This window comes from Helianthus annuus, chromosome 7 (assembly GCF_002127325.2).
Source record: "Helianthus annuus cultivar XRQ/B chromosome 7, HanXRQr2.0-SUNRISE, whole genome shotgun sequence".
NCBI lineage: Eukaryota > Viridiplantae > Streptophyta > Magnoliopsida > Asterales > Asteraceae > Helianthus > Helianthus annuus.
Genome location: NC_035439.2, coordinates 83,142,770 through 83,214,858, shown reverse-complemented (window position 1 = coordinate 83,214,858; position 72,089 = coordinate 83,142,770). Strand labels below are relative to the sequence as shown.

Sequence of the window (72,089 nt, the reverse complement as noted above, 5' to 3'; positions counted from 1 at the left end):
AAAAAAATGATTTCTTCGACGCTTGGTCCTTTGAAAATACCACTTGTAGATCCGTAGATCTACTAGTTTACAACTCTATTTCATAAGAAATATTGATTTTACACAAGTTCATGCTTAATGTGTAGTAGTGTTCATCATTTAACCCCTTTTACACTTAAACATACTCTAGGTCATGTTTCATGGACATGACTTAGCCGGGTTAGATGACGATCCGAGCTACTACAATCATAGATCACCGCTAAATAATCAAAATAAAACAAGTCTTACGAGTTTTACACAACTTCGTAGCTTTTATCCAACATATTTATCACTTTTGTAAACTTTTAACATGTCATCTTGTATGTTCATGATTTTTCATCCACAAAATTCATTTTAACCACTTTAGAATAGATCAAGAAGTCGTTTAGAGTCACTTACTACTAGCTCAAGGTTAGGGAAGAAACTAGTCGAAGATCGGGTGGATAAAAGCAATGTAGCGAGGTTCTTTGCAATCCGAGTGCACCGAGCTTCCTTATACGCAATCCTTAACACTTGTAGATACTTGGAAAGGCAAGATCAAAGCTCGAAAATGGATGGGTGTGGGTGGGTGTGTTCGGCCGTGAGGAGCAAAGGAGGGAGAGAGAGAGAGGTGTTGTTGAGTTGTGGTGAAATGAATATGATGGATTAATGTTAATACTTATAGACAAACCTTATGTTAATTACACAATGGTTCTCTTGTCACCAAGATATTAAACAACATTTTTATAATCTTGAAAGTACAAAGGGGTGTCCCCTTGGGGACGGTTTCGTTGGAGGGGGGGTCTTATGGTTGGTTTCCAACTATATAGTTAGGACTTAGTTAGATGATTAGGAGGTTAATCCGGTTACTAGCGTGTAGTAAGTTGTGACGGGTGTTAGGGTATTCGGGGACCCTAACTGGCTCAGAAAAAGAAAAACAGTGTAGATGGCAATATTTTTATGTTCCGGGTAAAGTCCGGTTGTTCGGTTGGATAGTGATCCGTTAAAGTGCATAATAAAGCTTTAAAGTGTCGTTATTACTATTTTTAGTGACACAACTTATTCCCGACACTTTGGAAAGTGTCTAATAATATTTTTCTCATGTTTTGGCACTTTATTAGTTAGCTAAATGCTGAATTTTTAATTAAAGTGCTGAATTTTGTACTTAGAGTACGTTTTAGGCACATCCGGTCACTGTAATTATCTCCTAGTGACGCAGTTCTACAACCCTCTTATCCCTACACTCCCTACTAGTGTAGCAAACTATCTCTGGCTCACACAGGCCTTAGAGGCAGTGCCTGCCTGGTGCTAGCTATGTCAGCACGTTTAATAGGTTATCCGTTTATTGTGCTACGGTGCTTTTGGTGCATCAAGGTTGTCACTAGAGTTTTGTGTGTAAATAATAGAGTGACAGCAAGTAAGGTATCATGCAAGTAAGTACATGTATCAGTATTCAGGTAGCAGTTTATCCATAATTTCAAGCAAGCACAGTAATTAAGCAGTAACTAAATATTAATTATGTCGTACGGATACCTGGTTTGGTGAGGGTTGTCACATTCTCCCCCCGTTAGAAAAACTTCGTCCTGAAATTTTAAGTTCTGCTTCTAGATGCAGGGTTCTTGGGAAATAAGTGGGGGTATTTCTCTTTCATTCGGTCCTCACGCTCCCAGGTGTATTCCGGACCATGTCTTGCATTCCATCGAACCTTGACGAGCTTGACACTGCTCCGGCGGGTTTTGCTCACTTTCCAATCTGTAACCTCAACCGGTTCTTCAACAAAATGGAGCGTTTGATACATGAAATGTATCGTGAACGCCATTCAGTTCATCAGGTAAATCCAACTTGTACGCTACTAACCCAATTCTTTCCAAAATTTTGAACGGACCAATATACTGCGGATTCAACTTTCCACGCTTTCCGAAGCGTGCCACACCCTTCCAGGGTGATACTTTCAACAAAACCATATCACCTACCTCAAATTCCAGAGGTTTCCTCCTTCGATCCGCGTAACATTTCTGACGATCGCGGGCCGCCTTGATGCGATCCCGGATCTGTGCAATTTTGTCTGTGGTTTCCTGGACCACATCAGGACCAACCAATTGTCTGTCACCTGCATCAGACCAACAAAGCGGTGATCTGCACTTGCGTCCATATAAAGCTTCAAATGGCGCGGCACCAATACTGGTATGGTAGCTGTTGTTGTATGAAAATTCGACCAATGGCAAATGCTTATCCCAGCTACCGCCCAAATCCATAACACATGCTCTCAGCATATCTTCCAAAGTTTGTATCGTCCGTTCGCTTTGTCCGTAGGTCTGCGGGTGAAATGCAGTGCTCAGATTCAACTGTGAGCCAAAAGCTTCTTGGAAGGATTGCCAAATCCTTGATATGAACCTTCCGTCTCTATCAGAGATGATTGAGAGACGTACTCCATGGCGCGTAACGATTTCTCTCATGTAAATTTCGGCCAACTTGCTCGTATTATCCTTCTCTCTGATAGGTAAGAAGTGTGCAGACTTTGTTAATCGGTCCACTATTACCCAAATAGTGTCATGACCTCTTGGTGTTCTTGGCAACTTCATAATAAAATCCATGGAGAATTGTTCCCACTTCCATTTGGGAATCTCAGGTTGTTGTAGAAGTCCTGAAGGCTTCTGGTATTCTGCTTTCACTTTAGCGCACGTTAAACATTTGCTCACATAAACAGCAACATCGCCTTTCATCCTAGGCCACCAATACTAATCCTTAAGATCTTGGTACATCTTATCCGCTTTTGGATGGATAGAGTACCACGATTTGTGAGCTTCATCAAAAATAACTTTCCTCATTCCACCAAACAGAGGAACCCAAATCCTTTTCATAGAACATAACATTCCTTCCTCGTTTGGCACTAATTGCTTCTCCATCCCACGAAGATATTCTTCTTCAAGGTTTCTTTCCTTAAGAGCTTCTTTCTGCGCGGCACGAATGCGCAGATAAAGGTCTGTTTGGATAATCATCTCTAAAGCCCTAACCCTTATGGGCTTGATCCTTTCTTTTCGACTTAGGGCGTCGGCGACCACATTCGCCTTCCCTGGATGATACTTTATCTCGCAGTCGTAATCATTCAACAACTCGACCCATCGTCTCTGCCTCATATTCAACTCCTTCTGGTTGAATATGTGTTGTAGGCTCTTATGATCTGTGAAGATCGTACACTTTGTACCATATAGGTAGTGTCTCCAGATCTTTAATGCAAATACCACTGCGCCGAGTTCCAAATCATGCGTGGTATAATTCTTTTCGTGTACCTTCAATTGGCGGGACACGTAAGCAATAACTTTTTGGCGTTGCATCAACACGTAACCCAGTCCTTGATGCGAGGCGTCACAGTATACCACGAAATCCTCGGTACCTTCTGGTAGTGCTAAGATTGGCGCATTGCAGAGCTTATCTTTCAATAGCTGGAATGCTTCTTCCTGTTTGATTCCCCAATCTAACTTCTTATCTTTCTGTGTGAGGAGCGTCAGTGGTTAAGCGATCTTTGAAAAATCCTCAATGAACCTTCGATAGTAGCAGGCCAAACCCAAGAATTGTCGAATCTCGGTTGGCGTCTTTGGCGTCTCCCAATTCTTGATCGCTTCGATCTTGGTTGGATCCACGTGGATTCCATCTCCATTTACTACACGTCCAAGAAATTGGACTTCACGTAGCCAAAACTCGCACTTAGAGAATTTGGCATACAATTGTTCTTTCTTCAGCAGCTCCAAAATAGCTCTTAGATGTTGTTCGTGCTCAGCCTTTGTCTTTGAGTAAATCAAAATGTCGTCGATAAACACAATCACGAACTTATCCAAATACGGCTTGCAAACTCTGTTCATCAAATCCATGAAAACTGCAGGCGCGTTTGTCAACCCAAACGGCATAACTAGGAACTCGTAGTGTCCATAAAGAGTTCTGAAGGCTGTCTCCGGGATACTTTCCTCTTGTATCCTTAATTGATGGTATCCAGATCGCAAATCGATCTTCGAGTAATAGCTTGAACCTTGCAGTTGATCGAATAGATCATCGATCCTTGGCAGAGGGTATCTATTCTTGATCGTCAGCTTATTCAACTCCCGGTAGTCGATACACATTCGAAAACTACCATCCTTCTTCTTGACAAACAGGACCGGAGCTCCCCAAGGCGAGAAGCTTGGTCGGATAAATCCTTTGTCTAACAACTCTTGAAGTTGTGTCAACAATTCCTGCATCTCAGACGGTGCAAGTCGATAAGGTGCCTTAGCCACAGGCGCGGCGCCTGGAACTAAGTCGATGTGGAACTCTACTTGCCTCTGAGGTGGCAATCCAGGCAAGTCCTCTGGAAAGACTTCTGGATATTCCCTCACGACAGGGATGTCTTCGATTTTCGGCTCAGCAGCTTTCTTGTCCACAATGTGTGCCAGGAAGGCAGCACATCCCTTTTGCAAACACTTTCGCGCTTTCAAGCAGCTGATAATTCTCAAAGGCGTATCACGCTTCTCTCCATGAACCACAATTGTTTCACCATCTTCGGTTGGGATGCAAACGACCTTTTCGTGACAAACAATCTCAGCCTTGTTGCCTGATAACCAATCCATTCCTACCACCACGTCGAAGCTCCCCAGCTGGACTGGTAGTAGATCTAAAGCAAACTCACGCTCACCCAATTCGATTACACAACCTCTGACAACTTCATTGGCTTCTACCAACTTTCCATTAGCCAATTCGATTGAGTAGGGGATATCTAACTTACTAGCGGCTAACCAAGCATATTCTTAAACTCTAACGATACGAAGCTATAATCGGCACCAGTATCAAATAAAACGGATGCAAAGCGTTGGTTTACAGGGAACGTACCTGTAACAACATTGGGATCCTGGCGCGCTTCCCTTGCTTCGATATTGAAAACTCTTCCATGGGCTTGGTTCAATTCTGGGCAGTTCCTCTTAAAGTGCCCAATGTCACCACAGTTAAAGCATCCAGGCCTTTGCCTATTTCCTCCTCCATTTCCAGCTTGATTGTTTTTGTTTCGGTTCGCATTACCAACTTGATTTGCGTTGTTGCCTCGATTCCCGTTTCCTCCATTGTTTCCTTGTGGGCGATTTCCATTTCCACCCCGGTTATTGTTTCTGTTTCCAAATCCTCCTTGGCCTCCCCGGCCAACAGTGGCCCAACAAGAATCCTTCGAGTGGCCCATTTTTCTGCAAGCTTCACATACTTTTAAACCACATCGGCCAGAATGGTGGCGCTGGCAGGTGTTGCACTTGGGATGGGTACCCATATACCCTTTTCCTTTCTTGCAAGTACCAGCTGTATCTTGAGCTGGCGTGCTTGACTCTCCTTTCTTAACAACACCACTAGTGCCTTGCTTGAAGTTCGAGAACTTTCTTTTGTTACCCACGGACGACTCGACATGAGTCTCCTTCTTCTTTGAATCATCATCAGAAAACTTGTTTAGGCGGATAGCCTCCTCAGTGAGAGCCACGCTCAGATCAATTGCCTCAGTAATTGTCGCAGGCTTGGATGAGGTCACCATACTTATGATTTGAGGAGCTAGACCCCAAATGAAGCGCTCAATCCGCTTGAACTCTGGAGTGACCATATAAGGAACCACATGAGATAAGTCGTGAAACCTCTGAACATACTCTGCGATTTTCGGACCTTCCATCTTCAGGTGCCAAAATTCAGTTTCTAACCTTTGAATTTCAGCGCGAGAGCAATACTTTCTACGCATAAGCTCTTCCAGCTCGGTCCATGTCATTGCGTAGGCTGCGGCTTCTCCAAGAGTCTGCACTTGCAAATTCCACCAGGACAGGGCTCCATCCAAGAATAGCCTAGAAATGTAGGTGACTTGCTGGTCTGGAGCACACTTGCTCATGCGGAGAACTGATTCTGTCTTCTCGGCCCAACGAACAAAAGCGACAGCACCTCCGGTGCCACCAAAGTTGACAAGTTTGCAGTCTAGGAACTGCTTGTAGGTGCACCCTGCACATACGTTACAACATACGAATGGCATTAGCAACCTTGCTAGGGATATCCAATTGTATCATGGTATGTCTTAATGACTTAGCACTACCATGAGGTGGATTGTTGTTGCCAGTATTGCTAGAATTACTTCCACTAGTCCCTCCTTGTGAGGCGGCGTACTGTGCGATGGCAGCAGCGATGACTTGCTGAAGCTCTGCCTCATTGGTAGGCATTGGTGTTTGACGTCTCGGCGGCATCTTCTAAACGATGTGTTCGCGTTGGTCAGGCCATAATATAGTGTACGTATATAATGATAGTAATAGTACATAACATCTCATGTTATAAATAGACCAATCACATAACATCCCATGTTACAATTATATCAATCACACAACATCCCATGTCATAAAACATAAATAATCAATCAAACATCATATATGATGAGAATACTGTGATTGCATTGCCATAAATCGAGACCACATGGTAAAGTGTACAAGTACATAATAGTGTCATACAACATCAACGACTAAGGGCTACATCACCCCAGTCAAAAACTATATCAAATCAGCGTCGATACATCCATATACATGTCAACAAAAGTCAGAATCAGTGTGCAGTCTCCAAAAAGCTGTGCGGTCAGAGCAATCGCCGTCTTCTCACCAAAGTCCACCCGTGCTGTACTAAAGAGCTCTACACTGATGGCGGTGGAGGAGGGGGAAAATGGGAATAGAACAAACGTCGCAAATGGAGCCAGTCCTCCTCCATGGCTCTCTGGGAACGCAACCAGGACGCCATCTGCTGCTCCAGTGCCAAAAGGCGTGCAGCAGAGTCCGGTGGCAACGGTCGAGGGGGCTGCGAAGAAGCAGGGTGGGTCTGACCCTGACACTGGCACGGCGGTGGCTGAGCTCTCTCGAGCTCCTGTATACGCCGTGTGAGTGCCTCCTGCTGGACAACAAACGACATAAGAACGTCCTCAATAGAATACCCCATATGGAAAGGATGGTAGGGGTCGGATGGCGGCGTAATAGGCGGTGACGTCCAGAGAAAGGGCTCACTGGCTGGATCGAAAGGTCGCACAGAGAATGGTGGAACAGGGGGAATAGCAGTAGAAAATTGTGGTACAACTGGGATAGATGTCGGCACATGTCCAAAGGGATGAGCCGAGGAACCCTCTCCAGGTAGAGCTAGAGGTGTGAACTGAGCGAACGAAGAAGGGAAATCCATGTGACGTGCATCGGTGGTATGTGGGGGAAAAGGTGGGAGCTCATCATCAGCGTCAATCCACCCATTCTGGGTGTGCGCATAACGGGGATCAATATGGGTCGCGAATAGCGCATGATCGGGCTCCAGGGGAACAGGATCAGGTAGGGGAGCAACAATAGGGTCAACGGGTACATCAGCGATGAGAGTGGCATCAGCCTGAGTAGCAGCAACAACATGATCACCCTCCAATAGTGGAGCATCAACAGGGTGATCATCAACGGGTAGATCAGCAATCACAGGGTCAACCATGGGTACGCCAGCATGAATAGGGTCATGCTCAAACACAGGGTCAGGAGCGGCTACCGGCTCGGGGGCCATGGCAAGCTCTGGGTCATCAAACGCCATCTCAAAATCTGTGTGGTCAGCAAACGCAGGGTCAACGGGATCAACTGGGTCAACTGGGTCCTCCATGGGCTGATCCAGGGGTATAAACTCAATGTCCTGATCTGTGTCAAACCCCAGGTGGAAAGACAGGGTCGGAATCCTCATTAAGGTCGTGATCAAAGGCGTAGCTCGGGGCAGGGGCAGCAGATGATGCTCTATCAGGATCTGAATCGTGAGAATAGTGCTGCGCACCCTGAGTGTGCGAGGATACAGAGGCCACAGACTCGAAAGAGTCTGGGACGGGTGAATGAGCAGGTGACTCCTCAGTAGGAGCATCTGCGAGCAACAAAAGACCGTCGTCGGCTATAAGGGCCTCGCCCTCAATATCATCCTCCAGGGGCTCGTCACCAAACAAATCGACGTCGTCATCAGCGTCGGTGTCGAGGAGTATATCAAGAGCAGGGTAAGCAGCAAGAGGTATAGGGGCAGGGATCTCCACGAGCGGTAAGTCCCCGGCAAAAGGGCCATCAGCGGGCTCGTCGACAACATCGGGTAGCGCGAATGGCTGGAAATCATCCTCATCCGTGCTGGTAACATCTGAAGTGTGTACCTCATGCTCCGATGACTCTCGGTCATCTGATACGATAGGCATAGGACCCGTAGTGTCTGACTCACCAGTGCCTGATGAATTCATGGTGTCTGTTGTGACAACTCGAGTTTCCGACTTTCATTTTCGCATTTAATGCACGTTGACTTTGACTGTTTAGTTGCTTGATTTGTTTGACTTGAAAATGCACACGTTGTATTATGACAAAACGTATTGTGTTTGCATGATTATGTGTTGGTTGATATAACATAAGACTTGTTTAGAAAACTTAAATTGTTTAACACATGAAAGAACCCGACGAAGCAGAATTGTTTCGCCAAGAATATACACGACGAAACGGGAGTGTGTTTCGTCATCTCAATCTCGACGAAACAGGGTGTTTCGTCGAGCCCAGTTTCGCCAAAAGCCCAGTTCAGGCCCAACTCGTTACGTGAAGTATTTATCCGGTATTTTGTTCATTCGCCACACTTTTATCAAAACAAAAAACCCTAGAACTCCCTTGTGTGTGACGGCAGCCCTGTGTTTCCCCAAGCTCTCTCTAGCGATCTAAACCATCATCTTCGATATCTCGGTTAGTTGCATGCTAGTTAAATCGGTTTCTTGATCCTTTGATTTCTTTATACATGTTGCGTATGCTTGATTTCTGATCGGATGTGAATACATGTGTAGGATAATCTTGATTCGTTATGCATGATTAATCGGTTACGTATCTTTGTGCGAAACATGATGTTGATTTAGGGATACTGATAAACTAATCAGATTTATGTGATTATGTGATTAGTGGAACTAGAATTAATGATGCTTATGTCGGTTTGATGTTGTTAAATCTTGTTGATCCAATATGGATCGTATACGCGTTACTGTCATGAACATACCTACGTTTAGATAACTTGCGATTCTTGTGTTAATTAGATGATGATTGTATGCTGAACGTTTTCTGTATGATTGCTGCTTAATGTTGATGACGGCAATCAGGGTTATGTGTTAATGTTTTGTAACTGGCATATATGACGTAACTGACATCACCACGAAACAGACTTGACGAAATAGAACTCTCGGCGAAACAGAATGTGTTTCGCCAAGGGCAATCGACGAAACAGAACTTTGTTTCGCCAAAGGTATGAATGACGAAACATTGTGTTTCGCCAAGGATGTGATCGACGAAAGGAAAGTGTTTCGTCGACGAGGGTTCACGGCGAAACAGGATGGGGCGTTTCGCCGATGGGGCAATCTGCACAGTAACTCGATTTAACTCTGTTAGAAGTTAACTGGATTGATTAACTGCTGTTAAGTGATATGCATGACTTGTATGATATTGGATACATGTTTTGTACTTCTGTGATTATACCTATACGTGAACAACTTGGATATAAACTGATCATGTACACGTGCGTACACTAGGACTTGATTGATAATCTGTGAGCACATACTTAGCATACCGAGCAAAACAAGGTGAGTTCACACAGCCAAGGCATGGGGTTCCCAGGGTGGGAATGGGATTAGATGATTTACTTGTACTTACCTAGCTAATGGAACTTACTGATATGGTCCTCGGGTGAGGAAGGGTTATTGATAAGATACGACTAGACTAGTGATACTAATAGAACTGATCTTCGCACACACGCCGGGGTTGGCTGCGATAATATGAGTAATCTTCACACACATGCCTGGGATGGCTGCGAACCATACACTAAACTTCGCACACATGCCGGGTGGCTGCGATACAAATATACCTAGTCTAGAATACTTGGGAAAATTTCCCCTAATCTTCGCACACATGTCTTGGAGACCGCGATGCAAACTAATACGATACATGAGTTAACGAACGAACATAAGGCTTATTCTACTATTACAATTACTGAACTATTAACTGTGAACTCGCTCAACTAGTTGTTGACTCTCTACTGCATGCCTTGCAGGACCTTAGGTACATATGGAGCTTGCACAGGGAGGAGCAGGTCGTTGTGGAGCATGGATCGTGGATACCATGTTAAACTTTATAACACTTGAACTTATTACATACATTGGGTTTTCATATTATGCTTCCGCTACTTAAACTACGTTTGGTTTGAACATCAATTGTATTGTGTTGGATTTTTATGAACTACTTTAATTATTATATGCTATGTTCAATATGATTGGTGGCTTGATCCTGGTCATGTCACGCCTCCAAGCGGTGGTACTCCGCGGGTGGATTTTGGGGGTGTGACAGATTGGTATCAGAGCCATTGGTTATAGAGAACTTGGTTTTAATATGGGAAAAATGTTTTTATTAAAACAAGACTATAACCAGAACAGTGCTCTCAACGATCCACAACGACGCTTCGCTCCACGTGCAAGACTCAACATCCTAGGTAATAAGGTTTATGTTTATTACCTGCTTGTTAGAACTACATAGAACTTTGCTCGTAGTATGCTTAGATTACATTGCCTACTATACGCCATTACATGAGAACACCTATGTGCTTACACTCTTCTGTCATCGCATTACTCGCGAACTTTTTCTCACTATGTTACCCTTACTATGAAGATCATGTCTGGACGCGTTAACTTGACCCAAGCCCAGTTGACGGCTCTTATGAACGAACAAGTAGCTGCGGCACTTGCAGCTGCACAAGCAGGTAGTATACCCTGCGGATGTGATTTACACTAGGATCTTTAGATCCTACATTAACTCTTGTGTTTAACTTTGCCCTATTCGTACACAATAGGTCAACACGCCCCACAACCTGTCTGCACATTCAAGAACTTCATGGACTGTCGTCCAGGCACATTCAGTGGCACAGAAGAAGCAGTGGGACTCCTCCATTGGTTCGAAAAGCTCGAGTCGGTGTTCGAGAAGTGTGAATGCCCTGAGGCTCGCAGGGTCAAGTACGCCACTGGTACTTTGGAAGGAATCGCGCTAACCTGGTGGAATGCGCAAGTTCAGCTTTTAGGGTTGGCAGCTGCTAACGCCACCCCTTAGAACGAATTCAAAGAGCTGATCAAAAGAGAATACTGCTCACGAGACGACATCCACAAGTTAGAAGTGGAGTTTATCAATCTCAAGATGACGGGGTCGGAGATCGAGGCCTACACCAAGCGGTCGAATGAGCTGGCCGTTCTGTGCCCAACTATGGTGGACCCACCTATCAGGCGTATCGAGTTATATCTAGAGGGGCTAGCACCGGAAATTCAAAGCCATGTGACATCGGCTAATCATAACAACATCCAGGATGTTCAACGCCTAGCTCATCGTCTCACTGATCAGGCAGTGGAGCAGGACAAACTACCGAAACGTATCAGCGCTACTACTGCTACCACTCCAGCTGCTACTTCTGCTACACCCAGTGACAACAAAAGAAAGTGGGATGGGGATTCCAGTAAAGGTTCAGTCTCAGCTCAGTCTCAAGCACAGCAGCACAAGTTAAACGACTACCAGGGTCTGGGTCAACAATCTTCTGGTGGTCAGGGGCAGGGTGGATATCGGGGAATTCACCCATTGTGTAATAGGTGCAACAGACACCACAGTGGACGGTGTCGTAAGGAACGATGTCAGAGATGTCTCAAGTTAGGGCACGAAGCTAAAGACTGCAGGAGCTTGCAACCTGCAAATCTGAACCAGCAACCGCAACTACCAGCTCCACAGAACCAGCAACAGCAGCCACAGCGAGGAAACCGGGGGTGTTTCCAGTGTGGGGCTGAAGGTCATTTCAAACGTGATTGCCCCCAATTGAACCAGAACCAGAATCGCAACAACAATCACCAGGGCAATGGGAACAAAAACAATGGGGGAAACAACAACAACAACGGCAACGAAGCTCAGGGTCGTGCTTTCGTGCTGGGTCAGGGCGACGCAAGGAATGATCCCAATGTGGTTATGGGTAAGTTTCTTCTCGACGATATTTACGTTACTGTTTTGTTTGATTCGGGTGCAGATACCAGTTATGTGTCTTTAAAAGTTAGTCAAATGTTAAAACGTACACCCACACCCCTAAACACCAAACATGTAGTAGAGTTAGCAAATGGTAAAAGTGTAGAAGCCTCACATGTAGTCAAGGGTTGTAACATCGTCTTAGCCAGTCAGACGTTTTCGATTGATCTCATTCCCATAGTTTTGGGTAGTTTCGACATCGTTATTGGGATGGATTGGCTGTCCCGACAGCAGGCAGAAATCTTATGCATGGAAAAGATAGTTCGCATTCCTCGTTCTGGCAAGGAACCTCTCGAAGTTCAAGGCGACAAGAGTGCTGCTGTGGTTGGCATCATCTCCTTTTTGAAGGCTCAGAAATGGTTACGAAAGGGTCACACTACCATTTTGGCACTTGTCACTGATGCATCAGCGAAGGAAAAGAAATTGGAGGATATTCCAGTTATACGCGACTTTCCTCAGGTGTTCCCTGAAGATTTACCTGGTCTACCTCCTCATCGCCAGGTCGAGTTTCAAATCGAGCTAGCACCAGGAGCAGCACCAATAGCTCGAGCACCATATCGTTTAGCTCCAACTGAAATGGAAGAACTGTTAAAGCAGCTACAAGAGCTCTTGGAAAAGGGCTTTATTCGTCCAAGCTCTTCGCCTTGGGGAGCTCCAGTGTTATTTGTGAAAAAGAAGGACGGTACCTTCAGGATGTGCATTGATTACCGTCAACTGAACAAGGTAATAGTGAAGAACCGCTACCCTCTTCCGCGTATTGACAACCTGTTCGACCAGCTGCAAGGGTCGAGTTACTACTCCAAAATAGACCTGAGGTTAGGTTACCATCAGCTGAGAGTCCGGGATGAGGACGTCTCCAAGACAGCATTCAGAACTCGCTACGGTCACTACGAATTTCTAGTTATGCCATTCGGGCTAACGAACGCGCCTGCCGTATTTATGGATCTAATGAACAGGGTATGCAAGCCTTATTTAGACAAGTTCGTGATTGTTTTCATCGACGACATTCAGATCTACTCCAAGAATCAGGAGGAACACGAGCAGCACCTGCGTCTTATCTTGGAACTTCTTCGAAAGGAACAACTGTACGCCAAGTTTTCGAAATGTGACTTCTGGCTTCGTGAAGTCCACTTTCTAGGCCACGTGGTAAACAAGGATGGGATTCATGTTGATCCATCCAAGGTAGATTCGATCAGAAATTGGCCTGCGCCTCGCACTCCAACGGAAATACGCCAATTCTTGGGTTTGGCGGGTTACTATAGACGGTTTATCAAAGACTTCTCGAAGATCGCACAGCCGCTTACACTACTGACAAAGAAGGGTGTCACCTACCGTTGGGGAGATTCCCAGGAAACTGCTTTTCAGTACCTAAAGGATAGACTTTGCAGTGCACCTATCCTCTCGTTGCCAGAGGGCACGGACGATTTTGTGATCTATTGTGACGCATCGATACAGGGACTTGGTTGTGTATTGATGCAACGGGATAAAGTCATTGCTTACGCTTCGCGCCAACTTAAGGTTCATGAACGGAACTACACGACGCACGATTTAGAGCTGGGAGCTGTTGTTTTCGCGCTTAAGATATGGCGACACTACCTGTACGGTACCAAGTGCACTATTTACACCGATCACAGGAGTCTCGAGCATATCCTTAAGCAAAAGGATTTGAACATGCGTCAACGAAGATGGGTCGAACTTTTGAACGATTACGAATGCGCTATCAAGTACCATCCAGGCAAAGCCAATGTTGTGGCTGACGCCCTCAGTCGGAAAGACACTATACCTAAGCGCGTACGAGCATTGCAGCTCACCATTCAGTCTAGTCTTCTAGCACAGATACGAGATGCTCAGATAGAAGCATTGAAACCGGAAAACGTTAGGGCTGAAGCCTTACGTGGCTCAAGGCAACGATTGGAACAGAGGGAAGACGGCGCTTACTATGTAACAGGGCGTATTTGGGTTCCACTTTATGGAAACTTACGTGAGCTAGTTATGGATGAAGCTCACAAATCGCGTTACTCGGTACATCCAGGGTCGGATAAAATGTACCACGACCTCAGAACCACTTATTGGTGGCCTAGCATGAAGGCCCACATCGCTACCTATGTCAGCAAGTGCTTGACTTGTGCAAGAGTCAAGGCAGAGTATCAGAAACCAGCAGGCCTACTCCAGCAACCAAAGATACCACAGTGGAAATGGGAGGAAATTTCCATGGATTTTGTTACAAGCTTACCTAGATCCCAGCGTGGGAACGATACTATTTGGGTGATCGTGGATCGACTCACCAAGTCTGCTCATTTCCTGGCAATCAAAGAAACGGACAAGTTTTCCACACTAGCAGACATATACTTGAAGGAAGTAGTCTCAAGGCACAGGGTGCCCACCTCTATCATTTCGGATCGCGATGCACGATTCACGTCAGAACTATGGCAAGCAATGCACAAGGCTTTTGGCTCTCGGTTAGACATGAGCACAGCATATCACCCTCACACGGATGGGCAGTCTGAGCGCACGATTCAAACTCTAGAAGACATGCTTCGGGCATGTGTTATTGATTTCGGCAACAGCTGGGAAAAGCATCTCCCTTTGGTGGAGTTCTCATACAATAACAGTTATCACACCAGCATTCAAGCCGCTCCGTTCGAGGCATTGTACGGGCGTAAATGCCATTCACCTCTCTGTTGGGCAGAGGTGGGGGATAGTCAGGTCACGGGTCCAGAACATGTAGTAGACACCACGGAAAAGATTGCACAATACGACAACGTATGGCGGCAGCTCGAGACCGTCAAAAAAGCTACGCGAATAAGCGTAGGAAGCCATTGGAATTTCAGGTCGGGGACCGGGTTTTACTTAAAGTCTCACCCTGGAAGGGTGTGGTTCGTTTTGGCAAACGGGGCAAACTCCATCCGCGGTATGTCGGACCGTTCGAAGTTACAGAAAGAATAGGCAAAGTGGCCTACAGACTAAACTTACCAGCTGAACTCGGTGCAGTTCACAATGTTTTTCACGTGTCGAATCTGAAGAAGTGCCTGTCAGATGAGACCCTCATAGTTCCCTTGAAGGAGCTCACTATCGTCGAGCGGTTGCAGTTCGTCGAGGAACCTGTTGAAATCACGGACCAGGATGTTAAGGTCCTCAAGAACACGAGAATCCCTCTTGTTCGAGTTCGTTGGAACTCCCGTCGTGGCCCAGAGTTCACCTGGGAGCCTGAAGATCAAATGAAACTCAAGTATCCCCAGTTATTCGGAACCAATGCAACCACTACTGAGGCTGAAGCTACTACTGTAGAATTTCGGGACGAAATTCCAACTCAACGGGGGGATGATGTGACACCCCAGGAAAACCAGTGAACGATGCAACTTACCTAGCTTCCTCAGTAACCGCATGCTAAATTTCGGGACGAAATTTCTTTCAAGTTGGGGATAATGTGACAACTCGAGTTTCCGACTTTCATTTTCGCATTTAATGCACATTGACTTTGACTGTTTAGTTGCTTGATTTGTTTGACTTGAAAATGCACACGTTGTATTATGACAAAACGTATTGTGTTTGCATGATTATGTGTTGGTTGATATAACATAAGACTTGTTTAGAAAACTTAAATTGTTTAGCACATGAAAGAACCCGACGAAACAGAATTGTTTCGCCACGAACATACACGACGAAACGGGAGTGTGTTTCGTCATCTCAATCTCGACGAAACAGGGTGTTTCGCCGAGCCCAGTTTCGCCGAAAGCCCAGTTCAGGCCCAACTCGTTGCGTGAAGTATTTATCCGGTATTTTGTTCATTTGCCACACTTTTATCAAAACAGAAAACCCTAGAACTCCCTTGTGTGTGACGGCAGCCCTGTGTTTCCCCAAGCTCTCTCTAGAGATCTAAACCATCATCTTCCATATCTCGGTTAGTTGCATGCTTGTTAAATCAGTTTCTTGATCCTTTGATTTCTTTATACATGTTGTGTATGCTTGATTTCTGATCGGATGTGAATACATGTGTAGGATAATCTTGATTCGTTATGCATGATTAATCGGTTACGTATCTTTGTGCGAAACATGATGTTGATTTAGGGATACTGATAAACTGATCAGATTTATGTGATTATGTGATTAGTGGAACTAGAATTAATGATGCTTATGTCGGTTTTATGTTGTTAAATCTTGTTGATCCAATATGGATCGTATACGCGTTATTGTCATGAACATACCTACGTTTAGATAACTTGCGATTCATGTGTTAATTAGATGATGATTGTATGCTGATCGTTTTCTGTATGATTGCTGCTTAATGTTGATGACGGCAATTAGGGTTATGTGTTAATGTTTTGTAACTGGCATATATGACGTAACTGACATCACCACGAAACAGACTTGACGAAATAGAACTCTCGGCGAAACAGAATGTGTTTCGCCAAGGGCAATCGACGAAACAGAACTTTGTTTCGCCAAAGGTATGAACGACGAAACAGGTTGTGTTTCGCCAAGGATGTGATCGACAAAAGGAAAGTGTTTCGTCGACGAGGGTTCACGGCGAAACAGGATGGGGCGTTTCGCCGATGGGGCAATCTGCACAGTAACTCGATTTAACTCTGTTAGAAGTTAACTGGATTGATTAACTGCTGTTAAGTGATATGCATGACTTGTATGATATTGGATACATGTTTAGTAATTCTGTGATTATACCTATACGTGAACAACTTGGATATAAACTGATCATGTACACGTGCGTACTCTACAACTTGATTGATAATCTGTGAGCACATACTTAGCATATCGAGCAAAACAAGGTGAGTTCACACAGCCAAGGGATGGGGTTCCCACGGTGGGAATGGGATTAGATGATTTACTTGTACTTACCTAGCTAATGGAACTTACTGATATGGTCCTCGGGTGAGGAAGGGTTATTGATAAGATACGACTAGACTGGTGATACTAATAGAACTGATCTTCGCACACACGCCGGGGTTGGCTGCGATAATATGACTAATCTTCGCACACATGCCTGGGATGGCTGCGAACAATACACTAAACTTCGCACACATGTCGGGTGGCTGCGATACAAATATACCTAGTCTAGAATACTTGGGAAAATTTCCCCTAATCTTCGCACACATGTCTTGGAGACCGCGATGCAAACTAATACGATACATGAGTTAACGAACGAACATAAGGCTTATTCCACTATTACAATTACTGAACCATTAACTGTGAACTCGCTCAACTAGTTGTTGACTCTCTGCTGCATGCCTTGCAGGACCTTAGGTACATATGGAGCTTGCATAGGGAGGAGCAGGTCGTTGTGGAGCATGGATCGTGGATACCATGTTAAACTTTATAACACTTGAACTTATTACATACATTGGATTTTCATATTATGCTTCCGCTACTTAAACTACGTTTGGTTTGAACATCAATTGTATTGAGTTGGATTTTTATGAACTACTTTAATTATTATATGCTATGTTCAATATGATTGGTGGCTTGATCCAGGTCATGTCACGCCTCCAAGCGGTGGTACTCCGCGGGTGGATTTTAGGGGTGTGACATCTGTAACATAAACACAAATATGCACAAATAATCAATCATACAATCAGATAAACACATTAGTCACCAATTAGGCAATCAAATAGTTCTCCTAGTCCCACTAGCCTCCCAGCCTCCCAGACTGATCTTCCTAGTCCCACTAGCCTCCCAACCTCCCAGACTGCTCTTCCTAGTCACACTAGCCAATTCTCCCAGCCTCTCAGACTGCTCTTCCTAGTCCCACTAGCTAATTCTCCCAGCCTCTCAATCTGCTCTTCCTAGTCCCACTAGCCAATTCTCCCAGCCTCTCAGACTGACTCCCTAGTCCAACTAGACAACTACCTCGGCCTCCCAATCCGAGCCTCGGCCTCCCAGACCGAGCCTCAGCCTCCCAGACTGAGCCTATAATTAATAAATAAAATGTGCTCAACATTTGTTTGTAAAAACATTTTGGATCAAGACTTAAGTGGTATGTAGTGTGAAAATGTTTTCGTGAGAGCCCTAATGATCATAGTCTAAAAAATTAAAAAAAATAAAAAGAATTCTAAAAAATCAAAAAAATTCTAAAAAAACCAAAAAAATTCTAAAAAATCCAATAAAAAAATAAAAAAATCCAAAAATTTCTACAAAAATAAAAAAAAATAATAAAAAAATCAACAAAAAATTCTAAAAAAAATCAGAAAATTCTAAAAAACCAAAAATTCTAAAAAATAAAAAAAATAAAAAATCCAAAAAATACTAAAAATATCCTATATTTTATAAAAAATTATAAAAAATAAAAAAATATAAAAAATACATAAAATTCTAAAAAAATCATAAAAATAATAATAAAATCCAAAAAATTCTAAAAAAACCAAAAAAATACTAAAAAGATAAAAAAAAGTATAAAAAATAAAAAAATAAAGAATCCAAAAAATTCTAAAGAATCCAAAAAATTTTAAAAAAAGCTTTTAGGATTTTTAAGATTTTTTTTTTGATTTTTTAGAATATTTTAAGAATTTTTAGGTTTTTAGAGTTTTTTTGGATTTTTTTGGATTTTTAGAATTTTTTTTTACTTTTTAGAATTTCTTTGATTTTTTTTGTTTTTTTGAATTTTTTTGATTTTTTTATTATTTTTTGAATTTTTTTGATATGTTAGAATTTTTTGGATTCTTATTATTTTTTATAATTTTTTTTATTTTCTAAATATTTTTGGATTTTTATTATTTTTTAGAGTTTTTAGAATTTTTTTACTTTTTCTATTTTTTTGAATTTTTATTATTTTTTTGTTTTTTTATTTTGTAATTTTTTTTATATTTTTGAATTTTTGGATTTTTTTGATTTTTTATAATTTTATATGATTTTATGATTTTTTAGAATTTTTTTGATTTTTTATTGTTTTTAAATTTTTTGGATTTTTTTTTATTTTTTAGAATTTTTTATTTTTTTTGTTTTTTAGAATTTTTTTTTTTATTTTTCTAGAATTTTTTGGATTTTTTTTTTATTTTTTAGATTTTTTTTGATTTTTTAAAATTTATTGGATTTTTATTATTTTTTAGAATTTTTATTGATTTTTTAGAACTGTTTTGATTTTTTTGAATTTTTATTATTTTTTTTATTTTTTAGACTTTTTTTATTTTTTAGAATTTTTAGAATTTTTTATTATTTTTTTGATTTTTTATATTTTTTAAGATTTTTTAGAATTTTTTATCATGCCCAAATATATCTTGACAAAAACCAATCTTAACCTAAACCCAATATAACTCATTTCTTACTAAACTCATCTTAAACCATACCGATCCTAACACATTGCCCAAACCTACCCAACCCACCCATTTTGCCACTCCTAGAATTAAGTGTTCCCCACCCCCATCCCACCCTCCTTCTTCCCCACTCATCACTTTGCTGTTAAAACCGCCCACCACAACCCCCACTTCTTCTCCTCTTCAACCATCAACCACCACCCCCACCACCACCGCCTCCAACTATCTTCGTCACAACCAATGTGTGTTGATGTTAGAGAGAGTTGAAGAGAAAGTGAGGAGCCGGCAGATTCGGTTTTCCGGCGTCCTCCGGTGGCACGACGCAGGGGCGGCGGGTCGAATTCTTCATTTTTCTTTTGCAAATCTCGATCCACTCAACCCTTCATTTGATCTCTGTCATCAACTATACAAACGGGTTTTGATCGTTGAGCCACTTTCATTTCAAAAGTGAACAACCACCGAAACAATCAAAAGAAAGTTGATTGAATCTTGGAACCTATGGGTCAAGTGTTTCGCAAGCTATTCAATGTAATCTTAGGCAACAATGAGATTTGGGTATTTATAATTCTTGTTAAAAATTCGATCTTTTCATGTTTAGATATATAATTTTTGAATTGTGGGTGATTTATTGAACTGGGTTAGCTTAATTTAGTCAATTATGAAAGTTTTTGTTGTTGATTTAGTGATGAAGTTTGAAAATAATTGTTAATTGATCTGCCTTTGTGTTTTCTTTATGAGTATGAATAATATTGACTTTTTAGGTCAGTTGTGATCCTTTCATCTTTATTTCGGTTTTGAACTTTGAAAACAATCACCTACTGATCCGCATGTTGTATTTTAATTTTATGTGTATGAACAATTTTGACTCTTTTAGTGATTTAACTTTGAAAAACAATGTTTATTTAGGTAACTGCAAATATAGATTCCTTACACATTGGTTCGGTAGTGGCAATGGTTAATGGTTAAAAAAGAAGGAGAAATGGGGGTTGTGGTGGGTGGTTGTTAGGGGAAGAAGAAGAAGGGTGAGATAGGGTGGGGTCACTCAAATCTATTTGTTATTTAACTTCAGGGGTAAAAAAGGCATTTCACACACACTTAACTGAAAAATGAACAAAGGTTAGTGATAAGGATCACTCGAGTGTAAAAATTACAATCATTGGGACCAACTTTGTAATTATTTAAGACTTGGGACCAAGTCTGCAATATCTACAAACAACAGGGAGCAACCAGACATTTAACTCATATAGTTATGGTTATAGTTAATGGTAAAAACTAAATCAAATCAAGTAATCAACCCATACACACACCGATCCACACACCGATCACTCGCTCGCTTGATGAAGATATTGCTTATCCATTAAACAAATTTAGAATATCTAAAAGATGGATTGAAAGTTGATGTTGTTAGGCTATAGGGTGTGGTGATGATCCTCATGACCATCATGACCCTCCACATAGGTGTCATGTCATCCATCTTTAATCCACTCAAAACCACTACCCTAATGGTGTGGTCATGACCCAAACCACTATCCTCTTTATTTTTTTTTATTTTTTTTTTTTTGTCTTAAAATTATCAAATGGGAGGATCGTGGTTTAATTCATGGGAACCACCATCAATCAAGGAGAGGGGTGGTGTATCATTTAATTAATGGTCCTATGTGAAAATAATGTTCCAATCCATGGCTCCACACCCCATAGCCTTATGAGGCTAAATGGTGTAGGGTCATGGTTGGGACATAATTCGCCACATAGGAACATGAATGGAAGGCTATACCACCCCTTCCCTAATCCACCATGGTTTGCATGGATTAAACCATGGCAACGATGGTCCTTCTTTTCATTTTTCAAGTGATCGTTTTCTTTTTCTTTAGACAAAGATAAATTAAAATAAATAAGAGGATAATTGTTTGGGTCATACCCACACCCTTAGGGTAGTGGTTTTGGAATGTGGATTAAAGGTGGGTGACATGGCACTGGCGTGGAGCACCATGGTGATCATGAGAGTTATGATCACACCCTATTGCCTGATAAGCTACGAAGAGGTTCGAAAAAAAGCTATAGAGTATTTACCGTAGTTGGAAGACTAATTACATTGATGCGTTACCTAATTACATTGTAGCGCTAGGAAGCGTCGAACCATAACACTTTCTTGTAGGTCAACATCTAACTAGTTGGTCGATGACCTAATATATGTCACAATATAATATCATCTTGATTAATCATATGTTAATAACTAAAAAGTTCTCGACTGTTACCAACAAGATTTTTCTTTGATCTTTAAATAACCCTAGTAAGTCCAAATTATGTGACATATAGTCTAATTTGATAATATAACCATTTCCAGTCAACCTTGATACATATTAATCTCTCAACGTACTCTGCGGGCTGGACCGATACTTGGGTCAAGTCAATCACGACCTAGCTAGCTATAGCTTTACTTCTTGATCGAGAAACGTTGCCCCATGTGCATTAAATTTGATGTAACACTGGAGATGGCCGCATTGGAGTTATATATATGATTAAAATAAAGAAGTTGCATAGAAACTTACAGTCATATGGACTCGTTTCATCTTTGTCCCATATTGAAGGGGTATGGTCCTAAAAGGTCGTGCGGACCGTCCTACAGGTCGCGCGCAAGACTATACTCCTTAATCAGCAAGATGTTCAATCCCAACCTCGCGCGACCTATTTCAGCATTAATTGACCTCGCGCGGGGTCTAAAAAAGAAAGAACATTGATCTCAACACTTAGCTTTCTGGATAAGAGTCTTCAACAACTATAATCCTGAGTGGGCTAGTTACGTGCTCAGTAAGGGTCGCGATGGACCTGTAGCGCATGACCACTCCAGAAGGTACAAAAGGTACAAGTGGCAGATAAAAAGAGCCAATCTGCATCCTCCAGGCTCTGCTCAATCATGCTCCACGATCGTCTGACATACAGGAGACAAAAAGTACTCAAGGACGCCCACGTGGCACCAATCACATGGCAGAGACACCTGCCCCACGATCTCCACTTACCTGCTGGTGGCAGATGGACAACGAGGCCGACAACAGTGACACGTGGCTCCAATTACGGTGCGCCAGCACCGGAAAGCTTCTAGAAGCCACTAACGGTCGACACCAGTGACACAAGGAGCATATCCGCTACGTTGTCGATTTCCGGCCCAAGGCCCATCAGCCCACATCCTCTACACCTCTCCGGCTATAAATAGAGACCCTAGTTCACAGGTTAAACTATTCTATTCCCTCTACTCACTCTCTTTACTCACTTTAATCTCCCCAAAGCAGATACTTATTCTCACGCCGGAGTCTAGTTAAGAGGGAAATCCCCATATTTCCCTCTTAACGAGCTAACGGTGTTTCTGTTTTGCAGGATTAACCGGTCATTAAGGAGCTCAGGAAACCAAAGAAGATTAACCCTTATGGTTGAAACGTAAAGCAAACTAATTAACAATAAAATTAGTTACGTGTTTCTTCATTGGTGCCCACCGGTTTTTTACAAAATCACCTTCATCTCCTTTTTTCTGAGCTTTCGTTGTTTTTTCCTTCGGTCATGGCTGGTCAAGGAATCGTCCATGAGTTTGGTTTTGGAGCAAACTCCAATGCAGTGTTGGGGGAAGACAATCAAAACGTACAAGCCCAATAGATGGAAGAAATAGGTGAAATCGAAGTAGTCAACACTGGGGGACCCCGCGCGAGCATCACTCAGACGGTAACCCCAGGAAACAATGGTGCTGGACCCTCGAATCCAGCTCCACCTCAGAATATTTCGGCGTTACTAGGGCTACCCGAAGGCGAAACTCCAGCCTCGTGGTACGCCAAGCAAATTGCCACCATCAATGCGGCGTATCAATCTTTGAGCGCACAACAAGCAGTTTTAACGGCAGAACCGTCCTTGGTTACACCTCAGGGCCAGAGTCAGGGGGCGCGCCAAATACCCCCACAACAAAATCTCCAATGAAGAATCAACAGGCATCCTCCCTAGAGAAGAGCAAGCGTGCATGACATGCGCGATACACGGAAAGAAACAGAAAGCTATTATGATTATCCGTCTAATGTCCAGAGAGGACCAGTTCATAGCCGGCTCACGCCACGCAACATGAACAACGAGTGGGATGATATAGACCCAAATGACCCAACTTGGCAAGATGACGAGGGTTCCTCAGTTTTCAATCGCTTACAAAGAAATCATGAATACTATAGGCCAAGGCAGCACGTCGGATATAGCGAAGAGGCAGAGCGAGACTTTCGCCTCGCCTATCGACCAGCTGAAGCTACAGAACACTCAAAGTTCATCCCAAAGATCGTTCTGGCGCCATTGTCAAAAGAAAAATTGCCTCCAACGGTTGGAAAGTTTAACGGGCTGACTGATCCTGATGATCATGTCAGAGTATTCACAAGCGCTGGTTACATGGGAGGATGGAATATGCCCATGTGGTGCCATTTGTTTATCCAAACTTTCACGGGAGTTGCTCGTGCTTGGTTCGATAGCCTCCCACCAGGAAAGATCAAGTCATGGGTTGATTTCAGAACACCGTTTGTGAACCACTTCAGTCAACAGAGACGTTACCAGCGCGACACAGCTGAGGTAACGGACATTTGGCGCAAAGAGAACGAAGGTTTAGAAGATTTCATCACTCGCTTTAACAAAGAATGTCTGGAAATTGGTGGTGTAAGCGAGCAACTCATGCGCGCTCACTTTAAGAAAGCCATTCGCTGTGATAGCCTTATCAAGACTATCACAGGAAAAGATGGAATGCCCAAAGAGTGGGATAAGCTCATGGAAGCCGCAAAGATAGTCGCGCAAACTGAAGAGTCACTAGCTGGCAACAAAAACTCTTATACTGAGGATCGATTTTCTAAGGGAAGCTCGCACGATAACAGCAGACGAAACAAAGGCAGAAACCCTGGGTGGAGAGCTAACCACTCTAGCGGTTATGACGAAAGACCTCGTTATGAGGAATGATCTCGCTACAAGGAAGACGCGCGAGACACTATCGATCGCATTGGGTACAGGAAGGCAGTTAGGAATGAGAATCGAAAAAAGCACTAGACTCCGCTCATAAAAACACCTAAAGAGGTGCTCATGACGAAAAACCACGATTTCAAGGCGCCAAGGCCTATGACCAACAAGAAGGGGCAAGACCCCAACCTGTACTGTGACTTCCATAAAGATACAGGCCATCTAACAGATGACTGTATCAGCTTGAGGCAAGAAATTGAGAAAGCTTTGAAAAGTGGGAAACTAGGTCATCTAGTAAAGAACGCGCGCAAAGAGACACGTCAGATTCAGCGCAACGATGATGGAAGAGACAAAAAAGTCAGACGCCTGGAAACACATATGGTCAACGGATCAAGATATAGCGCGAGAGATAAAGGCAAGCGACCTTTCAAACCAGCATGGCAAGAGCAACAGGTTATCTTCCCGGTAGTGCGCGGGGGTCCACGCGTAACGCGCCCTGTCGTCATTACCGGCATTATCGGCCATTACGAGACTGAGTACGTATTCATTGACCCAGGAAGTACAGCAGATATCATCTATGAGCAATGCTTTAATCAATTCGACGATGAAGATAAAGCAAGACTTGAGCCAGTCGATTACCCTTTGTCAGGATTCTGCAATGAAATGGTCTTCCCACTCGGCCAAATCAGCTTCCCCCTCACGCTTTCTGACGGGAAGCACACAAGAACAACAATGGTCAACTTCATGGTGATGCCTATCAAATCAAGGCATGATGTCTTGAATGGGAGAGAAACCCAAGGAGAGCTCAACATGGTTACTTCCACCCCCCACTCAGCAATCGGGTTTCCAACCGAGACGGGGTTGGCAATTATCTATCCAAAAAAGGAAGTGATGTCAACAGAAGATATGCGCCTAACCAAAGCAGCAAAGGTTTCCACAACAGAGCCAGAAAAATGGGTCTTAAATCGCAAATACCCTGAACAAACGGTGACGATAGGCCACGCTATCTCGCCAAACATCAGAACACACCTCAAACAACTCTTGTTCAGAAACATGGATATTTTCGCCTGGACTCCGGCAGACATGATCGGTGTCCCGCGTGACGTTACAGAGCATTGTCTAAACACTTATCCCTCCGTTGAACCAAAAGTACAAAGAAGGCGCAGTTTAGGAGCGGATAAGACCAAAGCAATGAACGAGCAAGTATGTGAGCTCTTAAAAGCAGGAATCCTTCGAGAGGTGCGCTATCAGAGTTGGGTGGCAAACCCCGTAATGGTGAAGAAGTCAAATTGAGGATGGAGAATGTGCGTCGATTATACCAATCTCAACAAGGCATGTCCCAAAGACTGCTACTCTTTGCCTGAGATCGACAAAAAGATAGACTCTCTCGCACCGTACAGATGGAAATGCTTTCTAGATTGTTACAAGGGGTACCACCAGGTTCAAATGAAACTCGAAGATGAAGACAAGATAGCTTTCAGAACCAATCTCGGCATCTTCTGTTATACAAAGATGCTGTTCAGTCTCAAGAATGCCGGCGCGACAAACCAGCGCCTGATGGATAAAATCTTCACTGATTATATTGGGAAACACATCGAAGTCTACATCGATGATCTGGTAATCAAGAGTCCCGAAGAGGACCAAATGCTAAAAGATATTGAGAAAACGTTCAACTCGTTGAGAAGTGTGAACATGAAGTTCAATCCTGCCAAATGTTCCTTTGGTATGGAAGAAGGGAAGTTTTTGGGCTTCATAATCACAAACGGCGGCTTTAAAGTAAACCCAGAGAAGGTTCAAGAAATAGAACGAATGCCGTCGCCAAAAACAATCAAGGAGATGCAACGATTAGCCGGCCGTTTAGCCGCGCTAAACCGTTTCCTACCAAATCATGCTGCAAAGTCATATCCTTTTATCAGCACCTTGCGCAACTGCGTAAAGAAGCAAGAATTTAATTGGACACCCGAGGCAGAAGCCGCATTCCAGTAGATGAAGGAATGCTTGATAAAGCTCCCTACTCTGACCGCGCCGTACGAGAGGAACCACTCATACTGTACTTATCTTCTTCGAATAAGGCAGTAGGGTCGGTATTGATGGTAGAAAGAAACGGAGTACAAACTCCAATTTATTATGTCAGTAGGGTGCTTAGTGATCCAGAAACGAGGTATTCAACAATGGAAAAGCTGGTACTTGCGCTGCTTCATGCTTCTAGAAGGCTGCGCAGATACTTTACAGGGCATGTGATCACGGTGCTCACCAATTTTCACATCGGCACAGTACTGCAAAAACCAGAGACGTCTGGGCGGTTAGCAAAGTGGGCAATCGAATTGGGCGGCCAGAACATCTTGTACAGGCCGCGCCCGGCCATCATGGGTCAAGTCATAGCAGACTTCGTCACAGAAGTCCCAGTGGAAAAAATCAAAGATTGTGAAATTGTTGAGACTCCCGCAAAAGACACATCTAATGAGCTATGGTTATTGTACACTGATGGGGCATCAAATGAGGACGGCGCAGGAGCAGGGTTACGCCTTGTGAGCCCCGAGAAGCATGAATTTTCATACGCAATCAAGTTGGCTTTCAAGAACACCAACAACGAGGCAGAATATGAGGCATTCCTGGCAGGCTTGCGCCTCGCCATAAAGATGGGAGCTCAAAATCTACAAGCACATGTCGATTCGCTTTTGATCGCCAGCCAAATCAACGGAATTTATGATGCAAAAGGCGAGGTTATGGCCTTATATTTGGATCAGGCGAAAGAATTGCTTCAGCAATTCAAGTCATACAAGGTAGTTCACATCAATCGCTCCGAAAACAAACCCGCAGACGCCTTGAGCAAGCTCGCTTCAACTTCCTTTCAGCATCTAGCCAAAGATGTAAGGATTGAAGTACTCAAGAATCCTTCAGTCCTGCTGCGCCAGGTAAATGTGATCGAAGTTGGGCAGCCATCTTGGATGACCCCTATAATTCAATATCTGCAAGAAGGAATACTCCCGGAGAGCAAAGCAGGGGCAATGAAGATTCAAACAAAGCCCTGCATTATGAGATGAATGGTGGTATTTTATACCGAAAGTCCTTCTTGGGGCCCTTATTGCGCTGTGTGGACCCCCAAGACGCGATGTACTTGATTAGGGAGATTCACGAAGGAATCTGTGGCATCCATGCATGTAACATTCCTATTTTTATCATATAAGAATTTTAGGTTTGATTAAATTTATTAACCACTAGTAACTAATAACTAGTTTATTATTAATATAAATATTCAACCTAGATAGTTTTAAACACTATTTTATATAGTTGGTTGATATATTATATTAATTAATTGACCTATATATGGGTAACCTTTCTAATAAAGTAAAAGTATATAAAAAACTCATATTATTAGACAGGTAGTCTACGGGTAAGTTGACTATTAGAAATATGAAATTCCTAGACGGGTCTAATAACCGTATAGTAATTAAATTATAAAAATACATTGTACTTGAACCTACTCTATTTTTAATGAAACTTGGTTCAAAATGTAGACAAAAATATTATCGTTCTAATGACATTTATTATTTTATAAAACGTTATATTTTAAAAGTTATACGCGCCAAATAAGTGAAGCAGGTGAATTAATTATACGAATAAAATAATAATAAACTTAAAGAATTGAGAATTTGAGGTATGTGTCATCGAGAAAAATAGAAAAGAATAAAATAATAATAAAACTCAAATAGTTACATTAAAGGAAAAGGGGACAGGTGTGCGTATATGTGTAGATTAGAATGTATGCACATTTATGTGCGTGGAAGTAAATTGTGACTAAAAGATAAGAAGAAGAGATGCCAAACTTAGGCCGGAAGCAAGCAACATACAGTATAAATAGAGAAGGAATCATAAACTTCTAACACTGCTTTTCTTTTTTTCTCTTGATCTCGCCTTCTACATTAAATATATACATATTCTTATTTTTTTACCTATAAATAATAATAAAACCCTTTTCCGTTTTAAGTATTGTAACTCCCGATCACCGCTACCCTTCCCGATTGATGTGAGTCCCATAACGCATGTCAAGGCTCAGCTCGACTAGGTTCGTTGGGATTTTATCTCGGGACATCGGGACAATGTTGAATTAGGGGTATTATACTTACCGCGAGTGCATATATATTTTTTTAAATAGCTCAGAAGTTATACCCAAAATCTATACCATGAGTCTTTCTAGTTGAACCCTAAAGTTACAAAGTGGGTCCATTCTCTTTTCTCACCATCTCATTCCTTTTTATCCCAAACCATAACAACTTTCACCAAAAGTCATACTTTTTATTTTATTTACCCAATAGGAAACCCTAGTTGAGACACCCAAGTAATCTTGCACCACTCCTAAAATTTTCAGAATCCTCAGAATCAGGATCAGGGCCCCTAAAACTCAGGGGGGGGGTATTCCCCACTTGATGATTATCTTCATATCTTGCTGTCTAATTCGAAATTTAACATTCCGTCGACTCACACAAGCTACTGAGATGCATGGCAACCATATGCTAAAACCGCCCTCCTCGCGCCACGCGGCAGGGCCTCGCGCCACGCGGGCGCGCCCTTTTTTCAGTATATATAGAGGAGTATGGGACTTGATTTCTGGCACTGGAGCGATGTTAAAATTCGTTATACACTCCGAGATATTCTTTGATTACTACCAAACACACACTAGCTCGAATTCTGCTACGATACAGGGTAATGACTCGATCGCTATTACGATTCAATGTCCGATCGACTGAAACTATCCGACCGGATGTTTAAGCGCTATCCTTTGTCATTTGCCGTGATTCCGACAGGATGTTTGAGTGCCACCCGAACTCGGGGAATACTCTGTCATTCGTTGTGAATCCGATGGATGTTTAAGTGATTGCACTTTGTCATTCGTTGTGAGGGTTTTAATCTCGTGAGTTATCGTAATTGCTGTATTAAGTTATCTGCCTAGTTCGTGTGCACTAGGTTACAAGAATAATTAATAGGCTAAGCTCTGCCTATATAAATCTGCAATATCAAGGCTAATCAATAGGCTAAACTTTGCCTGTATGAATCTACATGCTTATAATGTGAGTCATTCTCTTTTTATCAACTGTTTTACAAAACTCCAAATTGTTTTTAAAGTTATAATTACAGGAATTAAGTCTTTGTAATCACCAAATTACAGCCGGTATGTGGGGATTTGTATACATTACTTGATAATCTTCACCATTGGGGCAGCCAATGAGTGATATGACCATAATCACAGACACCATTGGACAATGAGAGGGCCAATGGGTCGAGTGACAAAGTACCGTGGGTAGTTGGTTTGATATCAGAAACATTGTAATCGCTCTTAATACTGTGAATTATAGCAAATGTGTCGTTTTCAGTAAAATTAATGAACACACTCAGTATTTCCCGCTGACAAAACCTTTTTAAAACGTGTTTCAGGTAATTACAGTTGATTGGAGTAAGGATTAGATCCGGCACTGAAGGACTTCAAGAAGTGGCTTATTTTATTAATTAAATCAAATTAAGAAATATTGTTTTAAAGCTACCATTGTAAAACATGGGTTTTATCCCATCTATTTAATAAATAAAATCTGGTGTTTTTAAGCTCTGATATTTTTCCTAACTCACGGTCCTGATGAAATTTCCGCTGCAATGTTTTTCAAAATAATCACCGGTACCACTTGGCTGCTCACGGCTCCCGATTTCGGCCAGGATAGGGTCGGGGGTCGTGACAGTAATGGTGGTATCAGAGCCACTGCTTTAAGCCTATAAGTGTTGTGATAATAATACTTAAGCTTAAATAAAAGAGTTAGGAGATTGCTATTAACTGGTAGCACATCTGATAGCATTTAGACTTGAACATAAGAAAAGATGCCTTAGTATAAGCTAAGCCACTTGTTTAAGCGAATAGGTGTTGTAATAATACCTAAGTTTAAACGGAGAGTTAGGAACTTAATATTACCTAGTAACACTCAGGATAATATTTAGACTTGAACTTAAGAATTTTGCCTTAATATAAGCTTCAAGATAAATTACTTATATAAGTATAATGTATGCCATGAGAATGACGATTAACAGGCAATAGCACTTAATTGCTATTAATTCTTGCTTATTGATATTACTTGGTCTAGAATAAAGATATGTTATGGAAATACAAATTTCCTTGATTTTGGATAAAAGCCCTAATAAAAGAGGCACTTTTAAAAATTTTGAAAAGATACTATTTATGGGAAATAGAAAATTTTCTCCGGCAACACTGGGTATAGGGTAGCAGACTCTCCAGCTTGTCCGGATATACTGAGGTTACCTCTCCGGCGAGAACTGGATAAGACGGGGTAAATAATATGTCAAATCAGTGACAAGATTTCCCTAAATAATATTATGACTTGATATCTGACTTGTTTTTGGAAATATGAATCTGTTAAATACATTGACCTTATAGAGGATATGTATATTACAGCATATGAAATATATGATTATATAGATATGTATATCTATAAGGAATTCCAAAAGCCAAATAGGAATAAAGCACAAGCATATGTGTCTAGATTTCTTTATCAGGAATCCCTTTTCCGATATCAAACATTATTTCGTTTGATCATTTGTCCCGTAGCTCGTATGACAAAATGAACAATGGAAACCCTTTAAATTAAAACACCATCCAAAAATATAAAGAATTTCCAAAGCATTATCTTAAACTATTAATGCAAGTAAAGAAGCATGTAAAATCGTGCTAGTACATAAGAAAACACAAGAAACATAAATCATATAGAGATGTCGAAGTTTATTACACAAACACTTCCAAGGCTAGACCTTTGAAAAATATAAACTAGGCACGATGACACCAATGCTAATTCCGTCAGTAGAAGAACTACTAATCAAAAAGCAGCACTTGGCCACGTGATCCTACAAACGATCTAAATCTCGCTGAGGTACGTTGGAACAATATTTCACAATCATCATAATTATTAGCACTACAAAAGGAGTCACATACCTTTGCAATCCCCCTATTTCATTCTATTCGACATTCCCTGATAATGTCACTTAACAACAGTTATCACACGAAATTCCAGATAAAGTTCTTATATTTATTTCGTTAAAAATTCTGACCTCTGTGAATAGACTTTGGCATTGCTACTTCCCCTAATGGTCATCATACCATAAGGATTTCTTTCATAGTAGCAAATATTGATCTATTTCATTTCTTGGTAAATTCACACGTTACACCTGCACTGTTTGTTGTGCATGTGATTCATTTGAGTTATGAAGACCATAGGAGGGCATCATTCCAATTTGTTGTTTTATCAAAAGTTCAAATCTCATTTTGCTATACTTGATCTTCGCCTTGTAAACCGCGTTTTTACAAAGCGATGACTCTTTAATATCGAATCAATGAAGTTTCTGAAAAAACTCGATTTTCTATTGAAGAGTATACATGGTTTCTATTGTAATCATGTCCGAACTTCCTTATTAAAACTAGTTTTATTCAAACCAAGTTAACTTGCTCGCAATACGTATTCAATTCAAAGTCCCATATGATATTTTTAGGCCATCCTATTTGAAATAATCCCAACAAGCACTTTGATTCTCTTGAACTATATCATGCTTGTTTGGTCTTCGACTTCATTGAATCATTTCTTTAATCACGATCACCTTGTGGTGACGTTTTCACAAAATCTGAAGTTTGCGCTAATTTCGCATTTAATTATTTATTTATTTATATTGAATCCGCTCGGATTTATTCTATAAAAGCAATCTTAACACAAATTTTGTGCTAAGATAATGACACACAAATTTATTTTATATTTCATTATATCTCTTAAATAGTTCTTACAACATCGATCGAGCCTTTCGTGAAATTTATTTATCAACATTGATCGATAAACATTATAAATATAAATTTTATTGATTATATATGGAAACTTATACAAGTAATTACCTTATTTACAATATAGTATTTCTATATTTAAAATTCTTGTTAAACCATTAAGATAAAGAATTTATATTTTTACGTATACAATTTTGTTTGAGGTATACTCTCATTTAAATTTATGTTTAGTTATTTATTATTGGTAATTAATATTAGTTTTATTATTAGTAATAATATATTAATAGTAATAATGTTAGTATTATTTTAAAGAACTAGGGTTATTGTCAGGGACAGATATTGGATAGCCTAGCCTTAGTTAGGCATGGACTGATCACCTATGCTTAAACAAGGCAGCACTAACCAATATCTAACCATGATAATGACTAGTTAATAAAAATATATATACTTTGTACTGTAAAAATATATTTTCATAAAACAATACAAGAATTAGATGGACAATTGATATGTGTTGGTGTGTATATAATTTTAGATATATAATTAAGCCCTTTTTACACCTTTAGCCAAGTTTTAAATTTATAAAACACGATATTTACTAACACTAAACACACATATGGGCAAGTGCACCCATCGTGGACGTAGTATAGTGTTGGTAAGATACCGAGGTCGTCCAAGGACACAAGAGCTTTTAATACCGGTTTATCCTCAACGTCTAATCAAATCAAAAAGTGAGAAAAATGTTTTTAGACTAAGAAAATAAAAACTAACTAAATGCTGAAAAAATAAAAATAAAAACAGATAGACAAGATGAATCACTTGGATCCGACTCGTGTATTAGTATAACCTTTGATTATTTTCGCACTTTTGCACTTGTTTAAGAGATTATCTTAGTTATTGTAGTAGGCCCCTCTTTTGAAGGCGACTTTACCCTCAACCCAGTAGTTTGAGTCAGCAAGGATACAATCCTAAAGGGTCGGATTATTGGAAGATAATGAATTAAGTTATTAATGCAAATTATGGTAGGCCCCGCTTTTGGCGGTGACGTTACCCTCGACTAAGTAGTCCGAGTCAGCAGGGATACAGTCCTAAATAGCCGGATTATAGTATTAATAGTAGTTAACTTATGAGGGGGTCAAAGAGATTGGATCCCCGCCATCCAATACCTATGGGCATTGAAGGAGATCCTACTAAATTTGACCCAGGTCCCAAGCAGGACCTCTAAACGCTGAACAAGGGCAAGACCCTTACCAAACCGTTCCCTTAACCCCCGACCAGGTAGCCAACATACCTCCATATAGACCGTGGAGATATGAATGGTGAAAATCTTTTATTTTATATAGACAGTAAAATAATGCCAAGACACCACGGACAAACGATAAGGAAAGATCACCTTCAACATAAGCAACTAGTTATTAAAGTCATTAATACAAAACCAAATAAAAAGTGCAAAAGATTAAAAAATAAAAAGTATTATACTAAACACTTGTCTTCACCAAGTGATGTAAGAGACTTAGGCAAACATGGCCTTGATTGTCAAGAACTCTTACGATCAATCTTGGATCCCGAGACGACTCACACACTCTACGATGGACAATGGATGATGGTGGTGGATGATGGTGTTATGGTGGTGGTGGGTGGTGGATGAAGTGTGAGAGAGGTGGTGTGCCAAGGGATGAGATGGAATGAAACCAAGCACCCCTATTTATAGGCTGAACAGAAGGCTGGGCACGGCCCCGTGTCCGCTGGACACGCCCCCTTGCCCGTCTGACACTCTCTCTCCTCATTAATTGTAATTCGCAATTACAATTAATGCGCCTGCTGTACTTTCACCACGCCCCCGTGCTCGCTGGACACGGCCCCGTGGTGGGCAATGGAAGCTTCTACCACTTTGTCTTTTGTGCCAGGGCTGACCATCCTGGACACTGCCCCGTGCTCGCTGAGCACGGCCCCGTGTTGAGCTGGACATGCCCCGTGTCCGCTGGACACAGCCCCGTGGTCAGCTAGGCACAGCCCCATGCTCAGCTGGGCACAGCCCCATGCTCAGCTTTCTTCTTGTTTTTGCTTTGGGAGATGCTGTCGAGGAGTCGGGCATGCCACGTTTCTTCCTTTTCTTTGTATTTATGTTGGATTTGGCTGCATTTTTGCTTTTTTTGTTCATTTAAGCTCTTTTAACCCTGAAAAAACAAAAGGAAGACAAAAATACACTTTTTCCAACATTAGTACTTAAAAAGGGTTAGTTTTATGCCTCATTTGATGTAATTTATATGTTGCATTTTACTCACATCAACGATTATTTAAATAACTATCTAAGTAGTCATGGACAAGACATTTTATAAATAATTATTAATCTTGATTAATATTCCACAACTATTAAATACTTATAGAAATATTATTTTATAATAGATGTATTTTAATATCAAATGTTATTTACTCAAGCCAATATTTAAGTATGTTTGATCTTAAAATAAAGATTATTATTTTACTTTTATGATTTAAAATATATGTTATAAAATCTTATAGTTAAATATGCTTGATTTTAAAGAAAATAATAATAATCGTAAGTTCTAAGATATTTGGATAAACATATTTATAAAATATATATCATTATTTTGTTAAAATTACCACCGGTTTTGATATTTTAAAATTATCTATATTAAATTATCATTTTATTTTATGATAACATAAAAGGAAAAGGTATTTCATAAATTAAAATATCACCTATGTTTTATCGAACATTTTGATTAAAATATTTAATATATTGACGTGACTAAAATTTAAAAATATAATCTTAAGTATATTAAAAATAGAATATATTACTTTTATTATAATATATATTTACTAAATAAACATTATTTTATAAAACTAATAGTAAAAGTAATCTACTATAGTAATCTATACAAAACAATTATTATATACTGTATTCAAACACAGTAATAATTTCACATTATATAAATACTATATATTTGGATCTAAGTTTCCTTTTACATAGATTACTATAATTGAATTGAATAATGTGAACTGGACTCCAAATTATATAATAAATATTATATAATTTCAACTAAGCACTGGGCATAGGTGTATAAAAATATATATTATTCAAGGAAAATAAAAATTTTTATGTATTAAAACAATAATACACTAACTCTATTGTCTTTTCGTGTATTCTTGCAATTCACTCATCTCAGCACATTGATTTTCTCATATCATAATTCAATATTTGACAAATCATTTTTCATGCTTTTATTTCATTTGGAACCTAGTCACCTTGGAAATTATATCATTTCATCTAATTCGTTGTCGTTGATTTCTTGGACTAATTCAATTGAACCATTGAATCCTACTTATTATACAACTCGTATTCACAAAATTTGATATTTTGATTCTATGTCATCTACATTAATATTATTTTTGACTAAAATATAACATAAATCTAAAAGAAATATCATAACCCAAATCTCGAGGACGAGATTTAAAACAAGGTGGGGAGGATGTAACATTCCTATTTTTATCATATAAGAATTTTAGGTTTGATTAAATTTATTAACCACTAGTAACTAATAACTAGTTTATTATTAATATAAATATTCAACCTAAATAGTTTTAAACACTATTTTATATAGTTGGTTGATATATTATATTAATTAATTGACCTATATATGGGTAACCTTTCTAATAAAATAAAAGTATATAAAAACTCATATTATTAAACAGGTAGTCTACGGGTAAGTTGACTATTAGAAATATGAAATTCCTAGACGGGTCTAGTAACCATATACTAATTAAATTATAAAAATACATTGTACTTGAACCTACTCTATTTTTAATGAAACTTGGTTCAAAATGTAGACAAAAATATTCTCGTTCTAATGACATATTTATTATTTTATAAAACGTTATATTTTAAAAGTTATACGCGCCAAATAAGTGAAACAAGTGAATTAATTATACGAATAAAATAATAATAAACTTAAAGAATTAAGAATTTGAGGTATGTGTTATCGAGAAAAATAGAAAAGAATAAAATAATAATAAAACTCAAATAGTTACATTAAAGGAAAAGGGGACAGGTGTGCCTATATGTGTAGATTAGAATGTATGCACATTTATGTACGTGGAAGTAAATTGTGACTAAAAGATAAGAAGAAGAGATGCCAAACTTAGGCAGGAAGCAAGCAACATACAGTATAAATAGAGAAGGAATCATAAACTTCTAACACTGCTTTTCTTTTTTTCTCTTGATCTCGCCTTCTACATTAAATTTATATATATTCTTATTTTTTTTACCTATAAATAATAATAAAACCCTTTTCAGTTTTAAGTATTGTAACTCCCGATCACCGCTACCCTTTCCGATTGATGTGAGTCCCATACCGCATGTCAAGGCTCTGCTCGACTAAGTTCGTTGGGATTTTATCTCGGGTCATCGGGACAAGGTTGAATTAGGGGTACTATACTTATCGCGAGTAAATACATATTTTTTTTAAATAGCTCAGAAGTTATACCCAAAATTTATACCATGAGTCTTTCTAGTTGAACCCTAAAGTTACAAAGTGGGTCCATTCTCTTTTCTCACCATCTCATTCCTTTTTATCCCAAACCATAACAACTCTCACCAAAAGTCATACTTTTTATTTTATTTACCCAATAGGAAACCCTAGTTGAGACATCCAAGTAATCCTGCACCACTCCTAAAATTTTCACAATCCTCAGAATCAGGATCAGGGCCCCTAAAACTCGGGGGGGGGGGGGTATTCCCCACTTGATGATTATCTTCATATCTTGCTGTCTAATTCGAAATTTAACATTCCGTCGACTCACACAAGCTACTGAGACGCGTGGCAGCCCTATGCTAAAACCGCCCTCCTCGCGCCACGCGACAGGGCCTCTCGCCACGCGGGCGCGCCCTTTTTTCCAGTATATATAGAGGGGGGTGGGACTTGATTTCTGGCACTGGAGCGATGTTAAAATTCGTTATACACTCCGAGATATTCTTTGATTACTACCAAACACACACTAGCTCGAATTCTGCTACGATACAGGGTAATGACTCGATCACTATTACGATTCAATGTCCGATTGACTAAAACTATCCGACCGGATGTTTAAGCGCTATCCTTTGTCATTTGTCGTGATTCCGACAGGATGTTTGAGTGCCACCCGAACTCGGGGAATACTCTGTCATTCGTTGTGAATCCGATAGATGTTTAAGTGATTGCACTTTGTCATTCGTTGTGAGGGTTTTAATCTCGTGAGTTATCGTAATTGCTGTATTAAGTTATCTACCTGGTTCGTGTGCACTAGGTTACAAGAATAATTAATAGGCTAAGCTCTGCCTATATAAATATGTAATATCAAGGCTAATCAATAGGCTAAACTTTGCCTGTATGAATCTGCATGCTTATAATGTGAGTCATTCTCTTTTTATCAACTGTTTTACAAAACTCCAAATTGTTTTTAAAGTTATAATTATAGGAATTAAGTCTTTGTAATCACCAAATTACAGCCAGTATGTGGGGTTTTGTATACATTACTTGATAATCTTCACCATTGGGGCAGCCAATGGGTGATATGACCATAATCACAGACACTATTGGACAATGAGAGGGCTAATGGGTCGAGTGACAAAGTACCGTGGGTAGTTGGTTTGATATCAGAAACATTGTAATCGCTCTTAATACTGTGAATTATAGCAAATGTGTCGTTTTCAGTAAAATGAATGAACTCACTCAGTATTTCCCGCTGACAAAACCTTTTTAAAACGCGTTTCAGGTAATTACAGTAGATTGGAGTAAGGATTGGATCCGGCACTGAAGGACTTCAAGAAGTGGCTTATTTTATTAATTAAATCAAATTAAGAAATATTGTTTTAAAGCTACCATTGTAAAACATGGGTTTTATCCCATCTATTTAATAAATAAAATCCGGTGTTTTTAAACTCTGATATTTTTCCTAACTCACGGTCCTGATGAAATTTTCGCTGCAATGATTTTCAAAATAATCACCGGTACCACTTGGCTGCTCACGGCTCCTGATTCCGGCCAGGATAGGGTCGGGGGTCGTGACAATGCAGGCCCACGCATGGTTGTCGCGAAGATTATGAATGCTGGTTATTACTGGCCAGGGATGCATGTCGATGTTCTAAGGGAGTTGCGCAAGTGTGACTCATGTCAAAGACACTCCCCGAAGACCCTGCGCCCGAAGAATGATCTCATCCCTGTATCCACTGCTTGGCCCTTCCAGCAGTGAGTAATTGATATGGTGGGACCTTTTCCTGACGCTCCGGGAGCCGTGAAGTTCATAATCGTGGCCGTTGATTATTTTACTAAGTGGGTGGAGGCCAAAGTTGTCGCCTCAACTACTGCAATGATGGTGCTCAAGTTTATCTGGGAACACATCATTGGCAGATTTGGTCTCCCACTCAAAATCGTCACAGACAACGGTACCAATTTTGCTTCAGAGGATCTTCAAAATTGGATGAAGGAAATGAAGATTGAGCACACTTTCTCCTCCGTTGCGCATCCTCAAGGCAATGGTCAGGTGGAAAGGGTCAACAAAAGTATCGTCGAGGGGATAAAAGCCCGACTGGGCATAAAGAGAAGAGGTTGGGTAGATGAGCTCCCAAGCATCATGTGGGCTCACCGAACCATGCCGAAGACAAGCACTGGCGAAACTCCTTTTAGCCTAGTATACGGCTCGGAGGCAGTTATCCCAGCTGAAGTTGGACTCCCCTCACCGCGCTTGACAGCAGTTAACACGGTTGATAATGAAGCAGAGCGCCGTCTCGACTTGGATTTACTGGAAGAAAGACGCGAGATTGCGCGCATTAAAAAAGCAAAGTGCAAGACACAGCTGGAAAGGTACTATAATGCGAGAGTCCACATTTGTACCTTCACTCCAGGAGAATACGTCTTCAGAGACAACGAAGCTTCAAACGCTGAACGCCCAGGAAAAGTAGCACCCAAATGGAAGGGCCCATACTTGGTGCACGAAGTGCTAGGGAAAGGGGCATACAAATTGCGCACTCTGGATGGATACATCATCCCGCGCACGTGGAATGCGCAACAACTGCGCAAGTGTTACATGTAACTACCTTTGGCCTTGCGCCTTTCTGATTTCTATGTTGGCTAAACGCCCTACTTGTTTACGATGTACGTTGGCCTAAGCACCTGTTTCTTGAATCAATGAAAGCATATACCTTATGTTTTCTTTTATCATGATAACTTCTACGTTACAAATGCATGTTCAACTTTTGATTAGCACGGAAACACTTCAGTAAATTACGAGCTCTTGAGTTACGCTTCCAAGGTCCTCCGCGAGCATAGCGCGAGACCGGGCAATTACACTTACACAAGAGCCACACTTACATTTATTCGCGCTAACTTAACCAAAGTTTCTAGCAAAAGTGCAATAATTGTAACTGGACAAGAAAAGCAAACATAAAACATTATATTTAACAATCACAAACGCGCAACGATTACATCAAAGGAAAACCATCATTGATTCAATCCAAAATAAGCGCGACTGCGCAATAGGTTACAACGTTAAACACCTAGAAACAAATTACAAGGCACAAAAGCCTATCTATTCATTCATGACCGTCACCATCATCGTCATGTTTGTCATCATCGCTGTTGCCGTCACCTTTGTCATCATTGCCCGCCGGTTCCTCCTCGTCAGACACTTCAACCATCTCTGGTGGGTCCAGAATGGCCTTAAGACGATGGCACCAGTCGTCATGCTCTAGAGCCTTTGTGACCAAGTCCATCACAGGCAGCGCTAGATGATTGTATGCATTCTCAGCGCGAGACAATTCCGCATTAGCTTCATCAGTCACTGAACAGTGACTTGTGTCAAACTCCTGCCCAAATACCTCCTCAACATGCTGCGCACATTCTAGATAACCTCCACGATGACCAACCGCGCGTGAGGCATCTATGAGGGCAGCAACAGTTCCATCCAGTTCTCCAGCATTCAAGATTGAGTTGGCCATCTACAGCAAAAGAAACAGATGAGAAACTGGTTATAATAAATAAGACCCAAGTTAAAAAGAGAACAATACCAGCACTAACCCCTGCCACGCATCCATTCCGCCTCCGAAGCCAGCGTGTCAACAATAACCTGGACCTCAACATAGTTATTTTGTGCCACATTAAGGGCAGATGAACTTATGGCGCGTGCCTCCTCGGCCTTTTGCCTGGCTTCCTCGGCAGATTGATCTCAGCTTCAAGATCAATCTCCAAGGATTCACTTTTGTCAACCTGCTCTTGCAAGCGACGTTTTAACTCTGCAATTTCAACATCCTTGGCAGTCAGATCTTTATCCTTACTGGATATCTGCGCCTTAAAATCAGCCTGCAGAGGATAAAAACACTTAGAAGGTTTTACAAGCAAAAAGCACGGGAATAAGAGAATAACGCTATACACACCTCAACCTGCTCCTTAGCAGCTTGTGCATCTTCAACCTTCCAGTTCAATCCCGCAACTTGACCCTCAAGATCGGTAATTTTAGCTTGATCCGCGAACATGTGATCGTTGTCTTTCGCACAGATCTTCTTCCTATCAGCACGCTCCTTCGCTAGAAGGACTTCAGCGGCGCGGAGCTTGCCGCTAAGGCCCTCGCGACCCCACTCCTCTGACTTCCTGTCAGCTTCAAACTTGGCCTTCTCCTCATCAAACTTAACATTAGCCTTCTCAAACTCTTTTACCTGCCTCACAAGGCGCTCACGATACCTCTCCCACTCAGCCCGCTCCTTGACCATTGTGCGCCATTCACGTACAATCTGGTGGTTAGTGGCGCGAGTATTGGCTTCACCGACCACATAAGCTTGATACAACACATCGTGGCCCCGCACTCTTTGACGATTAACCTCACCAGTGGGGAAAGAGTTCAAAAACCAATCTCTGCAAGGGCCAAACTCATTAAATGTATCTTTCTGCTTCAGACCCCAAAGAGCTTGGTGTGGAGCATTGCCACGCGCCTCCTCGGTGTAATTTTGTAATAAATATCACCAAGGGTATCCTTTGGCCCAATGCTTTGCGGTATAAACCCACCAGCACCAACAGAACTCGCGCCACCAGTAGCAGCAGTTTTCTCCTTGCGAGTCGCAGAGCCGGAGCCCCCAGTAGTAGAAGTCACCGGAGCAGTTTGAACAGGGACATTAGCTGGCGAGGGTTCAGTCAGGTTCTCAACCTCAGTTTCTTTTCTCTTCTCATGATGGGGCTGGTCAAGCCCCGTGATTTGAGTAATTTCCGGACCCTGTGCTTTCCCGCTCGCAGTAGCGGCAATGGCCCAAGTATCCTTCGGATCAGCTCCGACAGGCTTTTCAACAATCTTCTCCTTGGTCTTCTCTTTCTCTTTCCCTTCCTCAGCAGTTTTCTCCTTGAAGGGTTTGATAGTAACCTTGGGCCTCTTCTACGCCGGCTCCGAGGGTTCTGTGATGGCGACACCCTTCTTTTCAAGGGTCTTCTTTTTGGCCTTTGCAAAAATGAAGTGTTAAATAGATGGAACAGCGAGGAAAACAGGGTAACAAAGAAACTAACCAGGGGAAAATTTGTACAGAGAGCGCAGGTTGCTCTTTTTTCCGATCAGAGGGACCCCACCAGGCTTTGACATCACAGAAGCACCAACCGCAACCTCCCTGCTCCTTTTCCTGATCAACTTCACAGCAGGCTCTTCCTCCTCTACTTCTTCTTCATCCTCTTCTTCTTCATGCGCGAAAGAAGACGGAGTGGCCCCAGCATCAGGGTTGCGAGAACCCGCGCTCCGTGAGCTCTTTGAACCAGCAGCTCCCGCCTTCTTCTCGCCTATGTGCGATAAACCTTCAAATGAGTCACTGATAATAACGTAATCTTCTAAGTTACTTTGACGAAGGCGGAGGGTACCTTTATCAGCAACACCAGCAGTTGCGTGGCTGCTACCACCTTTCTTTCTGGTCACATCAGCATTGATGGTGATGACTTTCTTCTTCTTGGTTTTCTTCTTCTTCTCCTCCGGGTCAATACCCAAATCGCGCAGCACACCTGCAAAGATGGTAGACCAGGAACTTAACTCTCCATTGGAAGATCCGACAGACTCCTCGCTGGAAAGATAAACAATCTCTTTTCCAGCAGAAGTCAAAGCGCGTAGAGGTCGAGGGTTAGGAATATGCACACCTTCTGTTGCGGTAGGTGGATCGGCAAAAGCGTCAGCAACTGGATACATGAAGTGACCTTTAATCTGGTCATACCAGTATTCTTCTCTAGCCCTAAGCGGGAGCACACCCATAGACCCACCAAAAGCGGGGAAGGCAGCTTGGTATAGATGCGCCTCTACACGTCAAATTACATAAATAAGCACAAGTTACGAAATAAGAAATTAAAGAGTCAAGTAACTAACCTCTATCCTGAAATTTCAAAACCGGAACGTCTTCGCTGTCTGCCGGCCATTGGTCACTCATCCGCGCCGCTACCAAAACATTCTCACCAAACACTCGGTTTGGGGTGGCAGTAAGCTTCACGTACCAAGCCTCCTTCTTGGGAATCGCCAAATCTTCCTTCACAATCGGCTCAGACCAGGCGCGGAAAGTCATGGCGATTGGGATCACCTCCTCGCGAATGAAAAAGAATTTTGGTTTCCAGTCATGGAAACTCTTAGGAGGATTCAACAATATCTTCTTCGCAGCTCCTCGACTGGCGAACGAGTAGAATCCCATGTTTATGATCAATTGGTAAAAGACTCTGAATCTTTCCACGGTCGGCTCTATGTCATGAGATCGACAAAGAAATTCGAAGTGTCGAACCCTAACCATCCCAGGAGGACTCATCTGCGAGATATGAAACCCATAAAACTGAAGAATATGGGCCATAAAATTCGTCGCCAGCAACCGGAAGTTGCCCTGATGAAAGAAATCTTCAAACAACGTGATGTACCCCGGCGGTGCATCAGCGGCCGTCTGATTCTGACTGGGATACCTGGCATCCCATTCCAGTGGAAACCGGAAACTCCGAACAATCTGCTCGAACAACCCTAGATCCCACTTGAGGACGAAAACAGGACCTTCTTCACCGGGATTGTCTTCATGATGTTCTTCAGCCATGAATATGAGTTTAAACTTCGAAAGTTTCGAAAGAAGTTTTGAAGATATGATGAAGAATCTTGAAGATCTGCTATCGTGTTCTTCAGTGATTTGAATATTCAAAGAACTCGAAAGCAAGAGGAGAGAAAAGACGACAGCAGAAGAGGAAAAAGTGATTTCCTCCCTCATCTCATCAGATATATATACCCATCGCATTTAATGCGATGGGTAAACGTGCCGAGATCACCGCGCGCGTGCCCAATCACAGAACTCCACGTAAGGCGGGATTATCGGAGTGACGGTTACCACACGCACGTGGGCCTCACTCGCCTGACGGAAAGCCGAACCATCAGGGACAACTTGATGACAGCTGTGTCAGCAGTCAACTCAAACGTCGCCATCAACGACATTTGCACCAACCCGTCAGAATTCAAATTTCGAGGGTTTTCCCGCCTAAAGTTACTACAAACTTCATGCAGAAGATACTAAGGCCGCGCATCATCAACAATTGACCAATAACCCTACGCGCGTTAACCTAAAGGCAGTGAATCACTAAGAGCCAACCTGGTAGTCACGCGGTAGTAACCAACAATTACACGCGCGCCGTCAACCAGGATCAAGCAAGCACTTTCAAAGCTTTAACTTCCTTTTTATAAGTCTAGAGCTCCAACCACTTACTTTGCGCATGGTGCAGCACTGGACTGGGGGGACTTGAAGGGTATGGTCCCAAAAAGCCGCGCAGACCTTCCTACAGGTCGCGCGCAGGACTATACTCCTTAATCAGCAAGATGTTCAATCCCAACCTCGCGCGGCCTACTTCAGCATTGATTGACCTCGCGCGGGGTCTAAAAAAGAAAGAACATTGATCTCAACACTTAGCTTTCTGGATAAGAATCTTCAGCAACTATAATCCCGCGCGGGCTAGTTACGTGCTCAGTAAGGGTCGCGCAGGACCTGTAGTGCATGACCACTCCAGAAGGTACAAAAGGTACAAGTGGCAGATGAAAAGAGCCAATCTGCATCCTCCAGGCTCTGCTCAATCGTGCTCCACGATCGTCTGACATACAGGAGACAAAAAGTACTCAAGGACGCCCACGTGGCACCAATCACACGGCAGAGACACCTGCCCCACGATCACCACTTACCTGCTGGTGGCAGAGGGACAACGAGGCCGACAACAGTGACACGTGGCTCCAATCACGGTGCTCCAGCACAGGAAAGCTTCCAGAAGCCACTAACGGTCGACACCAGTGAGACAAGGAGCATATCCGCTACGTTGTCGCCTTCTGGCCCAAGGCCCATCAGCCCACATCCTCTACACCTCTCCGGCTATCAATAGAGACCTCAGTTCACAGGTTAAACTATTATATTCCCTCTACTCTCACTCTTTACTCACTTTTATCTCCCCAAAGCAGATACTTATTCTCACGCCGGAGTCTGGTTAAGAGGGAAATTCCCATATTCCCCTCTTAACGAGCTAATAGTGTTTCTGTTTTGCAGGATTAACCGGTAGTTAAGGAGCTCAGGAAACCAAAGAAGATTAACCCTTGTGGTTGAAACATAAACCAAAGTAATTAACAATAAAATTAGTTACGTGTTTCTTCACATATCTTTTGAATTCTAAACCAATTTATTAATTAGGTGATACGTAGTGGGGCGGTATGCTCTTTGATAGCGCCGCCAAAACGCCGGGAACCCCAAAACGTCGGGAACACCAAATCGCCAGGCGCTATGTTTCGAAATTTTGCGATGGTGCGATATTGATAACGGCGGTATGCATTGGAATTTATTTTTTTTGACCGTTGGTAAACGGTCATTTTCATAAAAAAAATGAATTTTTTTTTTCAAACTTTCCTTTAAATAAATACCTCTTTCCTATATTTTTACCACACACACTCAAACACTCTTTATCTCTTCCAATTTTTTTAGAAATCCTTATATTTTATACAATGCATCCATTCAACCGTGGCTTCATTCCTCCCCGATCAAGTGCGGACCCAAACCAAAGTGGTAATCCTACTCGCCCCGTGTCGCCGGTTCCCACTCGACCCAACCCTTTCGGCTCCGGTTTTCTCGATTACAATCAACAAAATCTCGGGTTCATGAATCTTTTGAACCAACCGCTATCATGGGACCCGAATCTCTACGGGTGGAACCCGAATCAAGACACCGATGGAATGGGGTCGTCTCAAGCGTTTGGGTCGGCTCAAGCTTTCGGCTCCCCACTACACGAACCCGATGTTGTTCCGGAAACACAACCCTAAGTAGCGGAGACGCAAAAAGGAAAAGGAAAACGACCACATAAAAAGAAAGCGGAAACCGCCACCCGAGCGAAAAAAAATGTGATAACGTGGGAGCCCGATAAGGAGTATGCGTTAACCCGCGCTTTCATCGATGTGTCGGAGGACCCGGTTATAGGTATATTTTTTAAATGTCTTTATTTTTTTTCTGTTTTTCCTTTTTTTCTGTTTTTTTCCGTTTTTTGTGTTTTTTTTTTTGTGTTTTTTCGTTTTTTTTCTGTTTTTTTTTTTGCAGTTTTTTATTTATTTTCTGTTATTATTTATTTTCTAGTTTATATATTCTGTTTTTTTTATTATTTTTAGTTTTTTTTTTATTTTCAGTTTTTAATTTATTTTCTGTTTTTATTTTTTTAAATTTTAGACTAACATTATATTTTTTTTAAGCAAACAATCAAAGTAAAACCGTTTTTTGGTCCCGAATACGAGAACTCTTTTTCGATCTCATGGGTAAAGGAGACGAATATCGCCCACCGGACTCTACATCGGGCAAGTGGACCAATATAAATAAAAAATGCACGAACTTTCAAACCGTGTACCAACGCACGTTTGCCGGATGGAAAAGTGGAAGTAAGGACGAATACATTATACAAGCGGCATTGGTCGAGTATACGGATGCTAATGGCCATTTCCAGTACATGAGGTGTTGGCAAATCCTTCGCCATAGCCCCAAATGGGCCAACATATCTACTTTGAGTGGTCGTTCGGGAAATAAACGGCCGTCAAAGAGGTCCAAAACAAACGAGTCGGGTGAACCCGAAACGCCAACCTCCGACACTCGAGACACCGAGTTGAACGAGGATATTCCGGATGACGAGCCGGTGGAGGAGCTACCAAGACCGCCCAGAAGAAGTAAGCGAGCGAAAAAGCCCGAGTCGTCATCGATGTCTATGGGAACGGATATGAGTAACGCATTTTCGGAGATAAACAAGCGACTTCAAGACATACACGAACTCGGTACTACGGATGACCTTAGACGATTTCAGTCAAATGACAAGATAGAAGTTAAGTTTGATGTATCTTATCACGATTTCATATGGTTCACTTTAGCACACATGGAGCCATCCCCGAAAATGATTAAAAAAAACTTTTGGACCTTGTGCGAGACAAAAAAAAAATACCCCTCCTCCCTAAAATCTTGGTTCCATTCGGTATGGTATAATACAGGTACTCGATATAAATAATAAGCATTATGCCCAAGAGCTTTTATATAAGTAATATACCAAAGTCGTAATATTACATTATTACATATAATATTCTTATATTTTACTTCTATATTTTATGATAAAAGTCACTTTTAAATGAAAGAGTAAATTACCATTTTAGTCCCTGAGTTTTGGTCAAATTGCTATTTTAGTCCAAATACTTTTTTTCTCCTTTGGGTCCCTGACTTTTTTTTATTTTCTTGCCATTTTGATCACATTGTCTAACTCCGTCTAAAAATCTAGTTATAACCAGAGGTATTTTTGGCATTAACAAAAAAAGGTTTCTAAATTACCGATTTTAGTCCAATCCCGAAAAACAAAAAAACAATAATTTATAAACCTTATTTTACATATTTATTTTCATAGAATTATATATAATATAAAATAACTTATTTTCATTTAAATATTATGTATGTATATAATACTAAATACTAAACTATTATTATGATTATTTTATTATTACTATTATATATATATATATATATATATATATATATATATCAGAAGGATCCGTTAGAAACCACCCTTTATTGCAAGAATCGCGAGAACCAAGTGTGAACACAACCAAAACATACCTAAAAAATCAAAAAACACTCAAAAAAAAATTTTTTTTTTTTACTATTTTTTATGAAAAAATCGCTATATTTCGTCACCAAAAAAATATTTCGAGTAACAATTATCTATGCACATGTGCATATGTATCATTTCTTTGACAAATTCCGTAATACATTACTAATATCAGACAATTGCACTTTCATTTACACTATCATTCATAATACACTACTTTTTACATTAACATTAACAATATTAGAAATGCACATGTGCATCTATATGTATGAACTTTTTATAACATTAACAACACTAGAAATGCACATGTGCATCTATATGTATGAACATGTTATAACGTGTTTTGGTACACCACTTTGAATACACTTTCCCTTTCATCTATCATACCATCCATAGTGCATTCCCACTACATCCTACCATCTGTAATACAATACCATTGCCTCCTACCATCCATAATACAAAACTATTACCAATATTTCACTTTATTACATGTACATCAACACCCTTTACATCAACACCCTTTACATCATCCAAACAACATATTACATCATAAAGTGAAAATATAATCAAACCATCAACCACTAGATATTACTAACCAAAACACATGTATATAGGCCTACTTCATCAATTAAAATCACAAACATTTTGTACCAAAACACGTTATATGATGGTTATACATAATGATGCACATGTGCATTCTTAATATTGGTAATGTAAAAAGCAGTGCATTACGGATTGTAATGTAAATGAAAGTGCATTTTTCTACTACTAGTAATATATTACGGAATTTGTCCAAGAAATGATACATATGCACATGTGCATCCATAACTGTTACTCGAAAAAAAAAGTTTTTTTTTTGGTAACTAAATATAGCGATTTTTATTAGGAAAATATTAAAAAAATATGTGTTTTTTGGATTTTTTAGGTATTTTTTTGTGTTGATATTGGTTCTCGCGGTTCTCGTAATAAGAGTGGTTCTCAAATGAACCTTACCCTGTGTATATATATACACACACACACTCACTCAACTCTCACATATACACACACCAAAGCCATCACCATCTACAACCACTAATAGTTACTCCACCTCCACCAATTTTCACCATCACCACCTGCCACCTGTAACCGCCACCCATCTCTCTTTCTCCTTCTAAACTCAAACTCCCCACAACAATATCACCCACCACCACCACACCACCATCATCACCCGCCACCACCAGTAACGACTCAAAATCCCAACTCAGTTATAACTCTTCGTCGGAATCATCAACATAACTCGCTAACTCAACCTGACCGAAAACAACACCTCGTAGTGAACTTTTCTGCTACTCCGCTCCATCCTACCAGAAACGGCATCGACGATCTTCTGCTACCGGCCGATGATGTCATCCAGACACATCACCAACGCCTCTTCAAACCGCGTTCTTTGTTTGTATTACCGCCGCCACATCATTGATTTTCCAATCAACATCTTGATGATACACCAAAATAAGATCAATTTGGTGGATGAAAATTGGAGGTTTTACTGTTTTAGGGTTGGATGACTACAAATCTATTGAGTGAGATTATGTAAGTTTCACTTTTTTGGCAGAGGTTATGGATTGATTTGGGGGATGGATTTTATGGCTGAAATTGAAATTGGGTTTTGTAGGAACACTTTTTTCTTGCTTATAGTAAATGAATGGGGGAATGGTAGAAGAATCCGGGGGGTGAAGGTGGCGGAGGTGGGTGTCACGGCCCCCGACCCGGTTTAATCCGTTTCAGGAGCCGCGGGACAGAAATCCCGTGATATTTATTTAATTGAGTTTAGCAGCGGAATTTTAACGTCAGGATCGTTTTAAAGCTAAAAACTTTTCCCGATTATTTCATTTCACAATTCGGGACAAAACCCCGATAATTTACAATAATAAGATTTTTCTGATAATCTTTGTTTCAAAACATATTTCTTTATTTTATATTGAGCCACTATCGTAAGCTTGAAATGCTACTCGGCACTTTTCCTGAATTACAGTAGATCACCTGAAACATGTTTGAAAAAGGTTTTGTCAGTGAGGAAATACTGAGTGAATCATTCATTTTACTGAAAATGACACATTTATTATTATTCACAGTGTTAAGATCTTTTACGCATGTTTCTGATATCAACCAACTACCCACAGTATTTGTCACTCGACCGGATCTGTGACAGTGGTCATATCACCATTGGCTGCCCCAATGAATGACGTAAATCAATTAAAATTAGGTTCGCCCACCTAAAATGATTTAAACTGTAGTAATGTGCACAATACCCCACATACTGGCTGTAATTTGGTGATTACATCAACTTAATCACTGTAATTATAATTCTGAAAATAATTTGGAGTATTGTAAAACAGTTGATAAAAAGAGAATGACTCACATTGCAGATTTAATACGGACAGGATATGATTTAGCCTCGTTAACCTAATAGTAATAATAATGCAAACAAAACTAGGTTAGTGATCAATACAGCAGTCACGATAACTCACGAGATCAAATTCTCACAATGAACGACAAAGTGCAATACTTAAACATTCATTGATTTAACGACGAACGACAAAGTATAACCCTAATGTGGGCGGCACTTAAACATTCGTTGGATATATTGATCTCGGAAAATGAATCGTAATAGCGATCGAGTAATTACCCTGTTTTGCGGCAGCGATTCGAGTGCAGTGTGTGTTTAATTTGTACTATAATAACTGTAAGACGACGTACAGAAGGCTTTTGGCCAACGTTTTAACTCCCAATTTCAAGTCCCGAAGTCGGCTATTTATAGCCAGAAAATAGCCCCGCTTACGGACCGTATGCTTCAACCCTTACGGTCCGTAAGGGAAGCACATATGCTTACGGTTCGTAAGGCATTTTCCTTTACGGTCCGTAAAGGGTGCTGTCTATTTACCTAGACTAGCTGGAAACGGGACTAGCTTGCATGAATCATCAAAAATTCGAATTTCAATTGTGACAACGGATTTTATTGATAATTATCAATTAGGGTTTACCCCCCCTGAGTTTTAGGGGCCCTGATCCTAATTCTGATTGTTCTGAAAATTTTAGGGTTAGTGCGGAATTAGTTGGGTGTCTCAATTAGGGTTTCCTTATTGACTAATTATCATTCTAATTATTAATTTTAATGAGAGTTGTTACATCCTCCCCACCTTAGGAAAAATCTCGTCCTCGAGATTTAGTAAAATAGATGATGGTATTTCCGCTTCATTTCTGACTCCAGTTCCCAAGTATATTCCGGTCCTCTCTTGGATTCCCATTTTACTTTCACCAGTACTAGTCGTTTGTGTTTGAGAAACTTGATTTTCCTATCTTCTATTTGTAAAGGTTTCTCTATGAATTTAAGCTTTTCATTTACCTCTACATCTTGAAGAGGTACTACCAGTGATTCGTCTGATAGACACTTCTTGAGATTGGATACATGAAATACATCATGTACTCCAGCTAGTTCTTCTGGTAGTTGTAAGCGATAAGCAACTGGTCCGATTCGTTGAATCACTGGGAATGGTCCAACATATCTTGGACTCAGTTTTCCCTTGTTACCAAATCGTACTACTCCTTTCCAAGGAGATACTTTCAAAAGTACTTTGTCTCCTATCTGGAATTCGAGTGGCTTGCGGCGATTGTCTGCATAGCTTTTCTGGCGATCTCGAGCTGTCTTTAGTCTTTCCTTAATTTGTGTTATCTTGTCAGTGGTTTCTTGCACGATTTCTGGACCTGATAATTGACTTTCTCCTATTTCTGCCCAACATACGGGAGTTCTGCACTTGCGTCCATACAGTACTTCGAATGGAGCGGCTTCAATGCTTGAATGATAACTATTATTATAGGAGAATTCGATTAATGGTAAATGGTTATCCCAATTACCACCAAAGTCAATTACACATGCTCGGAGCATGTCTTCTAGAGTTTGGATCGTCCTTTCACTTTGTCCGTCTGTTTGTGGATGATATGCAGTACTTAAATTGAGTCGGGTTCCCATTGATTATTGGAAACTTGTCTAGAAATGGGAAGTGAAACGACTATCTCTATCCGATACAATGGAGAGTGGAACTCCATGTAAGGATACTATTTCATCTACGTACAACTTGGCTAACCTTTCCATACTAAAGGTTTCCTTTATTGGTAGAAAATGAGCGGATTTGGTTAATCGGTCCACGATTACCCAAATGGCATCATTACCTTTTCTGGTTTTGGGTAACTTAGTAACAAAGTCCATTGTTATGAGTTCCCATTTCCATACAGGCATTTCTAACTGTTGTAGTAGACCTGAGGGTTTCTGATGTTCGGCTTTAACTTGTGAACAGGTTAAACACTTAGATACGTATTCGGCTATATCCTTTTTCATTCCTATCCACCAAAAATTCTTTCTTAAATCTTGGTACATCTTATTGTTTCCTGGATGTATAGTATGCCTAGATTTATGAGCTTCGTCTAAAATCTTTGATCTTAAATTTCCCTGTTTAGGTACCCAAATTCTGCTTTTGTGGAATTTCCATATTCCATCATTTCCTTGTTCCAATTCTTTTAGGTAACCTTTCATTCCTTCGGCATCGTCCTTGATGGCCGTTTCCTGAATTTCCTTTAGTTGTTCCATTAAATCTACTTGTAGATTTATTCTAAGGGCACGGACTCGCCTTTGCTTCTCATGATACTTACGACTTAAGGCGTCTGCGACTACGTTTGCCTTTCCTTCGTGATATTGAATATCACAGTCGCAATCATTCAGGATTTCTATCCATCTTCTTTGCCTCATGTTTAACTCTTTTTGCCCAAATATATACCTTAAACTCTTATGATCTATATAAATAGTAAATTTACTTCCATACAGATAATGTCTCCATATCTTAAGGGCAAAAACTATAGCTCCTAATTCTAAATCATGAGTCGTATAGTTTTCCTCGTGCTTCTTCAATTGTCTGGAAGCATACGCAATTACCTTTTTGCGTTGCATCAACACACATCCGTATCCTAATTTTGAAGCATCACAATATACCTCAAAATCTTCTGTTCCTTCTGGTAAGGCTAAGATTGGAGCATTGCTTAATTTCTGCTTTAAGATTCTGAAGGCTTCTTCTTGTTTAGGTCCCCACTCAAACTTAGTGGCTTTACAGGTTAGCTTAGTTAATGGTACAGCTATTTTGGAAAAATCCTTAATAAACCGTCTATAATACCCTGCTAAACCTATAAAACTTCTAATTTCCATTGCAGTTTGCGGAACCTTCCAATTGGTAATTGCTTCTATCTTAGCAGGATCTACATGAATTCCTTCGTGATTCACCATGTGTCCTAGGAATTGCACTTCTTGTAGCCAAAATTCACATTTTGAGAATTTAGCGTACAACTTTTCTTTTCTTAACAAAGTTAAGAGTGCATGCAAGTGCTGACAATGTTCGACCTGACTTTTTGAATAAATAAGTATATCGTATATGAAAACAATTACAAATTTATCCAAATATGGTTTACAGATCCTGTTCATCATGTCCATAAATGTTGCAGGTGCATTAGTTAATCCAAAGGGCATGACTGTAAACTCATAATGTCCATACCTAGTTCTAAAAGCAGTTTTAGGTATGTCTTCTTCTTGAACCTTTAATTGATGATATCCGGAGCGCAAATCTATCTTAGAAAAATATTTAGCGCCTTGTAATTGATCGAAAAGATCATCAATCCTAGGTAATGGGTATCGATTCTTAATTGTAACCTTATTCAATTCTCTATAATCGATACACATTCTCATCGATCCATCTTTCTTTTTCACAAACAACATTGGTGCACCCCAAGGGGATGAACTAGGTTGTATAAATCCTTTGCTTAGTAATTCATCTAATTGCTTTTTCAATTCTAGCATTTCAGTAGGAGCTAATCGATAGGGTGCCTTGGCTATCGGTGTAGTTCCTGGAATTAGATGAATCCTAAATTCTACCTCCCTATCTGGTGGTAATCCAGGTAAATCTTCTGGAAATACATCTGGGTATTCTGAGACTACAGGAATTTCCTTAAGTTCCTTACCTTTAGTACAAATGATTACTGAAATCATATATACTATTCCTTGTTTCCGTTCATAATTAGCAACTTTCATTACTGATATAAACTTCAGTGGCTTCCGAGGTTTATCTCCTGAAATCTTAATTACCTCTCCAGTAGGTGCTTGAATTTCTATAGAGTTTCTATCACAAATGATTTGAGCATGGTTGGCTATTAACCAATCCATTCCTAACACAACATCGAACTCAGCTAATTTCATAGGCAATAGGTTTGCAACAAACTTATGACCTGAGAGTTCTATTTCTACTTTTTGCAAAACCTGATTGATTTTTACTGAATTCCCATCTGCGGTTTCGACTGTAAAAATCTGCCTAACGGTAGTTAAGGGTAACTTAAGAGCTTGACAGAATGAAGTATTTATAAAACTTTGGTTTGCACCAGAGTCAAATAATACTTTTGCATAAACGTTGTGAACTAGAAACGTACCGGCGATGACATCCGGAATGAGCTCTGCTTCTTGAGTAGTTAGCTGGAATGCTCTGGCATTCTTCTTAGTAGCTTCTTCGGCTGCCTTGGGTTTGTTATCTACTGGGTTGGCTAACTTAGGACATTCTGTTTTGAAATGTCCGGCTTCTCCACAATTGTAACAAATTATGGATCTTTTTCTACAGTTTTCTTCACGATGTCCTGTTGTCTTGCAAAAGTTGCAAATTCTATTACATTTTCCAAAATGGTTCTTCTGGCAAATTTTGCAGAATGGCACAGTTGAAGATTGCCCTGTTCCTCTCTTCTTGAAATTACTACTATTACCCATCCTAAATCCTTGGGTAATTTTCTGAGCTAGTTCCTTTTTCCTATCTTCATCCCTTGTGCGTATCAGTTCATCAGTTAGGGTGTTAGCTAATTCTACTGCATCGTCAATAGTGCGAGGTCTCGCAGCCTTAACGATATTTCGAATTTCGCTAATTAATCCCCAAATATAGCGAGAAATGAGTACCGGTTCTGGCGAAGCCAGGTTAGGTACCACTCTAGCATATTCGAAGAATGTCGAAGTATAACCACGACAATCCACACCTAACATCCGATGAGTTAGGAACTTATATGCCATTTGTTCCTTTTCATATTCAGGACAAAATTTTCTTTCTACCAGATTCTTGAATTCTTCCCAAGTCATAGCACAAGCCCTATTTCTTCCTTTAGCTTGTAACACCGTGTTCCACCATTCGAGTGCTCCTTCTTTAAACAGATTCGATGCGTACATGACCTGATCATCTTTGGCACACTTACTTATTGCAATTACTGCTTCGGTTTTCTCGAACCAACGCAGTGATGCAGTTGCCCCTTCGTTGCCTGCAAATTCAGTGGGTTTACAGGCAAGAAACTCCTTGAAAGTGCAACCAGGTGCTGCAGCCTTTCGTTTCTTAGGGAGCGGCGTGTGCTGGGATTCATTATCATGATTAGCATGATTATTACCCCCGTTTATACTATTACTGAAGTTATCCTCAATAGTATGTTTACTAGGAATAATATGTTGCGGTTCGACTGGATTTTTCACAGCAGCAACAAATGCTGGAATAGCATTAGCTATCCCTTGAGCAACAATATTTTCAATATCTTGTCTAGTCATATATTGATCCCCTGGATGTTGCTCTGACTGATTAGCTTCATTTACCGGTTCATTACCACTATTAGCCATCTGATAATATATATTAATTAGTATCTTGATAAATAGCAATTTATGCACAAACAATCAGAAAATTCATAATGCACGTAAAGTCAAAACTATCGATTTTATATTAGTTATAGTATGCATCAATACACACCAATATTTTACAATGTTTTATTTGTTATGTTACAGACTGATTTTGCTATTTACTTTTACTATTACATAACTATAGTTTTACCATCCTCCTATCCCTCGTCACTCGTCATCCTAAAAACGAAGTTCCCTTTCGTCATATTTCCAGGCAATCTGTCCCCCTATCTCCCTGATTCTGTTCCCTGCATCCATCAATTCTTCACCGAAATGGCGCAGTTCAGCCATATTCTCATGGCTCATTGGTGGATTAGGTAGGGGTTCTGGATCAAATTGCGGAAGGAAGGAATAAGGGTCGTTGACAATATTTTGAAATTGCCAATCACTCGTCCACCATTCTTCCATTTCTACAGGTTGGGCGTGGACTATTGGTTCTGGGATTGCTGGTGTAAAATTCATAAGGAGTGGATTTTCACTAGGATAGGTAAAAACATTCGTATTGACAGGCTGAATAGTTTCACAGTTGGCCAATAGAAAATCTATTTCATCCTGAAAAGTTATTCCCTGGTTTTGGTTTTGATTGGAGCTCTCTCCGATTTCTATCTGAGTTGGTCTAGAACCTTGTCCTACTTCCATTTCTATTTCTTTAGAATATTCCTCAAACTGTATCTCCATTTGCCTAGAATCTTTCTCGACTTCAGTTTCCATTTCCGGCTGTTTACCAGTTTCTTTTGCTATTTCTAAAGGATTGTTTATTTTAGGAAGTTTCGGGACTGGCTTTTTCCTACGGATACGATGTCCCCACACGTAATTCTTCTTTTTCTTTCGTTTTGGCTTTGTCAAAGGTGGAGCATGGAATTCTACAGGTTGGTCCACATCAGCAAAGTATCCAGTAAACTCTTGGGAAACTTCTATATTCACCGGGTAAAGATTGAGGTTCTGAAAAGCTTCAGATATCTCGCTCAGACTGTGTAGCATATATGCAAAATGCACAGAAATGCTAAGTTAAAACTTTGGAACAAAGTTTAACAAATAAACATCGAAGTTTTATTGCACACTATTTGTACAAAATAACAGAAAAGAACACACTCAGATTTATTTATTTATTTACTGAGAAGTGTTATTACTAGACTTAGGGTATTTAAAGATTTGCATGTTCGGCTACAGTAGCTAGCATATACAAATTTGCCCATTTCTCATCTAGCTTATCTTCCCAAGGTGATTTATTGATTAACTCCTGGGTTTCCTTTTTAATCCTCTTTTCTCGGATTTGCTCTTTACTTTTCTTAATAATCATACTCCTTTTTCTAGGAGAAAGCGGTTTCTCATATTGTGCTTTCCGCACAAATATTCCTTCTTCAGGAATTGTAGGGAGCTTTGAAAATTTAGTTTTGGATGAACTTCCCTCTTCATAGACTGACCTATCTAATTTAAGATAGATATCTTGCAGCTTTTGCTTACCCATACTGTAACTAACAAATAGTCAATTTAATAAAACACATAATCACATCATAGTAATCAGGAAAAATTAAGTATCTGTTAAATACTTAATTAGCTTAACTCAGTGGCTCTGATACCACCTTATTTCTGTCACGGCCCCCGACCCGGTTTAACCCGTTTCAGGAGCCGTGGGACAGAAATCCCGTGATATTTATTTAATTGAGTTTAGCAGCGGAATTTTAACGTCAGGATCGTTTTAAAGCTAAAAACTTTTCCCGATTATTTCATTTCACAATTCGGGACAAAACCCCGATAATTTACAATAATAAGATTTTTCTGATAATCTTTTTTTCAAAACATATTTCTTTATTTTATATTGAGCCACTATCGTAAGCTTGAAATGCTCCTCGGCACTTTTCCTGAATTACAGTAGATCACTTGAAACATGTTTGAAAAAGGTTTTGTCAGCGGGGAAATACTGAGTGAATCATTCATTTTACTGAAAATGACACATTTATTATTATTCACAGTGTTAAGATCTTTTACGCATGTTTCTGATATCAACCAACTACCCACAGTATTTGTCACTCGACCGGATCTGTGACAGTGGTCATATCACCATTGGCTGCCCCAATGAATGACGTAAATCAATTAAAATTAGGTTCGCCCACCTAAAATGATTTAAACTGTAGTAATGTGCACAATACCCCACATACTGGCTGTAATTTGGTGATTACATCAACTTAATCACTGTAATTATAATTCTGAAAATAATTTGGAGTATTGTAAAACAGTTGATAAAAAGAGAATGACTTACATTGCAGATTTAATACGGACAGAATATGATTTAGCCTCGTTAACCTAATAGTAATAATAATGCACACAAAACTGGGTTAGTGATCAATACAGCAGTCACGATAACTCACGAGATCAAATTCTCACAATGAACGACAAAGTGCAATACTTAAACATTCATCGATTTAACGACGAACGACAAAGTATAACCCTAATGTGGGCGGCACTTAAACATTATTTGGATATATTGATCTCGGAAAATGAATCGTAATAGCGATCGAGTAATTACCCTGTTTTGCGGCAGCGATTCGAGTGCAGTGTGTGTTTAATTTGTACTATAATAACTGTAAGACGACGTACAGAAGGCTTTTGGCCAACGTTTTAACTCCCAATTTCAAGTCCCGAAGTCGGCTATTTATAGCCAGAAAATAGCCCCGCTTACGGACCGTATGCTTCAACCCTTACGGTCCGTAAGGCATTTTCCTTTACGGTCCGTAAAGGGTGCAGTCTATTTACCTAGACTAGCTGGAAACGGGACTAGCTTGCATGAATCATCAAAAATTCGAATTTCAATTGTGACAACGGATTTTATTGATAATTATCAATTAGGGTTTACCCCCCCCCCCCCTGAGTTTTAGGGGCCCTGATCCTAATTCTGATTGTTCTGAAAATTTTAGGGTTAGTGCGGAAATACTTGGGTGTCACAATTAGGGTTTCTTTATTGACTAATTATCATTCTAATTATTAATTTTAATGAGAGTTGTTACAGTGGGTGTCGGTGGTGGAGGTGGGTGTCGGTGGTGGAGGTGGGTGGCAGAGTTGGCTATGGTGGTAGTGTGGGTGGGTGGTGGATTTGGGGATCTAAGCATGTTGTATGTTATTATATATAGTATATAATTTATATATATATATATATATATATATATATATATATATATTTAGGGTGGAGTTATTGTAAAAAAGACCAAAAGTGTGAGAAAGGTAAGAAAGAATCTACACCATTAGATTAAAATTAATTGAAAAGAGTAGGATTGTAAATGCATTAACAAATTTAAATATGGTAATTCTTGATTTAAGGATTTGGAGAGAGAAAATCCTGGATTTAAGGACTTATAACCGTCCATAAATATAACACCATTCAGAGTATGCTCATACGTGGTGTTTTAAATATTACACCATTCAGAAAATATAACACCATTCAGCACAAAAATAACACCATTCAGCACAAAAATAACACCATTCAGCAGTAAATAAAAAAACACCACTCAGTACAAAGAATATAACACTATTCAGCAGTAAAATAAAAAAAACACCATTCAGTACAAAAATAACACCATTCGGTACAAAAATAACACCATTTAGTAAAAAATAACACCATTCAGTACAATAATAACACCATTCAGTACAAAGAATATAACACCATTCAGTACAAAATAACACAATTCGATACAAAAAATAACACCATTCAGTACAAAAAAAACACCATTCACATACACACGGGTAAACATATGTTGTAAATGGAACCCATACATCGTGTCGTCGTGGAATCGAAAGACAACCACATCCCACGTTAAATCGCCGGGACATAAAACGCATTAACAACTCACCTATATCTTCTGATCCAAAACAAACCGAGCAAAAACGAGATTCCTTGCACAGCGGCAGAGGTGGTGGTGATGTTATACGTTGGCTGGATTCGGTGGCAGTGGGTTTGTGGTGGCTGGATCCGGTGGTGGCAATCTCCGATGGTGATGTCGGTAAGCAGCCAGGTTAGGTACCACTCTAGCATATTCGAAGAATGTCGATGTATAACCACGACAATCCACACCTAACATCCGATGAGTTAGGAACTTATTTGCCATTTGTTCCTTTTCATATTCAGGACAAAATTTTCTTTCTACCAGATTCTTGAATTCTTCCCAAGTCATAGCACAAGCCCTATTTCTTCCTTTAGCTTGTAACACCGTGTTCCACCATTCGAGTGCTCCTTCTTTAAACAGATTCGATGCGTACATGACCTGATCATCTTTGGCACACTTACTTATTGCAATTACTGCTTCGGTTTTCTCGAACCAACGCAGTGATGCAGTTGCCCCTTCGTTGCCTGCAAATTCAGTGGGTTTACAGGCAAGAAACTCCTTGAAAGTGCAACCAGGTGCTGCAGCCTTTCGTTTCTTAGGGAGCGGCGTGTGCTGGGATTCATTATCATGATTAGCATGATTATTACCCCCGTTTATACTATTACTGAAGTTATCCTCAATAGTATGTTTACTAGGAATAATATGTTGCGGTTCGACTGGATTTTTCACAGCAGCAACAAATGCTGGAATAGCATTAGCTATCCCTTGAGCAACAATATTTTCAATATCTTGTCTAGTCATATATTGATCCCCTGGATGTTGCTCTGACTGATTAGCTTCATTTACCGGTTCATTACCACTATTAGCCATCTGATAATATATATTAATTAGTATCTTGATAAATAGCAATTTATGCACAAACAATCAGAAAATTCATAATGCACGTAAAGTCAAAACTATCGATTTTATATTAGTTATAGTATGCATCAATACACACCAATATTTTACAATGTTTTATTTGTTATGTTACAGACTGATTTTGCTATTTACTTTTACTATTACATAACTATAGTTTTACCATCCTCCTATCCCTCGTCACTCGTCATCCTAAAAACGAAGTTCCCTTTCGTCATATTTCCAGGCAATCTGTCCCCCTATCTCCCTGATTCTGTTCCCTGCATCCATCAATTCTTCACCGAAATGGCGCAGTTCAGCCATATTCTCATGGCTCATTGGTGGATTAGGTAGGGGTTCTGGATCAAATTGCGGAAGGAAGGAATAAGGGTCGTTGACAATATTTTGAAATTGCCAATCACTCGTCCACCATTCTTCCATTTCTACAGGTTGGGCGTGGACTATTGGTTCTGGGATTGCTCGTGTAAAATTCATAAGGAGTGGATTTTCACTAGGATAGGTAAAAACATTCGTATTGACAGGCTGAATAGTTTCACAGTTGGCCAATAGAAAATCTATTTCATCCTGAAAAGTTATTCCCTGGTTTTGGTTTTGATTGGAGCTCTCTCCGATTTCTATCTGAGTTGGTCTAGAACCTTGTCCTACTTCCATTTCTATTTCTTTAGAATATTCCTCAAACTGTATCTCCATTTGCCTAGAATCTTTCTCGACTTCAGTTTCCATTTCCGGCTGTTTACCAGTTTCTTTTGCTATTTCTAAAGGATTGTTTATTTTAGGAAGTTTCGGGACTGGCTTTTTCCTACGGATACGATGTCCCCACACGTAATTCTTCTTTTTCTTTCGTTTTGGCTTTGTCAAAGGTGGAGCGTGGAATTCTACAGGTTGGTCCACATCAGCAAAGTATCCAGTAAACTCTTGGGAAACTTCTATATTCACCGGGTAAAGATTGAGGTTCTGAAAAGCTTCAGATATCTCGCTCAGACTGTGTAGCATATATGCAAAATGCACAGAAATGCTAAGTTAAAACTTTGGAACAAAGTTTAACAAATAAACATCGAAGTTTTATTGCACACTATTTGTACAAAATAACAGAAAAGAACACACTCAGATTTATTTATTTATTTACTGAGAAGTGTTATTACTAGACTTAGGGTATTTAAAGATTTGCATGTTCGGCTACAGTAGCTAGCATATACAAATTTGCCCATTTCTCATCTAGCTTATCTTCCCAAGGTGATTTATTGATTAACTCCTGGGTTTCCTTTTTAATCCTCTTTTCTCGGATTTGCTCTTTACTTTTCTTAATAATCATACTCCTTTTTCTAGGAGAAAGCGGTTTCTCATATTGTGCTTTCCGCACAAATATTCCTTCTTCAGGAATTGTAGGGAGCTTTGAAAATTTAGTTTTGGATGAACTTCCCTCTTCATAGACTGACCTATCTAATTTAAGATAGATATCTTGCAGCTTTTGCTTACCCATACTGTAACTAACAAATAGTCAATTTAATAAAACACATAATCACATCATAGTAATCAGGAAAAATTAAGTATATGTTAAATACTTAATTAGCTTAACTCAGTGGCTCTGATACCACCTTATTTCTGTCACGGCCCCCGACCCGGTTTAACCCGTTTCAGGAGCCGCGGGACAGAAATCCCGTGATATTTATTTAATTGAGTTTAGCAGCGGAATTTTAACGTCAGGATCGTTTTAAAGCTAAAAACTTTTCCCGATTATTTCATTTCACAATTCGGGACAAAACCCCGATAATTTACAATAATAAGATTTTTCTGATAATCTTTGTTTCAAAACATATTTCTTTATTTTATATTGAGCCACTATCGTAAGCTTGAAATGCTCCTCGGCACTTTTCCTGAATTACAGTAGATCACTTGAAACATGTTTGAAAAAGGTTTTGTCAGCGGGGAAATACTGAGTGAATCATTCATTTTACTGAAAATGACACATTTATTATTATTCACAGTGTTAAGATCTTTTACGCATGTTTCTGATATCAACCAACTACCCACAGTATTTGTCACTCGACCGGATCTGTGACAGTGGTCATATCACCATTGGCTGCCCCAATGAATGACGTAAATCAATTAAAATTAGGTTCGCCCACCTAAAATGATTTAAACTGTAGTAATGTGCACAATACCCCACATACTGGCTGTAATTTGGTGATTACATCAACTTAATCACTGTAATTATAATTCTGAAAATAATTTGGAGTATTGTAAAACAGTTGATAAAAAGAGAATGACTTACATTGCAGATTTAATACGGACAGAATATGATTTAGCCTCGTTAACCTAATAGTAATAATAATGCACACAAAACTGGGTTAGTGATCAATACAGCAGTCACGATAACTCACGAGATCAAATTCTCACAATGAACGACAAAGTGCAATACTTAAACATTCATCGATTTAACAACGAACGACAAAGTATAACCCTAATGTGGGCGGCACTTAAACATTATTTGGATATATTGATCTCGGAAAATGAATCGTAATAGCGATCGAGTAATTACCCTGTTTTGCGGCAGCGATTCGAGTGCAGTGTGTGTTTAATTTGTACTATAATAACTGTAAGACGACGTACAGAAGGCTTTTGGCCAACGTTTTAACTCCCAATTTCAAGTCCCGAAGTCGGCTATTTATAGCCAGAAAATAGCCCCGCTTACGGACCGTATGCTTCAACCCTTACGGTCCGTAAGGGAAGCACATATGCTTACGGTCCGTAAGGCATTTTCCTTTACGGTCCGTAAAGGGTGCAGTCTATTTACCTAGACTAGCTGGAAACGGGACTAGCTTGCATGAATCATCAAAAATTCGAATTTCAATTGTGACAACGGATTTTATTGATAATTATCAATTAGGGTTTACCCCCCCCCCCTGAGTTTTAGGGGCCCTGATCCTAATTCTGATTGTTCTGAAAATTTTAGGGTTAGTGCGGAAATACTTGTGTGTCACAATTAGGGTTTCTTTATTGACTAATTATCATTCTAATTATTAATTTTAATGAGAGTTGTTACAGTGGGTGTCGGTGGTGGAGGTGGGTGTCGGTGGTGGAGGTGGGTGGCAGAGTTGGCTATGGTGGTAGTGTGGGTGGGTGGTGGATTTGGGGATCTAAGCATGTTGTATGTTATTATATATAGTATATAATTTATATATATATATATATATATATACATATATATATATATATGTGTATATATATATATATATAGGGTGGAGTTATTGTAAAAAAGACCAAAAGTGTGAGAAAGGTAAGAAAGAATCTACACCATTAGATTAAAATTAATTGAAAAGAGTAAGATTGTAAATGCATTAACAAATTTAAATATGGTAATTCTTGATTTAAGGATTTGGAGAGAGAAAATCCTGGATTTAAGGACTTATAACCGTCCATAAATATAACACCATTCAGAGTATGCTCATACGTGGTGTTTTAAATATTACACCATTCAGAAAATATAACACCATTCAGCACAAAAATAACACCATTCAGCACAAAAATAACACCATTCAGCAGTAAATAAAAAAACACCATTCAGTACAAAGAATATAACACTATTCAGCAGTAAAATAAAAAAAACACCATTCAGTACAAAAATAACACCATTCGGTACAAAAATAACACCATTTAGTAAAAAATAACACCATTCAGTACAATAATAACACCATTCAGTACAAAGAATATAACACCATTCAGTACAAAATAACACAATTCGATACAAAAAATAACACCATTCAGTACAAAAAAAACACCATTCACATACACACGGGTAAACATATGTTGTAAATGGAACCCATACATCGTGTCGTCGTGGAATCGAAAGACAACCACATCCCACGTTAAATCGCCGGGACATAAAACGCATTAACAACTCACCTGTATCTTCTGATCCAAAACAAACCGAGCAAAAACGAGATTCCTTGCACAGCGGCAGAGGTGGTGGTGATGTTATACGTTGGCTGGATTCGGTGGCAGTGGGGTTGTGGTGGCGGATCGGTGGTGGCAATCTCCGATGAAAACTGTGAAAAGTGGAATTTGTGAAGAGAGAGAGAGAGATATTGTAGGGATTTTTGATTGACAGTTTCTATTTTTGAATGTGTATAAAGACTTTATTGCCCCTAGAATTTACAATTCAGTCCAAAAAATAAACTAAATTTTACAATTTGGTCCCTATTAATCTCAACCATTAGATCAAAGATCTAATGGTGTAGATTCTTTCTTACTCTTCTCACAGTTTTAGTCTTTTTTACAGGATCCTTTACCTATATATATATATATATATATTAAATATGCACACATAATATTTAAATGAAAATAGGTTATTTTATATTATATATAAGTAAATGAAAATAAATATGTATAAATGAGGTTTGTAAATTATTGTTTTTTTTAGGATTGGACTAAATGGCAATTTAAAAACCTTTTCTTGTTAATATCAAAAATACCCCTGATTATAACTAGGTTTTTAGACTAAGTTAGGTAATGTGATCAAAATGGCAGGAAAATAGAAAAGTCAAGGACCCAAATGAGAAAAAAACTATTTGGACTAAAATGACAATTTCGATCAAACCTCAAGGACTGAAATGGCACTTTACTCTAAATGAAAGTATATTTATAGCTAAGTTAAAACAATAATTTGCATCATATTTACAATGCTCTGAATTAATTACTCCAGAACTAAGAAAAAAAAGACAAAAAATTTTGGAAAGAAAAAAAAGTACTATGGAAGTAAGAATAAAAACGGAACTAAGACAAAAAAAATTTTGGAAAGAGAAAACAGTACTATGGAAGTAAGAATAAAAACGTAATTAACATAATAAAGACAAAAAAATGTTGGAAAGGAAAGATACTACTGGAGAGTTAAGAATAAGAAAGACAATAAAAAATGTTGGAAAGGAAAGATAAATTGAACCCATACCATGCACTATTATTTGTTTCAATAGGCAACCAATATACCAACAGCCCAAACTTTGATACTCTTACAAAAAAACGGAAATTCTATTGGCACACCGGCCTATCTATCCGCACACTTTTCCAATTTAATACGCATCGTATAGGCCTATACGATGCGTATTGAATAAAGTAAAAGACATGGCAGACTGGCAGGTGCAGGGGTTGTCTGGCGGCTCACCTGATACAAGGATCTTCGAATGCGAGCCCGAGAAACGAAAGGGATTTCGAGCAGTTGGTCGATGACATGATAGATAAAGATCTTGACATGATCATATCCATTTTCAAGTGTTAGACTGGATAATCCAAGATGAAATATATTAAAACCATTCAAGCCCACTAGTCTACAATTTGTTATGGTGAGATTCTTCAAGTTTGCACAGTGGGAGAAAAGACCAGCACCCTTGTCAGTATTGTCATAAAGCAATGAGAGACTGAGAACTAAAAAAAGAAAGAGGAATTTCAAGAATTTTAGTCTTCTTTTCATACAAGAAAGTAAAATTCAGTTGTTGGACATTGTGAGAGAATGCATAGTTCAGGATTCTTTTTGGTGTGATTTGGTAGTTACCTTAATCACATCTTCCATGGAGTCACAGATCCGAAAATAGCCTATATCTCATCCTTCATATCTATTTCACAATTAATTCAACTCATCCTTCGATTTAAGCGGCATGTTCCGATCAATGTTTATCGACATTGTTACAGGTGATGAAGAAACCCTAAAACGGAACATAATCCCAGATTGTCTAGAGAAGCACTTTTATCATGTGTCATACTTCCAAGATCTTGCTTTTTCATAAAGTGTTCTTCTTTGTTCTTGACTTATCTTTAACTTATCTTCATACTCGTTCTTGCACTTCAACAGAAACTTATCGCGATAGTTGATATGATTAGACACAACGGTTCACCAGTTCTAGAAACTTATTTAGATCTTTATTTGGTCATCTTTCCAAACTGCAACACATGATTTCGGGGTTCAATGAATTGTTGTGACTCGGCAGTTACCTAAATCACATCTTCCATGGAGTCACATATCCGACAATAAGGCCCACGGATCTTCTGCCCACCCGAGACCGACCTCTGGATTACACGTGAAATCGAACAGTTTCTTCACAGATCTGTCGCTAATTTCTCCACTCACCGTGAAATCGAACAGTTTCTTCATAGATTTCGTCCGGTTTCAAAGCCGATTGAGGATTACGAGTGTTCTAGACTCGTTCAAGGCATGCTTGTTTGTGCGATTTACAGAAATAAGGATGAAGCTTTGTATTTTGATGTCGTTGTTGACGTTGTATCCAACCAATTAACCAGCTAACGTGAGTTGAAATATTGGTGGTTGTAATGATGGGACCCTTGATTTGAAACACATAATATGCGTTGATTGGATTGTAGATATTCTAGAGAAAGCAAACCGGGTAAAATCGGCAATATTTATGGTGATCCGCAAATGCAGCTGATAGATACAATGTTCATCTTCGTTATCTTTTGCTTCCTGCAATTCTAGCAGGCACAGATGCTAAACGTACTGTTATTACATCCGAGACGATTCAAGTGAGTCCTATGAAGCAAGTGTCTCTCTATTCAATTGAGAGGAATCATTGCATTACATCCCCGTTGAAAAAGCAGAATCGCAGTCCTTTTCCTTCAATTTCCAGAACAGCCACCAACAATACTAGTTTGTTACCAGTGCGGTTGCCGTGAGCCTGAGGAACTTTTAATAAGTTGTCACAGTTGTCAAATTTGGTGTGTGCATTCATATTGTTGAGACAACAACAGATAATGAACAAATTATTGGACTTCTTGTTCCAAATGCAGCTGATGAAACCGGAGTTGTAATCTCGGTTGTTCAGTACTTTCGTGAAAAATACTGTTTTGGTCAAAAATCACACAAGGATAATGTAAGCAAATCTGATTTTTGTGAGGTTAGATGCTTGGTTAAATGGACAAATGTATGAACAACAAATGAATGAAATGAATGGTAAACATAAGGATTTATACGAGGAAAAAGACCTTGATCAATGAATGATCTCTAGCATAAAAAACCTCGGGTGATGGAAACTATCGATCACCAACTATATTAAACAAAGAAAGTTTACAAATCGGGATGATAACAAGCTTGGTACAAGGATCACTAGTGTGCAAAAGTGTATAATCGCCAATAACTTGCAGAGAGTTCGAGTGTAATGTATGTGTGTTGCTATCTATATCTAAATCAAGCTTGTATCCCCTATTAAAATTAGAAACTATCTAGAATAACAAACTATCCGAAAATGGTGCTAGCTTCCCCACGACCATCACAACGGTCATGGAGGTCATGCACGTGCAAAAGTACCAAGCATATTCCCCTATAATCTCGGCTGGACCAACTCTCATTCGAATACACCTGCAAAATAAGTTAAAACATCATGGAAACAATTGTTAGTTTAGGACAATATTGAGGATCCTTGATCCTTATCCTTGCAGCATCTCCTGAGGATCCTTAATTCAAACTGAACTGAGGATCCGTGATCCAAGCTATACTTGAGGATCCGTGATCCATAAGTTATAAAATTCTATCCCTAACAATTGCCCCCAAGCATGATTAGTTAATATCCAATTAGATAGTCATGTTTGAACGATTTTCGAACTAGTCGTTGCTTATAGATATAGCCGTTACAGCGCTGATGTCATCGTCTATCATCACTTGCAACCATAATCATTATAAATAGGTTAGAGATAAGGATCAAATCCTGCATTTATATTCGAGATCCTCTCCTTTAAATCCACATTCGAAGATCTCTTCAGGTAATTTCCTTCTCCTTTCTCTCTAATCTTCCGAATTTCGATCCTCTGTTTTCTACAAATCCATGGCAAAGATGAATACTCGCTCATCCCCTGCCAAGAATCTTGATCACAACAGCCCATTGAAAAGTCAGGGTTTATCCAAAAACCCTTCAATGGAGCTTTGTCGATTCACTGATCCTGAAGTTGATCAGTTCCGATCCTGCTTTCCGGATGGCACCATGTTCAGACCCTTTAATTCTTCAACCAAGAGTGACTGCATGTCTGACACCTGGATCACCTTCCCTGCCATCCCTTTCCAAATAGGGTTCACTTATCCATTCCCTGTTTTAACAGAGGGATTCTTCACACTTACCGCCCTTTGCTACATCCAAGCTATGCCGATGTTGTGGAGGGTCCTGTACACACTAGAGCACATCATAGAGCAGGAGGGCATAGACATAGGGATGTCTGTGTTAAGCCAACAGTACAACCTTGTAAGCCATGGTTCCTACCGATACCTTTTCAAGTCCAAACCCCAAAAACCTCTCCCTACCTTGAAAACCACTAAGAATGACACCAACTGGAGGAATCAATTCTTCTTCGTGAGGAGGGATTCTATTCCAAATAGGAACTATCTTCCCAAAAAGTGGAACACAGATGGTAGGATATAGGATCCTTAGATTAGGGCAACCGGTAAGAATCTTTCTTTTCTGTTGAGGATAACTGATCCTTCTTTTTTGTTTATGCAGCTATAACCTTGTCACATATTCAAGAATCACCTACCACCCAAGAGAGAGTTGAAGCTTTCTGGAATCTTGATCCTGTCATCAGAAATTTTCCACCACAATCGAAGGATTTAGAAAACAACTCATCCACTTCCTACACCATGTCAAGTAAGTATCCATACTTGTATATATGTAAATATTTAATAAAATAAGGATATGAATACTTATTTGTGTTTCACGCTTGTAGGTGTTGGCAAATCCTCAAAATCTGCTTCCAGGTTTAGCGTTGCTGACATTCAGGAAATTGCATCCTCACGGTCCATCAAGAAAGAGCTGGCTGCAAGCACAAGCACCCTGGAGCCAAAGGCTATTGTTATGGGTGAAATTCTGAGCCCATATCCTGAATAATATCTTAAATTATATCTTGACTATATGATAAATGTTCATACTCAGGATGCTGACTCAGGATATTGGTAACATCCTGGTATGGTATCCTGAGGATTACTAACGGGTTATATGCAGGCGTACGAGTTTAAGTTTACAACGTTCGTGAAGACCTCTTCCCCTGAAGACTCGGTCCAAGTTGTTCGAAGAAAGACGTTGAGGCCGCTTTACTTGGTCTCCAACGTTAACTAAAGAATATTCGGTGGCATCCCCCGTTTATAGGAGATTTTGTTTTCATTTCTTAGCTATAAATAGATGGATAACTAAGATCGAAAAGGACATGTTTTGGTCAAAAATCACACTAAGGATAATGCAACCAAACTTTATGTAAACGGGGTATGATGCTTGGTTTATTGAAAAAGTAAAGGATCACTTCAGTATAAAATATGCAAAGACACAATGATTTATACGAGGAAAAAGCCCTTGATCAATGTATGATCTCCGGCATAAAAAACCTCGGGTGATGGCAACTACCGATCACCAAACTTCAATATAAGAAAAATAGTTACAACTTCGGATGATAATGAGCTGAGTACAAGGATCACTATAGTTTCGAGTGTCTAAGCGTGTGAGAATTGTGTTGTGTGTTCTTCCGAATGAGGAAGAGTGGTATATATACAAGTGTAGGTGACCTATTTTTGGTAAAAAGACTAATAATCAGCTCATTACCCCTTTAGAAATAAAAGTAAATCTAGCCTAAATCATCGCCCTTAAATCATGCCAAGTTTCCATATCCTTCACAACGTCTATCTTCGATTAAGCACATGCTATAGTTGTAAAGGCGCGTCCTTTGATTGTGATGCTTAAGAGCGGATCCTGCTAGATGTCCTGCAAAACAACATTTAATTCAACGAAAGCAACTGTTAGCATAAGGATCATATGATGGTCCGTGATCCTGATCCTGGAACTCTGCTGAGGATCACTATCTGCCAAAGAAACAAGGATCGCTGGTTAGGAACACACGTGAGGATCATGTATTGTAAAAATCCAGCCCTAACAATTGACCCCAAAATATAAGGAGTTTATTGTAAATTAATGAGTTATATTTTGTTCTGATCTTATCTTCAACGGACAACTCGGATAACTAGCCGTTATAACCGGACTAGCCGTTGCGATCATTACGTCACTGAAGTGACATCCCTGCAAATCATGATTATAAATAGGGTAAGGATCGATTCGTTATTTAAATTCAGGATATACTCCCTTTATAATCTCCATCGAAGATTGATCAGGTATTCTCTTCCTTTCTTTCTTCCTTTTTCTGCTTTGTTTTTTCTGCTCTTGCCCTGTTTTTGTTCTGCCACGAGTATGTTGCTCCGAAATTCTCCCCATAAGGATCACAAGAAGAGCAGTCCCCTGAAAAGCCAAGGGATCATTAAGGACTCTCCTACGGAGAGATGCTGCTTTACCGATGCTCATGTAAACAGGATTCAGCATTGTTTTCCGGCGGATGCTGTTTTCAAGTCATTCACATCCAATGCTTTGAGTGACTCTGTTTCTGACGCCTGGGTGGCCTTTCCTGCAACTCCGTTTACCATAGGATATTCATATCCTTTTCCAGCCTTCACCCAATCCTTCTTTTCTCTGACCGGCATGTCCTATATCCAAGCCATGCCGATGATCTAGAGGGTCTTGTATACCTTCGAGAGGATCATCGAGCAGGAGGGGATTGATTTAGGGATGGCAGAGCTGGCCGAGCTTTATGATCTTACCACGTTTGGTTCCTATCGATACTTGCTGAAACGGAAGGCCGGGGAGGATCACCCTGTTTTAAAGGTTACAAAGAATGATACAAACTGGAAGCGTCGTTTCTTCTTCGTAAGGAGGGATACCATCCCTAATGGGAAGGATCTGCCCAAGGAGTGGGCCACCCATGGTAGGATAGAGGATCCTGGAAGGATCACCATCAGACTTGTCTTTTATGACGAGGATCACTAATGTCTTTTTTGTCCTTTGTGCAGCTATCTCCATTGCTCATCTCAAGTTAACCCCTGCTGCAAGAGAGAGAGTTTTAGCTTTCAAAAAGCTTGATCCTGAGACCAGAAGTTTTCAAGTCACTATCCAAGATTCACAAGAAGTATCCTCCGCATCTGCCACAATGTCAAGTAAGTATCCTTATCAAAAAGTAAGTTCTACGCAAAAATGTTAAATTAGTTAGGAGACTTATCTTGTTTTGATTGTGTAGGCGCTGGGAAGTCTACTAAGTCTGCCTCTAAGTTCGGGATTGATGAACTTGCCACTGTCAAGTCTTCAAGAAAGAAGACTTCTATTGCCAGTCCCTCTGCTTCGGCCCCTAAAGCACCTGTTAGGGGTAAGGGGAAGAAGAGAAAGACTTCTGAGGATCTCCAAGGATTTCCCCTGATCCGCCAACAGTTTCTCGACTATGTCAATGAGGTAAGGATCATTGCCCCTGTTGGTTATCCTTCTCGAATATCCTGCTTGTGTATTCTGCCTGTATATCCTGCTTCTTTGAGGATCACCTGATCCTGAACTTACCTTTTTTCTCTTTTGCAGAAACTTGCTGAGATTGAGACCTACCTTGGCCATGTCGAGGATCAGGAAAGCCAAATCGCCGACCTCCAAAAAATGGGCGTATTGAAGGATCTCAAGATAGCCGATCTTGAGAAGGAACTCCGGGCTACAAAGGATGAGGCTGCTCAAAGGCTGATCGACATGGATGGCGAGAAGCAGGAGATCACCCAGGATGCCAAGGTCTCTGCCGCAATTGCCATGTACAAGATACAGCTACAGATGGCTGCGGAGGCTCAGGATCCTGCCTTTGACAAAAGCTTGTGGGACGTGGAGGGTTGGAAGGCGAGATTGGCAGAGCTGGAGGATGAGGACGAAGCTGAGGAGATCCCAATGCTGGAGGGTGGTGATGTTGACAAGGATCAGGGTGGAGAAGCTGGTGGTGATGGAGCAGCAAAGGTGTGAGCTGCTGGATTGGGCGATGATGGATATTTCGAGACTAGGCCGGAGCCCAATTTTTTGAGTTTGGTAGTGGTTTGTTTGTGGTTGTTGATGTTTGAAACAATTATGGTTTGTAACTTGAACAATAGTTTTTAGGGTTAAGGATCATGGATCCTTTGGACAATAGGTTAGGATTACAAAAGGTGGAGGGATCCTCTGTTTGGGGGATGAAGCCTTTGTGATCCTGCCGCCTTTAATTTCCTGCGCCTGCTAAGACCGCATAAACAATGGACACCCTTTGCCAACCCATGTGGACGGGCCACGTTTTGCTGGTAGAAATGTGGGTTGGCAATTTTGACAACGTTTTGAAAGGGTTTAAGATCCTTTTGTTAATAAAATAACTTTAATCTTTCTGGCTTATCTCGTGTTGTTATCCTTTATTTATCCTCTTTATTTTCCAGCTGTTTTAGAAATATATTTGTTAGAGTAACAAGAGTTGAGCAAACCGTGTTTAATAATTTTAGGATATGATC

The 72,089-nt window shown here is 40.0% G+C and overlaps 1 protein-coding gene across 1 annotated transcript; it reads left to right on the top strand.

The window, feature by feature from the left end:
• Positions 1 to 45,913: 45,913 nt before the first annotated feature.
• Positions 45,914 to 48,869, top strand: LOC110942452. The gene is made up of 2 exons (XM_022184232.1): positions 45,914 to 46,483; positions 48,831 to 48,869. Exons 1-2 carry the CDS (start codon positions 45,914 to 45,916, stop codon positions 48,867 to 48,869), a joined length of 609 nt encoding a protein of 202 aa, XP_022039924.1.
• The last annotated feature ends 23,220 nt before the right edge of the window (positions 48,870 to 72,089 follow it).

Bases quoted from the DNA above. Each gene is read 5' to 3' on its own strand.
- LOC110942452 (XM_022184232.1), top strand. From the start codon at position 45,914: ATGGGTAAAGGAGACGAATATCGCCCACCGGACTCTACATCGGGCAAG. The intron at 46,484-48,830 runs GTATCTTATCAC...CTTTTTTGGCAG, and splicing joins AGATAGAAGTTAAGTTTGAT to AGGTTATGGATTGATTTGGG.